Source organism: Papaver somniferum, unplaced genomic scaffold, assembly GCF_003573695.1.
Source record: "Papaver somniferum cultivar HN1 unplaced genomic scaffold, ASM357369v1 unplaced-scaffold_19, whole genome shotgun sequence".
Classification (NCBI taxonomy): Eukaryota; Viridiplantae; Streptophyta; class Magnoliopsida; order Ranunculales; family Papaveraceae; genus Papaver; species Papaver somniferum.
Genome location: NW_020628818.1, coordinates 8538867 through 8610955, shown reverse-complemented (window position 1 = coordinate 8610955; position 72089 = coordinate 8538867). Strand labels below are relative to the sequence as shown.

The window sequence follows — 72089 nt, the reverse complement described above, 5'->3', positions numbered from 1 at the left end:
TCCAGTATTCATCATCTCTAAAATTCTTAGCTCTTTTATCTAAACTATTAGCTACTTCATTGGACACTCTGTGCACAAAAGTGCATTTTCAACTTGTAAAACTTTCTAATAAATTCCTGCAATCCTGTATTACATTATTATTTTCGGCAATTGGTCGTTTCTGATTTTGGCAATTGGTCACCTTTTATTTTCGAAAATTGGTCGTCTCTGATTTTGGCAATTGGCCCATCTTTTATTTTCGGCAATTGGCGGTCTCTGATTTTGGCAATTGGACATCTTTTATTTTCGGCAGTTGGCCGTCTCTGATTTTGGCAATTGGACACCTTTTATTTTCGGCAATTGGTGGTCTCTTATTTTGGAAATTGGACATCTTTTATTTTCGGCAACTGGGCGTCTGTTATTTTGGTAATTTTCCATCTTTATTTTCGGTTATCTTATTTTTTGGAAATTGTAACCCTTGTCGAATTTTATGAGTATTATGGTATGTGACATATGCTTATAGAATTCCAACCTTAAGACCGATGAGATTTCTGTTCAGCGGGATCTCAAGTTTGTTGTTCGATGGAAAGCGATTGTTACATACTGAGATAGGGATTTTATCAATGAACAATTTTTTTTACTTGAGTGGCGTATTGGAAACTTGGGATTTTCCAAGCAGGTCGTAACCCGACCCGCTGGGAACGAAAATTTTCCGGTCCGTCACAGTTGAAATCAGAGCAGTTCTGGTTCATTCTGGACTGTGAATTGTGGACTCATCAGTGGTTTAATTGAAGAGCGACCACATGTATTCTTCTTTACTTCTAAGTTTTATTTTGAACTTTGGGGACAAAGTTCTTTTTAAGGAGTTGATGGTATGACAACACGAACCTTTTTCTCGGGTTTAACTGAACCCATTAGGGTTAGCAGTTCAAATTATCTAAGCATGAGGTGATTGCTATTAAGGAAAAGTAGTTCATATCATCTGAGATATGGTTGTTTCCGTTGTTGGCAATTCATATTATCTAAATGAATATATGACGAACTACAGTCGTGCTTGATCCTTTCGAGAAACAGAGAGAGTACGTAGGCAGCCGCTATGTGTTAGAGCATTGCTCGGTCGAACTCGCAAGCGTTGATATCTTAAGCTTGTTTGTGAAGTTTAGTTGATCAAAACTATAAGTCTTGATTTCTAGTCTACTTATAGTTATGTCTCGGATTAGGATAGAATGCGTAGTTTAGCTTTAGATTTCACGGCGTTCATCGATTGAAGACAAAGATCTACTGAGGAGATCTTGGAGGAACTTCATCAACAAAAGGTATGTGGAGACTAAAGCATATATATCACTGAGAAGTATATTTTATTCTATCTCCTAATGAGACTAAGTCGTATAGTTATATAGATTTTTATATTATACACATTTGATTTTTCGAGCTGAGTTTAACTCGGTTATTTATTTCTCGAAATATGTGTTGGAAGCTTTTCGCTTTAGCTACGTTCATTATATTCTTGACAAATTTAGTTAGAACAATTTATTTGTTGGAAACTAAATAATAAGTTAAAAGATGATGATGTGAAAATCGCCTTGAAACATCTTACATGATTTGTGTGAGAAAATCATCTGATGTCGACTCGGAAAGTTTCATATTGATCATTTAATCACTTGAAAATTACTTATAAGTTAATATTTTGTGTGACACAGCTATTGTTATCTTCTAAGGATGTTCCAATGATTGAAATCGGAGTTTAGAACAAATTAGCCTTTGTCTGGATACATCACAGTATGCAAACTGTTGTGGTATGATTCAGGTCCGGAAACCTTGTTTTCATACCAGTATTCGAACGGTTTTAACTGTTAAAGTCCAGAAACCAAGTTTACATACCAGTATGCGAATGGTTCTACCTGATTTAAGGTCCGGGACAACAGTATGGATACCGGTTTGCAAATTGCTGGACAAGACCAAAGTCCGGAAGCTATAGTTTGCATACCCGTTTGCAAACTTAGTGGTTAAAGTTCTAAAATCGGTTAAATATGTTTTTCATACTCATGAAAAAATACATTTATGAATTAAAGAATGCAATCTTTGCAAACCGTGGCTGAATATTCATGAATTGATTCTCATAAATCAATCTGATTTTGTTTCAATTGGTTCATATATATTTTTTGTGAAATAGTGAACAACTGAACAACTATATTTGAAACACAATTAGATTCATTTGATTGATTATCATAATTGATCTAGAAGTGTTAGATGAATGTGATTAAGATAAAAGTGTTCATATGGCTAACTTCGGTTAACTATTATTGAGTTAACTCAATATACACATTTATGTACGGTTACCCATATCTAAATGAAGGTATATTTCATTTGTGTGTGTGACAAGCTAAGACCATCTAACGGTGGAGAGATATTGCTTTGGTTTTAAGCAGACTTAGCTCGAATCTTAAATCAGGATTTCATCTAACGGTGAATATTGAATGCTTTGTTACTAAGCTATCTTAGCTTTGATTTAAAGAAAACCCTAATTTGAAAAACTATATAACGGAGAACTCTAGCAACTGAAAAACCTAATCCCGACATTTTCTTGTGTCCTAGTTGTGACTAAAGTCGATTCTCCTTTAACCTAGGTTTTTCCAAAACCATTATAGGTTAACGACTTGAAGACTTCATTTGGGATTCGTGAATCCAGACCCAACTATTTTCTCTGTAGTTGCGTGATCTAATCTTACTTGTTAAATCGTATTGAGTATTATCTTTTCTTAGATTAACTCAACATTTATCTCCGATAGGTAAGATATAAAAAGTAATCACAAATCTCTTTGTCTCATTCTTTGTGATTCTAGTATAACTTCTTCTACTACCATATAATTAAGTTATTGTGAGGTGATTGATATTTCTAGGCTATTCTTAGGGAATATAAGACGGATTATCAATTGGTTCCTGTTCACCTTGATTTATTAAAGATGGAACAAAAATTCATAGGTACTTCTGTGGGGGAAAGATTTATCTATCAGAATAGACTTATCTGTGGGAGACATATTTGTTTATAAGTCTTCGACTTTAGTTCGTAGCAACTCTTAGTTGTGGGTGAGATCAGCTAAGGGAATCAAGTGTGTAGAGTCCTGCTGGGATTCAGAGGTGTAAGGAACACGACTGTACCTTAATCGGTGTGAGACTTGGTTAGGGCTCAACTACATTCCATTCCGAAGTTAACTTGTAGTAGGATAGTGTGTGTAGCGGCTAAATACAATGTGGTGTTCAAATCTGGACTAGGTCCCAGGGTTTTTCTGCATTTGCAGTTTCTTCGTTAATAGAATTTCTGGTGTCTGTGTTATTTCTTTTCCGCATTATATTTGTTTATATAATTGAAATATCACAGGTTGTGCGTAAGTTCAATCAATTGTGAATCCAACCTTTGGTTGTTGATTATATTGATTGACACTTGGATATTGGTTTTTGATACCGTCCAAACGCATACCTGTTTGATAAAGTCCGGAAGGTATAGTTTGCATACCAGTTCGTGTTGAGTTTTCATGGGTATAAAAGAAGAATATGATTAGGAGGAAGAGTTTTATTCACACATTTTCATATCAAAATAATTTACTCTACTAAATTACCCTTGCCTATATTATTAGTGAACCCGATATATCGGTTTGTACCGGGGGATACAAGCATTTTTATCGTTTAATCCTTGTATCGCCGACATTTTAGATATCGTATAGATTTTTTCCGATACACGATAAAAACCTATAATATCGGCCAATACAACCGATATTAACTACCTTGGTCCCGGGTTTTTTCTGCATTTTCGGTTTCCTCGTTAACAAAACTTTGGTGTCTGTGTTATTTCTTTTCCGAATTAGATTTCTTTATATAATTGAAATATCACAAGTTGTGCGTAGTTCAATAAATTGGTAAATCCGACCTTCGGTTGTTGATATAAATTGATTGAAACTTGAGCATTGGTCTTTGGTACCGTCCAAGTTATTTTTCATATTAATCGGGCTCACATATTTCTATCCGTTCGATTGTAGATTGTATTGAGAAATTGAGATATAACTCTTTGGTATATTTATTGATTAAGCTCTCTTTATAAGTTGGATCTCTCGGAATTATATTGGAGTTAGTCCATGCAGATTGTCGAACGAATTATTGGGTATGGTTGTTATACCCCCTCTTTTTCAATTGGTATCAGAACATGCAAACACATTAAAGATCTCATAAGTCTTGTTTGTACCAATCTTATTCTATGGACAAAAGTGTTATCTCTAACAAACGTATCACCAGAAATAAAAGTAATATATTTCTATGAAATCTATTGAAGAGAAAGACTTGTATATCTCACATATAGATGAATATTTTGTTCCCACGAAACAAACAAGTACTGATATGCGTTACCTTGATTATCTTACTGACGAGTCTGACTCTGAAGTAGAAAGGGAAGCATCCCAAAAGAGTGCAGCGATTCTGAAACTTGTTATAATCTAGGCAGTTGAAATCAATAGGCTGAAACACAAATTCAATATGATTATTGGTATGGTTAAGGATCGTGATTCCCAATTAAGGATTTTTCGTGAGGAAAATGCCATAATTTTTTTTTCTCGAACCGTACTCGGGGCTAAACTCAAGGAGGATGCTTTGGAAATCGAATGCATGTTGAGTTAATCTCTCTATTCAATGTGATGGTTGTTCTGTGGAGTCCACCATTTTTTCGTAACAACTCTAAATTAGACATGGGTTTTTACATTCATTATGTAGATCTTTTTCTTTTTTGTTTGATATTAAAGGAATTTTTTAATTAATTAGGCTGCATTGTTGCAGCAGTAATCTTCCTTCAACAGTTTGGTAATGAAGACTGAAAAGTTTGACATGTAACATAAATCTGCATCCTTATCTCTTGCTTTACGAGCTAAAGAGTGAGATACATTATTAACAAGTTTATGAATAGACCTGAAAAACCAAAGCTTACTACTAATATTACTCTTAGATTTAACTCTTTCAACTATACTTGATTTGAACCAATGAACTTGTGACTGCTGCTCCATTACAAGCTTTATCACATTATCACAATCCATCTCAAAAATAGCCATATCTATCTGCAACTCCTCCACCCAATCCACTGCCAATTCCAAAGCTTTAGACTCAAAATGTTCAGCCCCATAATCCTCATCCACTTCCTCTTCAGATTTAATTCCTTGAGCTCCTAAACAGTTACTTGCAAAATCATGGATTATTAGTCCAACAATTCCTTTTCTAGTTGTTGGTATATAAGAACCATTTCAGGAGGAATCCATACTTGAACCTGCAAATTATTCATGGCACTAGTATTAAACACAAGGCAGTCATTACATTGTTGTATAAGATTAATAATTCTAGTACTGGAACTATGAACATTAGGTTAATTCCCTGAAAAACAAGAGAGCACCTATCTTTACAGATGTACCACATGGTACACATTAATCTAGTAAAATAATTTGCATTATTCAAACATAAGACAGATTCAGTATTACCAGTTCTGGCAAAAAAAAGAGATTATCCAAGATTGTACATAACGAAATTACCTACAATATTATTTAGGTTGACATTCATTATTGACCACATAGTTCTAAGAAAAGAACATTAAAAAAACAAGTGATTCAAAGTTCTAATGCTACAATTACAAAGGGAACACTCGGTCTGTATTTCAGGTTTGTATACTACAATCTTAGATCTAACATGTACTATGTCTTTAATGCACTTCCAGATAAAAAGCTGAACACTATGAGGGATCTTACAGTGCCATAGGTGAGACCAAACTTTTTTGGGAATAGTATTGTAGATGGGGAAAAACGATTTGCTGGTTTTTACGGAATCGAGGATATGACCGTGCGGAGGAGACTCCTTGAACCTAGCAAATGCTCAACCTCATACAAATGCACTGTAAGAAGGGAGTTCTTTAAGTTCGAGAGATCAATCTGTAGGACTCCGGCCTAAACCAAGACAATGGTCGTTCCAGAGTCAATTCGGTCACAAGAGAGGACGGGTCGATCTGTAGGAGGGAATCTTAGAAATGTGTGAGATCAATGGTGATCGAAGATTGTAAGTGTGTTGTGTATTCTGCGTAAGAAAGTTTTGAATGATCTAATTTACTCAGTTGAGAGTGATTTCTCAGACGATGAGTTCGTGTAGACGAAATATTGTATGTATGAACTTGTCGAGAAACTCTTGTCCATTTCAATCATGATTCAGAGACCTTTTATACTGCTGGAATTGTAGACACCCTGATCCCATGAAGTGTGACAGTTGCTTAAGTCAAAGAGTGGGGAAGTGGGAAGTCGTGTAAAAACCAGTTACTCATCTTGTGGAGACTTGGTTGATTTCCCATCCACTAATTTGGTAACTCCTCCAACTGATTGCACGACTTTCTCACATTCTTTTCGTGTGCATGAACACATGTGTTGTAGACCCCCGGACCAAAACCCTAGTTAATATCCCCCATGTGACACGATTGACATCTCGTGATTGTGGAGTCAGTTGCTGACTTTATGGGACGATGAGTCCTTATATTGTTGAGTCGAACGTGATTTGCAAATGTTCTGAGACTCATGCATTGAACATGTATGCTGAGACAAAGGTATATTCTCGAATAAAGTTTGATAATTTTAAGGTGAGCAAATGTTGCTAAATTGTTGAATATTGATAGTTGGACCAATATTCCTTAGTCTGAGCAAATATTGCTCGTATGATCAAGTGTTGCTCGTCTGATGAATTGTTGGTGTCAGGACCAGATGAAATAAATTATTAATTTAAGATACTGACAGCTAGGCCGAGCATAATAATAAAAGTGTTGATCACGGGATCATCATAAAATTATTAATATTTGAATCTACTCAGAATTATGTTCTGCATAGCTTTAGATTCGAAACCCTAATTTTTGATCAATCGATGATTTATTGAAAATCAACCATAGGGTGAAGGAGGGACCGACTACATGGGATGACGAATCGACCGTGTAACGCCCAGATGCTCAAATGAGCAAAATACTAAAGTCTCCTGAAGACTAGTTGGTGAAAGGATGATTAAATGCTGGTTTAATCATTTATTAAAATAATGCTCGTGTGAGCGTTAGGTAGCGAAACCTGATTATGGAGAGATGAGGGACCGACCAAGGAGTCATGGGACCGTCTCTTGATGGTTGTGGGATCAACTGATGGTCGTTTAAGCAAACTCCCAGTTGTTTGAGAAAAGTTTGGACCCAATATGAGTAGTTGAGCAAATTAGGTCAAGATTATTAAAACATGCGGGACCGACTATTTGCAATCCTTAAGGAAGGCCTTGGTCGGTCAAGAAGACATTCCTGTGTCATCGTAATGTTCATGTCTCAGTCCTGAGAGTTTCGATATTTTCTGATGCGCGTTTGAGCAACATTTTGAGAAAATATGAAGGAATCAGGGTTTGCTGAAACTAGGGAATCTTCATGAGATGATGAAATATAATTAATAATATAGGGGATTACAAGGTGTGGGACCGGCCACGTCTAGGGCATGGCGGGCCAGCTAGCAATCTTAGTCCCGCAGTACCTTTCCCAATTTTATGTATTTTCCCTGAAGTGAAGGAAATACCATGAAACTGAGGAATTTCATGAGGTTAGGGAATTTTCATGAGATTATGTAATTAATAATGATAAAATACGGAGTCATGAAGTGTGGGACCGGCTATGGCCAAGGCATGGCCGGCCGTCCAACGGGCACAGTCCCATGTCACTTTCCCTAATTTTATATTATTTTCATGATTTTAAGGAAATATCATGAAATCAAGGAGTTTGCTGAAACTAGGGAGTTTCCTTGAAGTGAAGGAGTTTCCATGAGATGAGGGAAACAAATAATTTTAAAATAATGAGACAAGGGCGTGTGGGACTGGCCACGGCTAGGGCATGGCCAGCCGGCCAATGAGCCCGGTCCCGTGCGTTTTCTCCTTAATTTACGTAATTTTTATGAGTTTAGGGTATTATCATGGAATCAGGAAATTTTCATGGGATGAGGGAAATAATAAAATAATAAGGAGATGAGGGAAATAAAAAAATAATGAACCATGAGGTGTGGGACCGGCCACGGCTAGGGAATGGCCGGTCGTCTAGCGAGCTCGGTCCCATTACACCTTTCCTTATTTTATTTCTTTGACATGAGGAAACACCACGAGACTAGGGAGTTTCCTTGAGACGAAGGAAATTTGCTCAAATGAAAGTACTTTCATGAGATCAAGGAAAATAATAAAAATATAAAATTAGACGTGGGACTGGCCATGGCACGACCGGCCGGCCGGTGGGCCTTGTCCCCTGATGTAGTTTTTTAAGTGGTAAATAAAGTTCGTTCAACTCGGACTTGTGTAGATTCAATTTCAGACTTAATAATAGAAAAAAATAAAAATAAAGAAAATATATACACAAGGTTTGTCACAATGTCGAGAGATTACTGAGACTCAGGATTCCACCAAACCTCATACCATGTGGTTCAAAAATCAATTCTTAGACAATTATAGCTCTTGTTTATTGACTCTAATTCTTTGCCAGGGTAGATTTTAAAAAGATTAACTGTAAATCACTAGCATGATGCATCAAAAGCACTTATACCAAGCATACATCATCATACGACTTCACAACTAATTAAGAAAAATCATAAAACGATTAAATTAATGCAAAAAGTCTTAAAAGAATTAAATAATTACCACACGTATGAAATATGGCTTCCTCCGTCATCCCAGTGTTGGGGTTTAGCTCCTCATATTAATCATGATCTCAAAATATGTGTTTATTGCTCAAAAGATGATTAAAAGAGTGAAAAGTAATAACACAAACTGTTTGCAACAGTGTATTGGTGTTGCAAAACAGCTGTTACAGAAAAACTGTTGTTTTGTCGCTGATTTTAAAACCCTAGAATAAGACTGCCCTGAACAGCTTAGTGTTCTTCAGCTGTTAAGCAACGACACTTTTCTGCGACTGTCTACCGAGGGTCAATGTTCTTCAGCTGTTCTTCTTCTTCAACAGCAGCAGCAGCAGAAACAGAGTTTGGTAAAGCTCTGATTTCTTCTTCTCTGGCTCTCCTTAGGTTCTCAAACTCTCGACACCTCTTCTATATGACCCAAGACATCTATTTATATCAAAAATACCGATTAAATCTCTCCCAAATCTTCCAAAATCTCTTTCCTTCTCTTCACGGCCAAGTTGCGACAATTTCTTGTTTTAGGATTTCTACGCGTTTCTGAGATTTCCTTTTTATTCTAAACTCTTCCTTAGATAGATACAAATCTTTGGGAAGGTTTACAACGTTTTAATCACTCTAAAATTCCCTAAAAAAGGTCACACACGTGACTTTCCATATTTTCTTGTTGTGAGAAAAATACGTCGATTGAGCCCATTCTAATCGATTTAAACACCCATATCAGATTCCTAGACCCATAAGGAGTCTATCCTATGAAAATCAGAGGTTTAATCGACCTCAAACTCCTCCAGATCACGATTGCCAAATTGCTCTTTAACTACACTTTTTTCCCGCCAAAACCTGATTTTTGAATGTTGAAGATGGTTGCCCCTTATCCAGAGTAGGGGTGCGATTAGCATATGCCTGGAAATGGGATGGCCATTAGTAATTAGGTTACCCCTTATCCAAAGTGAGGGTCCGAATAGCAAATGTCCTCCCATGAACGCAAAAAACACTTTTCGAGCCATTTTCGCCGCAAAATCTTATTTTTCCAAAAACACCTACAAAGACATAAAAAGCCACAATAAATAAAAAATCGAGCACTAACAATATATACAATTGAGATTATATCAGACACAAAAATGTGTCTATCAAATACCCCCAAACCTATTATTTGCTAGTCCTCGAGCAAAAATAAAATAGAAATAAAATCCTAACTCACTGTCGCAGGCATCGTCGATTGCATTTAGCGTTTGCAATAAGCCTTTAAACCTCTAGGTGTCCCTAGTGGCGGAGTGTTGTCTCCGGAGGGGTTACTAGAGGTATACCCACAAAACCTTTTTACTCCAGACCCTATCTATCTACACAGAATCTTGGAAGGCACTAAAGAATCTTCTTGGTTGGCATACTTATTGACTACAGGAGGAAGTACCCTGATGCGAAATTCCAATTGTTGTACACGAGTTTGCACTCAAGCATACTAAAATTCATATGAAGTGACAGGGCTCTACTCAGACAGTCGCACTATGGACATCAATATCCGGAGTTAAAACTAATCACATGGATAGATCAAGAAGATGGATATTGAAAAACATAGATGGTTTTGATGTTTACTAGGTGAACGGTGTTTCTCATATCTGTCTGAAGGCCTCCGCCAAAATGAACCTATCCTAATGGACTGAGATACTAGTCTGACTAATATCAACACACTGGCATATACAAGGGAACCAATGATTGATAATCCTAACTCTATGTCAACACAACTGGCATATACAAGGGTTCCAGTGGTCGACTTTATTGAATTTATTCCAGTTGGTCTGATGGTCTGGTCTTTTTTTTTTCCAACTCTTTTTTTTTTCTACCTTTTTTTTTGTATCTCAATCACTCTAATTCACCCTAGCATTGGTAACAACTTGAATCGTGAGCCCCACCTAATCACTTAGAGAAACATAGTTTAAAAACAAAACAAAATAAAAACAGAAGTGAAAAGGACTCAACGAAATATGGTGAAACTACCATGTTATTTCTAACACCTGAGCTCTGTGCTTTTATGAATAGACTCTTTAGATGTTGCCATCTAGTCAGATTGGTTCCTCAACTCCTACAACCAAAATGCTTCCATCCACTTAGATTAGTTAGTGCCATCCTTAATAAGCATAAATTTCTAGGCTCCGGAGTTTAATTGTGCAACTAAAAAGTTTCTCCTATACCCCCAAACTTAAATCTAACATTGTCCTCAATGTTCTAAAGATCAAATTAAAAGCATGAACAAGGAGAAATTGTTACCATTTGAAGCAAAAGAGATAAGGAAATATATTACCGTGTTGCATGAGAATGGGTTACCTCCCAAGAAGTGCTAAGTTTAATGTCTTCAGCCAGACTAAGAAAGGATTAGTCACCTTATAAAATCATAAAGTAATAGATGAAATATATGTGGGTCATCAAAACCAAATAGAGCTATCACAAGTAAAAGGAATCTGCAACATGCCAAGAAAATGAACAAATAAAGCACACCCTTGTCTAGTTTCCTGTTTAAGACAGCTACATCTAGTTGTGGTTCAGGTTCATGATCTATAACTGGGTCCAAATAAAATATTTTCATGGGTTGCATTTCCTCATAGGTTAGATCCAAATGTTCAGGTTCCAGAGTCTGGAAAAACTCAAATACAAACTTAGAAGCACATAATAATAACCTGAATAATTGTGGATCCTCTAAGTCAATCAGATTTGACTTACACAGCTGACCACAATGAGAGTGGTTATCTTCCTTAAACAAGTATGTCGACTCTAATCTCCTAAAGTAATTAGGTTTAGTCTCAAAACTTAATATTCGACACATTTGAAAATCAGACATTCCCACACTTGGAAGAAAAATAGTTGGTGGGAAAACAAAGTCAACCTTGGTATTATAGCCTGGGTAAACCACATCAACCAGAGGATGGGTTTCTAATAACTGAAATTTTTTGTGGACATCACTAGGTTCAGGAAAACGTGTATGAAGATAATCTTGTAAAATGGTTGAGGCACATATGTCAAGTCCCAAGTGAGGGACCTTTCTAAGAGTTAAATCACATGGAGAATGATAATAACCCCCAAACTTAGAGTTTTCAGTGTCTCTAGAAAGACTAGTCACAACTTCCCTAATTTCAAGGTCATCTAATTCATGAAAATGGTCAATTGATTCTTCTAAGTCGGGTACATCCTCACTCATCTCGACGAGTTCATTTTCTTTTTCTAAGTCTATTGTTTCTAAATCGCTAGACTCAAAATATACTCGTTCCTCTAAACCATTATTAGCTTCGTAATCAAAAGGAAATACTACATCGTCTAAAACGGGGGTATCTCTAGTCAAATCCTCGTCCTTTTGAATAGGTGAATAATTATTAAAATTATTTGGATTTGAACTAGAAATAATATTATTATTAAGCTCAGTTGGAGTAGCAAATTCCTGATCACTATGACTATTTATTTCAAATTCTTCATCAACACTATCCTCATCATAATCATTATAATAAAATGAAAATGGTTGAACCTCATCTAAACAAGTAGTGTAACCAATTTTATCCTCGTCATCCTGTGTATGCAAATAACTATCCTCATTTTCATGGGTATTATTGGAGACATTGTATTGAAAACTAAGATTATTTCGAGCAATTCTTTCGTTCGTCTCAGCTATCATCTTGAGGGATTCCTCTAAAGAAAGTTTTCTTTCGTCATACACTAAGTTATTCATCTCAGCTATCCTACGTGTCGACTCTTCTAACTTCCTGAGAGACTCTTCTAAAGGAGAAATATAAGAATTTTGCTCATATGACCGGTGCGTATGTGGATAGTAATTGGGCTCACCATGGTATGAACCATAATCTTCAAAAGGCTGATGTTCCCAACTACTATTCACACTATGGTCAAAGTAGTAACGTCCATTTTGAAACTCAGTCGGATATTCATTGTATTGGCTATTGTAATACCAGTTCAACATTCTACTGCAGGGGTGTGGGTTGTCACACAAAATAAAACCCACTGACAGGGGATTCGTGGGTGGATAGAGTCTTACCTCCCATACTATACGGGCGATGAACCGTTGAAGTCGACTCAGGCCACCGACTCCAATGTCAGTGTACGAACCCGAGGGGCCGAGACAGTATCGTAACTGTCTTCCTTCCCTGCAAACAGTTTATATTTAATTTTTAACGCTTCCTTAGGGTTTCAAAATAATAATAATGTCTAGTCCAAAAATAAAGTCAAAAATAAAAATGTCCAAAAAGGAAAAGAAAAATTACAAAAATAAAATCCTATTTACAGTTTCTAAAAATAAACAAAACAACTATATACAAAATCTTCTTCTTCACTCCTTTCAGATTCCTCTTTTCTTTCCTTCTTTGGTGATGCTTTCCTTTTATAGTACTTTTCTTTCCTTGTAGCTTCGCTCCAAATCTGAAAAGAATCGAAAAATACCAAAACGCGTAAAAAAGAACAACAAAAAAAAAATAAAAAAAATAAACCTAAAACAAATCTAAATACAAATCCGCGTCGGCGGCGCCAAAAATTGATGTAGTTTTTTAAGTAGTAAATAAAGTTCGTTCAACTCGGACTTGTGTAGACTCAATTTCAGACTTAATAATAGAAAACAATAAAAAAAAAAATATATATACAAGGTTTGTCACAATGTCGAGAGATTACTGAGACTCAGGATTCCACCAAACCTCATACCATGTGGTTCAAAATTCAATTCTTAGACAATTATAGCTCTTGTTTATTGACTCTAATTCTTTGCCAGGGTAGATTTTAAAAAGATTAACTGTAAATCACTAGCATGATGCATCAAAATCACTTAGACCAAGTATACATCATCATACGACTTCAGAACTAATTAAGAAAAATCATAAAACGATTAAATTAATGCAAAAAGTCATAAAAAGAATTAAATATAATTACCACACATATGAAATATGGCTTCCTCCGTCATCCCAGTGTTGGGGTTTAGCTCCTCATATTAATCATGATCTCAAAATATGTGTTTGTTGCTCAAAAGATGATTAAAAGAGTGAAAAGTAATAACACAGACTGTTTGCAACAGTGTATTGGTGTTGCAAAACAGCTGTTACAGAAAAACTGTTGCTTTGTCGCTGATTTTAAAACCCTAGAATAAGACTGCCCTGAACAGCTTAATGTTCTTCAGCTGTTAAACAACGACACTTTTCTGCGATTGTCTACCGAGGGTCAATGTTCTTCAGCTGTTCTTCTTCTTCAACAGCACCAACAACAGAAACAGAGTTTGGTAAAGCTCCGATTTCTTCTTCTCTGGATCTCCTTAGGTTCCCAAAATCTCGGCACCTCTTCTATATGACCCAAGACATCTATTTATATAAAAAATACCGATTAAATCTCTCCCAAATCTTCCAAAATCTCTTTCCTTCTCTTCACGGCCAAGTTGCGACAATTTCTTGTTTTAGGATTTCTACGCGTTTCTGAGCTTTCCTTTTTATTCTAAACTCTTCCTTAGATAGATACAAATCTTTGGGAAGGTTTACAGCGTTTTAATCACTCTAAAATTCCCTAAAACAGGTCACACACGTGACTTTCCATATTTTCTTGTTGTGAGAAAAATCCGTCGATTGAGCCCATTCTAATCGATTTAAATACCCATATCATATTCCTAGACCCATAAGGAGTCTATCCTATGAAAATCAGAGGTTTAATCGACCTCAAACTTCTCCAAATAACGATTGCCAAAACTTCTCTTTAACTACACTTTTCCCCCGCCAAAACCTGATTTTTGAATGTTGAAGATGGTTGCCCCTTATCCAGAGTAGGGGTGTGATTAGCATATGCCTGGAAATGGGATGCCCCTTAGTAATTAGGTTACCCTTATTGAAAGTGAGGGTCCGAATAGCAAATGTCCTCCCATGAACGCAAAAAACACTTTTCGAGCCAATTTCGCCGCAAGATCTTATTTTTCCAAAAACACCTACAAAGACATAAAAAGCCAAAATAAATACAAAATCGAGCACTAACAATATATACAATTGAGATTATATCAGACACAAAAATGTGCCCCTTATTTTTCCGCAAAATGTGTTTTTCCGCTGGCGCCTCAATTAATATTTTATTATTTATCATTTTCTTCCTATTTTGCATAGGTTCATCGTTCCTTCGTGTTTTGGAATGATCGTTTGTGCATTCAGGTTCTTGTTTGTGCATTATTGCTGAGTACACTTGCACCATTTTAGCCGGGTCTTACTTGATAGCTGCTCAGATGCCCATACGTTGAATATTTATTACTAACCCATGGAATTCTGCTGGGAAGAACCACGAAATGAAGTAATGAAATATTATGAAGAACGTAAAATATTTCCGAATATTCAGTTAATGAATTTAAGGATTAGAGATAATTAATTGATGGCTCTATACTAGTAGGCATTGTTGTCTAGGAGCATTAATTATCTGAGAGTTGAGTAACATGAGCTTGTTGAAGCGTCATATCTCCTTTATATAGTCAGGGAAAACCTTGTTGCATCCTGAAGACGTTATTGCTCTATACTAGCGTGCAAGTTGTCTAGGATCCGTCCAATCTTTTGATTCTATACAGAAGTAATCACTGAAATTTCTCAGTATTCATGAGATGTGTCGTTGCCTCAATTGAGAGACTACACATCTACATATACTCTGAGAGACAGTATTCTCAGTCAAAGATTTCATGGCATGAGCTTTCATGCTTCAATGAGAGACATGAGCCTCAATACTCATCTGATTGCTGGATCATGAGCATGTATAATTATGCTTTTACGATTTTAACCCTTGTCAAAAATCCACCATCTATATTAAGCCCTTGCTTAGTGAGCGACAATCATGTTCCTCAGTCAACACTAAATGGTGATTTTCCAGTTATGAACGAAATAAGTAATTGAACTTAGTCGTAAGATAAGATGTTACCAGATTTTTGATCGCGCGAGCGAGTCCACGGCTTGAACAGAGATCCCAGTGCATGATAGAGCATCGTCTAATGAGCATAAATTGGTGTTGAACCGCTGATTTGGTGATGGGACCTTGGTCTATTTAGTACTCACGGGCCCGGGCCCAAGAAAAGAAATCCTTGTTTTAGGAATAGACGCTCGTTCGTGTGTTAGTTTAAGGAACAAACAAAATAGACCTCAGTCTGATGATTTAAAAAAATTTCTATGAGCTTTCACGAAAACCAAAATTTTATTTTTTAAAATATGTGAGATTTCACAAAGTGGAATAAAATCTCGTTCCAAAGGTGGATGCTCGTACGAGAGAAACGTTTTTTTAATAGACGTGCGTCTGTTAGTAATAAAATTTTGTTTATGAGCTTTCATGAAATTTTTTTTATCTTCGAGCTTTCAGAAATATTTGAAAATATACTCTCGTTTCGAAGACAGATGCTTGTGCGAGGGAGCCAATATATATATATATATATATATATTTCAAATTTACGTGAGTTTCTCGTTAAATATTTACACATGTTTTGATTTGGAACAACTGTTGAAAGTAGACCATTATACATGGTGAAATAATGTTTGTATGTGAGTTTTCACAATTGTAGAATGGACGTCTGTCTAGTTTTTGAAAAACCAGTGGATGTTAAAATTCACGTGGGTTGTTCACGGTTTTATGAAAATCAATTCATGATATTGAATAATGAATTTTGCTCGTTTTTGCAGGTTTGAGGGAACGAGCAAGTTTTCGAAATTCTGAGGTTATAATCACTACAGTTAGTGAAATTGTAAATAGGTAAGAGTTGGATTGTTACCATTTTGTTCCGAGTTTGGGATTGGTATATCCATGACTCCATGTATTTCGCCTTAGATCGCGCGGAAGGCGTAGCTTCTGATTCAGATGTAGATGAATGAAGAATTTCGTCATAATTCGTCATCAGAAAATTCAGAAGTCAGGTCTTCATTGAAAATGTTGTAGAATCTTCGTTCGATGGCGTATTTTCGTGATCTACCCATGTTAATTCATCCTCAGAAAATTTCCAAGATTTTTAAGAGAAGATTTTCGGCTTTTGATCACGCTTAAGGGCCGAAACTGACGAAACAGTAAACTTCCAGAAGGTTTTCAGAAAATTTTCAGTTGTCATGTAGTCCAAAGTTTTGGCCACATCTTTTTACTCGTTTCTCCAATTTCTGTGAATTTTGGATATGTTGTAGAGAACATCAATACAAATATAATGGTATATGACCCATCCCTAGATTTTTTAAAAATTTCTCCCAGCTTGCTGCTTTGTGCGGAACAATGTAAAATCATCTTAGACAAGCTTGTTGTAAAACACTCCTGTTGTGTCTTTAGACCATTCGCTTGTGTCTTGAACGGTTGGTGAAGGATTTTAATGTTATTGATTCATTTGAGATCAGGAAACCTTGATTGATACATGAGAATGGTTCTTGCAGTGCCATCTTGCTTCTGTCAGCCGTAGAAACATCACTTCTGAAACCCTGGTTGCGAAACTATAACTGAGGTTTCTCTCAAGAGGGGATGATGTAATGACCATGGTTGCATGTCCTGGTGGTAGCATTTATTTTATGATGAATGATTAGCACATGATATTCTGGTTCCACGTGTCTTGGACTGTGAAATTGATCATCATGATCAGTGGACCTTCAGTCCTCAGTATTTTGTTAAATCTCTCCCTTTCGTTTTCCCTTCTTCCGGAAAGACCTAGATAGAGGACCCGGGTAGAAAAATTGATGCAGAGACCTAGGTGGTCGAAGTTGGAGGTACCTTGATGAAGGAATTGATGGAAATACCTGGTGTACTCCGATCGACTGTGGAAGTTATGAATCCCGTTCAAGAATTGCTGTCTGCATGTTGTATGCTCTGGAAGCTGTAGGAACCTCATACGACATAGGAATTCGATGCTTGACCCTAACGTTTGAAGCTAAGAGACTGAGTTATCACATGAGAAAAGAATCACTCAATTTGGAGTTGTAGAGGTCATCCAACGAAGCGTGCACATTGGTAATTTATAATCCCGTAAAAAAATTTCATATTTCGTAGACCTGACGGTAAAGACCATATCTTTCAGATCGTATGTCCGATTGATGCGCCCTTTTGGTTTGTTGTATAAGATACATAGACGAACATCTTTCGTTGAGGAAGTATTGTCCCACTCCTCACTCATTGGTACGTTTTTGTAAACCCATGGGCTGAAGTATGTTGTATCTCATTTGTAGAGGTGATGAAAACTTCTTGTAGAAGACTTGGGGTTGTGCCCACCTATTGTGCAAGCTTCGGAAAGACTTTAATATGAACATATTTCATGTCTAAACACCTTGATATGAATCATTAGTGCTTGGAGAGGTCCGATCCATCGAGTAAAACTTCAGAGAACAGATAGTTGATGAAGCTGGTCATGAGGATGTTGCCCCTGAGACCGTCGTTGATGCTGGATCACGATAGAATTTTCTCCAGAAATGCTTGTTGATGCCGATACTATGGTCGGAGTTTCTCCAGATACCAAAAAGGCTAGATCCATGATTACCGACATAGTCTTTACTCCTTCATCCAGTGAGCCTTTACATTCACGAACTAATTGATGAGTTGAGCGTCCCTAATATGAGGGTGTAGGGTTTAAACCAAGTTCTCCCGAACCTTTACTGTGAAGTTCCTTGTCAGGGAATCGATGTTTTTGCGGTAGATAGCAGCGGAAGTTTCCATTCTGGATGTGATCGGTGAAGAGAGGAAGTTCCTAAGTCATGTAGGGGCTTGCGATGTAGAGATACCCGTTGATGAAGTTTCATGGAATCACGTCAGGTCGCCATAACTTGTTATGTGGATAACATTTATTGAAATATAATTGATTTCTCCAATAAGATCAAGTCCCCGGTGTATGTTGAAGGAGTTTGTGCCATCGATGGATGAATGATGTTACATATGCTTTAGAAGTCTTATCGTGGGATAATGAAGAATTATCGATTGTAGTTCAGTTGCACTTTGATCGTGCTATTGTTGAATTAGTGTGTCACCGTCGAGACATTTATTCTGAAGCTAGATGCGCCATTATCGAAGGTGTACTCTTTGATTGGGAGTACAATTTGAAGGCTTCTTAGATGCTTGAGCGTGAATCGTACATTCCTTAAGCATCGAATGTCTTAGGGGTTTGATCATCTCGGCCTTGGAGTATCTTCTGTTGATTCAACATCCCTTTCGTTGCGGTAGTGGGATTCTAAACTTGTTAGACATCGGAGCTTTCTGATTTTGTGGAACACATGGACTTGCAGGAGAAACACCCAAAGTTTTCTTTGCCATGTTTGGACATCATCTCAGTAATGAATGTCTCAGTGCTTGATTCAGAGAAACGTCAGATTCAACCACTTGGTAAAATACTAATGCGGTGAAGCTACCATTCATAATGTCTTGCGGAGTTGCTAGCAGAATTGAGTCCCCATGCTAGGATAGCATGTGAGGAAATAAATGATATAGATATGGAATGAGACTTGCCTGAGTGTGGAACCTCTTGATGAATGTCTATGCATCCTTTGCAGGTTCTTGCTTTAACCTCGTCAAAGTTTGAAATTCCTCCAAGTACTCTGATGATGGAATGTCCGTCAAATGTTATGGATCAGAATTTTATTCGTTGGAGAGATGTGTAACCAAAGGCGCTCCGTCAGTACCCATCTTTTCAGCGTGGATCCACGCTCGTCTGAAGGACATGTCATATCCTGGATCTTCCTGATTATGTGAAACTTGGTTTCTGTCCAGGTTGAACTTATGTTCACTTTGAGAGTGATGTAGCCATAAGTATTTCCGATTGTTCCTTCAAGGTCTCTGATTTAGATGGGAGCATGAGTATCTTCTTGTCGAGTGATACCTGTGGATCCGATGGTTTCCATTGGAATGTTGTTGATGGCGGTGCGAGCATCGACCAATGTTCTTCCAAATTCGTTTCTTCTGAGATTGACTGTGGTAAGCAGTCCCCAGTCGTACATCTCTTGGTATGTGTGTGGTTGGAGGCTCAAGAAGTATTTCAGGAATGAAATTCTTGACACGATGTGGTTTAGTGTTGTGAACATGTCTCTCCTTTGTGCCTTCGACAGATAGAGCAATTCACGTTCGACCAAGGATTGAACTGCCTCTAGGTTGTTCAGAGAGTGTAAAGATTATGATTGGGAGAGGATTCTTGTGTACTCCTTCAGTCCCCAGTTAAAGCTATTGTGGATCAACCTTCTCTTTGGCGACGTGCTTCAAAATATTGCAGCTACTTGTCGGACGATTGATAAATCTATGAAGGTGATAGTACCTGGTATTCTTCATTTTTTCTTCAGTTGACTCTCTATGATGAGAAACAATTTGATTGCACCATCTTGAAACCAAACTTCCAATAACTCGATCACTCCTTCATGAGAAGAGAGAAGTTTGAGTCTGTCCGATCATTTCCTCGTTCCTTGATGCCAGGTCAAGGTTTGTGCATTTTAAGATTGGTTATCTTTCTTTGGTGCTTTCAGAGGAGCTGGAGAAGCCTGCTTGCTTTGTGAGTCAGCTTTCAATTTGCTCCCTTATGCAACAACATTTGTGTAAGGTTGGAGGTTGTACTGTTTGTTGATCAAACGTCTGTTACCTCGAGTTTCTCGTGGTTCCTAAGTTTTTGTATCTTGATCTTTCTAGTAAAGCAGGTGTGGTTGTTGCTGATCGCTTAGTTGTTTCATGAAGTTCTGAAAAAGTCTGGAACCGGAGATTTTTCAGTAAAGCTCTGTAGACCGGGATCGTTCCGTTGATGCATAAGTCTACAAGTTGCTTCTCTGTGACATCTGGGTCGTGGAAATCCAGGGCTTGAACTCTGAATATTTTCACATAGTCATTGGGATGTTCATTGCTCCTCTGAAACATTCTTCCCAGATCAGAGAGAGTAATTTGCTCTGACACGAAGAAGTACTTTCTGTAAAAGGCGTTAATCATTTCTCCCCAACTAGTGATGCTTCCTGGCACGATGTTGTTGTACCAGGTATATGCCCTGCCTTTCAGGGAATTTGAAAATTCCTTCAGACGGAAGACATGATTGTGCTCATGTTCGCCCAATGCTTCCAGAAACCGAGAGACATGCTCTCGAGCATTGCCTATTCTATCATACAAAGTGAAGGTTGGAGAGGTATAACCTTTTAGAAGAGGAATTTTTTGCGTAGCAGCAGGGTACGGAGGTTGGTGACGATGGACATGTGATGTCTTGTCTTTTCCACGGTTCTCCAAGAGGCGTTCCAAATATTCCCGAGTAATGAAATTCTATGATTTCTTTGCTGATGGATCGTCTGCAGCTTTGTGGACTTCGCTTTCATCCACTGTATGAATTGGAACTACTTCGGGATCAGCATCTGAGGATGTTTCTTTTTCTTTTCCCTTTCCTTGAGTCTTCTCTGACATCTTGTCAGTGAGAGTTTTGAGATAACTGCACAACTCCTTCTGTGTTGCAGCCATGTCAGTCAGATTCTTGGTAAGATTCTCTTGCACCTTCATGAGATCAGCTATGGTAGGTGGGTTTTCTCTGATTTCATCAGGGAAACGACCAAACACGGGATGTGCTCCAGTATCGGTCTAATGAGGAGTGACGCCACCGTCATTGTTGTAAGCAGTAATGGTTTCTGGAATATCATCATTAGTGTTGTTGCTAGTGTTAGCATCATTTGTGTTAGGATCTGCGATAATGCGTGACCTAAGATCAACCATCTTGTGAAAGCTTGAGATTTCAACCGAGAGATTAATCTCCCACTGTGGTCGCCAATCTATAGATGGGAGAAACGATTTGCTGGTTTTTACGGAATCGAGAAGATGACCATGCGGAGGAGACTCCTTGAACCGAGCAAATGCTCAACCTCACACAGATGCACTGCAAGAAGGGAGTGCTTTAAGTTCGAGAGATCAATCTGTAGGACTCCGTCCTAAACCAAGACAATGGCCGTTCCAGAGTCAATTCGGTCAAAAGAGAGGATGGATCGATCTGTAGGAGGTAAGCTGAGAAATGTGTGAGATCAATGGTAATCGAAGATTGTAGGTGTGTTGTGGAGTTAGTTTCTGACTTTATGGGACGATGAGTCCTTATATTATTGAGTCGAACGTGATTTGCAAATGTTCTGAGACTCATGCATTGAACATGTATGCTGAGACAAAGGTATATTCTCGAATAAAGTTTGATAATTTTAAGGTGAGCAAATGTTGCTGAATTGTTGAATATTGATAGTTGGACCAATATTCCTTAGTCTGAGCAAATACTGCTCGTATGAGAAAGTGTTGCTCATCTGATGAATTGTTGGTGTCAGGACCAGATAAAATAAAGTATTAATTTAAGATACTGGCATCTAGGCTGAGCATAATAATTAAAGTGTTGATCATGGGATCATCATAAAATTATCAGTATTTGAATCTACTCAGAATTATATTCTCCAGAGCTCTGGATTCGAAACCCTAATTTTTGATCAATCGATGATTTATTGAAAATAAACCACAGAGTGAAGGAGGGACCGGATACATGGGATGACGAGTCGACCATGTAGCGACCAGATGCTCAAATGAGCAAAATACCAAAGTTTCCTGAAGACAAGTTGGTGAAAGGATGATTAAATGCTGGTTTAATCATTTATTAAAATAATGCTCGTGTGAGCGTTAGGCAGCGAAAACTGATTATGGAGAGATGAGGGACCGACCAAGGAGTCATGGGACCGGCTCTTGATGGTCATGGGACCAGCTGATGGTCGTTTAAGCAAACTCCCAGTTGTTTGAGAAAAGTTTGGACCCAATATGAGCAGTTGAGCAAATTAGGTCAAGATTATTAAAACATGCGGGACCGGCTATTTGCAAGCCTTAGGGACGACTTTGGTCGGTCAAGGAGACATGCCTGCATCACCATAATGTCTGTGTCTCAGTCCTGAGAGTTTCGATATTTTCTGATGCGCGTTTGAGCAACAATTTAAGAAAATATGAAGGATACAGGGTTTTGCTGAAAACTGGGGAATCTTCATGAGATGATGAAAGATAATTAATAAAATAGGGGATTGCAAGGTGTGGGACCGTCCATGGCTAGGGCATGGCCGGCCAGCTAGCAAGCTTGGTCCCGCAGTACCTATCCCAATTTTATGTATTTCCCTGAAATGAAGGAAATACCATGAAACTGAGGAATTTCATGAGGTTAGGAAATTTCCATGAGATTATGTAATTAATAATGATAAAATAGGGAGTCACGAAGTGTGGGACCGTCTATGCCCAAGGCATGGCCGGCCGGCCAATGGGCACGGTCCCATGTCACTTTTCCTAATTTTATATTATTTTCATGATTTTAAGGAAATATCATGAAATCAAGGAGTTTGATGAAAGTAGGGAGTTTCCTTGAAGTGAAGGAGTTTCCATGAGATGGGAGAAACAAATAATATTAAAATAATGAGACAAGAGAGTGTGGGACCGACCATGGCCAGGGCATGGCCGGCCGACCAATGTGCCCGGTCCCATGCGTTTTCTCCCTAATTTTACATAATTTTCATGAGTTTAGGGAAATATCATGAAATCAGGGAATTTTCATGGGATGAGAGAAATAAAAAAAAATAATAAGGAACCATGAGGTGTGGGACCGGCCACGGCTAGGGAATGGCCGACCGACTAGTGAGCTCGGTCCCATGACACCTTTCCTTATTTATATTATTTCTTTTACATGAGGAAACACCATGAGATTAGGGAGTTTCCTTGAGACGAATGAGATTTGCTCAAATGAAAGGACTTTCATGAGATCAAGGATAATAATAAAAATATAAAATTAGACGTGGGACTAGCCACGGCACGACCGGACGGCCGGTGAGCCCAGTCCCCTGGCGCCTTAATTAATATTTTATTATTTATCATTTTCTTCCTATTTTGCATAGGTTCATCGTTCCTTCGTGTTTTGGAATGATCGTTTGTGCATTCAGGTGCTTGTTTGTGCATTTTTGCTGAGTACACTTGTACCATTTTAGTCGGGGCTTAGCCGATAGCTGCTCAGATGCCTGTACGTTGAATATTTATTACTAACCCATGCAATTCTGCTGGGAAGAACCACAAATTGAAGTAATGAAATATTATGAAGAACGTAAAATATTTCCAAATATTCAGTTAATGTATTTAAGAATTAGAGATAATTAATTGATGGCTCTATACTAGAAGGCATGCTGTCTAGGAGCATTAATTATCTCAGAGTTGAGTAACATGAGCTTGTAGAAGCGTCATATCTCCTTTATATATTCAGGGAAAACCTTGTTGCATCCTGAAGACGTTATTGCTCTATACTAGCAGGCAAGTTGTCTAGGAGCCGTCCAGTCTTTCGATTCTATATAGAAGTAATCACTGAACTTTCTCAGTATTCATGAGGTGTGCCGTTGCCTCAGTTGAGAGACTACACATCTACATATACTTTGAGAGACACTATTCTCAGTCAAAGATTTCATGGCATGAGCGTTCATGCTTCAATGAGAGACATAAGCCTCAATACGCATCTGATTGCTGGATCAGGAGCATGTATAATTATGGTTTTACGATTTTAAACCTTGTCGAAAATCCACTGTCTACAAGTATCCATAACAACAATACTATTAACATCATCAGAGCACATATTATTATATGCACTTTTGACAGAAAATTTTCCTTTTCTGTCAGGTTTCCAAATAATGAAATCCTCCACTGTAGTAGGAATCTGCATATTAAGAATAAGATCAACACAATCTTGAGAAAATAGAGTATTAATTGTATTTATATTTCATTCTCTTGTTCCTAGCAAAAACAGATCACAAACTAAATTAAAATTATTATAACTAGATGATCCTACAATAGGAACAGATGGGCTATCAAAGCCTATAACTCAACAATCGAGCCATATGCTAATTTTTGTACCACATCTAACTGCCCAAATTGTGTGTTTTTTATGAACTTTAAACCAGAATAGATTCTTCTCCATAACCAAGAGCAGTCATACTTTAGTTTGTCTAAATGCAGAAAACTATCATTTTTTGCATACTTGGCCTTAAGAATTTTGAAACAAAGAGACTCTTCTTCATTACAGGCTCTCCAAGCTACTTTAACTAGAAGAGCAGTATTAAAGTGTTCTAGGTTTCTAAAACCTAAGCCTCCTTAAGCTTTAGGAATCATAAGATTATTCCAGCCTACGAAGAAAAGACCATTTTCTTTCCCCCACCAAAATTTTCTTTGTAAAGTGTCCATTTGAGATATCATAGTTTTATGAATTCTGAAACTACCCATTTGATGGGAAGGGAGAGTATTAAGCACATGTTTGACCATAGTAGTCCTAGCAGAGTAATTCATTGTTTTACCTTTCCAATTTTTGAGCCTAGAGCCAAAAGACTGTAAAATAGGCTTAAAAGCTTTAGTTTTGTCTCTACCCATTGTGACCCCTAAATACTTATCAGTATCCTTCATATCAACCATTCTAAGATCATTAGAAAGTACTATTCTAGTTTCAGGACTTATATTCTTACTAAAATAGACACTAGATTTATCAAAATTGAGCATTTGTCCAGAATACATACCAAAAGTTGCAAGAACATCCAGTATACCTGCTATATTATGCATGTCTTCCTTAGTGAATATGAGGGTATCATCTGCAAATAAGAGGTGAGTTATACCTTGAACATTTCTGGCAGCTTTAACTCCAGAGATAAAATGATTACTAGAAGCATTTTTAACCAATCTAGAAAGGTATTCCATGGCTATAATGAAAAGATAAGGGGATAAAGGATCCCCTTGTATAATCCTCTAGTTGGACACAATTCTTCTGTAGGAGAACCATTAGGAAGAATGGATATCTTAGTTGTACTTATACTTTGCTCAATCAGTTTCCAAATTTTTTTAGGAAAACTAATTTTCCCAGGCATTCCTAAAAGAAAATGCCACTCAAGTCTGCCAAAAGCCTTAGAGAGGTCCAGTTTTAAAGCCATAGTGCGACTGTATCCCTCCTTATGTTGCATTGTATGAATCATATCATGAGGTATAATGATATTATCATGAATGATTCTACCAGGCACAACAGCTGCTTGAAAAGAAGAGATAATATTCTTAAGATGAGGTTTAATTCTACTAGCAATGATTTTGTAAACTGTATTACACAATCCAATTGGACCAAAGTCAACTGCATACTTAGATTTGTCACCTTTGGGAATCAAAGAAAGATAGGTCTTATTAAATTATTTTGGCATGAAACCTGCAGAGAAAAAAATTTGCACAACCTGCACAATAGCTTTACATGCAATACTCCAATTTTATTGGTAGAATCCTGCTTGAAAGACATCATGCGCTGGTGAACTCCAAGCAGACATACTTTTAACAATATCAAAGATTTCTTTATCTGTTGGTATTCTACAGTAACTATCAGCAGAATCATTCTCATTAATAACATTAGGAACAATATCAAAAATATGGTCAGGAATCTGGACATTTGTAGAACAGCTAACTGATCTAATTAAAATGAGTAACCAGAAGCCTAGAAATATCATCTATAGTATCAAAGTTGTTATCCTCACTATCAAATAGACAGTCAATATTTTTCCTGATCATCCTCCTATTAGAAAGAGTATGAAAATACCTGGAATTATTATCAGCTTCAAGAATATGTTTGTCTCCAGATTTTTACTTATAAAAATCAATTTTAATACCAAACCAGAACTCCAAATTCTTATTAATGTCTAAAAGATTATCATGTTGAGTAATAAAATATGGTTGATTCTGAACAACTAAAAGTTGTTCCTGCAATTTATTAATATTTCTATCTATATCACCAAATTCAATTCTATTCCACTGAGAAAATCTTTTTCCTCCAAGCAGTTTCTAGATGATACTTAAAAGCATTACGCTTAAGCCACATGATATAAAATTTGAATGGTCTCCAAAGTTTATTACTTACATGTTCTGTTTGTAACATGATAGGACAATGATCTGAACCATCTTGAGTAAGATGATAAACTTTAACATTAGGAAAATTATTACACCAAACATGGTTACCTAAAGCCATATCAATTCTTGATTTTTTTAACATCTGTTCCCAAATTATTACTAGACCAAGTATAGTTCCTACCTACATATCCAAGATCTATAAGACAATACTCATTGATTTCATTTTGCACATATTTATCCTCTGTAGAGGCACTAGATGAGGAAGCTATATCATGCAAGTGAACATTAAGATCTCCAATAACAACCCAAGGTTTCATTATATTCTCCTTGATTCTTTTCATAGTCTCCCATTGTAATAAATACATCAGGTTTAGCTACATGCAAATTTCCAACTACATGAATCATATTATGAGACACTTCTTAAACTTCACATTTAATTCCATCCTTCCACATTAACAAGAGACCACCAGCAAGCCATATTCTATCTATGCAGATGTTGTTACAGTAGTTCAGAGATTTAACTAGCTGAATCATTTTTTCTTGATCAATTTTTGTCTCAGAGATAAAAAAAAAAATCAGGCGATTGTGCTTGGATTAAAACTATTAGTTGATTTTTAGTATTTTTTTAGCTAGTCCAAGAACGCTCCATGCAAGAATCTTCATGATGAAAACCAAATTAAAACTATAGTAAAACCTATACCTAAAACTGACAGTAAAAAAAGATTGATAAGTAATTATCTGCGAATAAGTTTTAAGTATACCTGCATAGTATCTCCCTGACCTGCATTTGTTGCTTCAACGTTGTTTGTGATTGAATCATTTGTTTCCATCATTGAGTTGCCATGATGGTCCATATTAGTAGTAGAAGTATTAACGGGAACTATAGGTGGTTGAACATGAAAGTTGTGAGGGTTCATAGATAGTTCGTCATTGAGAATATAATTTCTCATTCTCTTGGATTGTCTCCCAGCATCACCTTCTTCACCATTTTGTTCATCAGTACACATCTCATCAATTACATTATCTTCCATATCTTGTTCAGTAGTAACTTTAGTAACAACTTGTTCTTCTTTTAGATGAGCTTCATATTCACCTTATGACAGACTATCTAAATAAAGAAGATATGACCATTCCAGACATTTACTATCATTAATGATCAATGATAAAACATTTATCACATATCTTCTTAGGCTGAAGCTCCCAATGGTATCTAATCCATACTTTTTTTCTTCCAGATATTGTGTTCCACCAGCCTCCACGATGAAGTGGTTCATTCAAACTTGTATCTAATTTTCTTTGACAGTGTTTCCATATCTTGGTCTGCATTTTGAAGGGTTAGTTGAAATCTTTTTTTCCCATAAAGCCGATAGCTTCATAAACTACTGCACTATTTAGGTGTTCCAGCTTTAGATATTTGAATTGTAATGTGAAAATATGATGAGTGAATTTGTAATCCTTCATCGGAACACCATTGGTATATTTTTGCACAACAAAGAGTGCTTCTCCCACTATCCATGGACCATTTTGAATTACTTCATCCCTTTCTTCTTCAGAGTTTAATATCACCATCATAAGATTATGATCCATGAATCGAATCTGCTTGTTACGATATCTTCTCTATAGAGAGTTGATTTCTTCTCTAGTAATTCTCATGTCTATCTTATGTTTCCACATAAGTTTTCCCAATATTCCAAAATTCCATTCTTCAGCCGCTACAGTAACAGTTTGTTGTAATCCAACAATTCTCCTTCTCTCAGGAAGTTCAATTGCTTCTCTCCTTAGTTGCCTTGATAGTTGATTAATTCGATTTATCGTAGGAATAACTTCTTCTCCCACCACTGGTAAGGAACACTGTTTAGGATATTGAGTGATTACTGAATGATACTTCTCTGCATATATATTCAAACTGATATTTCTAGGGTTGACACTGTCTTTCCATTTTTTGTTAAAAAAATACCGCATATCCAGTAATTGACCCTCAATAAAAGGATAGGATGTGAGTTGTGTGATAATTTCTGAATAAGGAAATATAATAATTATCCCTCAATTTACGGCTGGTACTATATAATTTTGACGGAGGAAAGTTTTGAATTTGAAATCCATGGAGAAGATGAAAATTACTATGATTGATATAATGTGAATGTAAGAAATTTTGGGTTCCTACCTGATTCTGATCTAAGCTCAAACCTAGAATGCTACTACTAATATGGACCATCACAGACTTGATGGTTAGCACCACTGCTTGTAAAAACACATTCTTCAACACCACTGTTTTTGATTCAACAAAATTCCACATATTGAATAAAAAACCACCACTAAATCCACAAAGAAGTCAGGAGACCTGAAGAGAGGAAATTAGTTTCCCATTAGAACAATGAAACTTATAAAAGAAAAAAAAAATCAGATTTACAGATTGAAAGAAAATTTTAAAACTTAGGACTGGTCTATTCTAAGAAAATACAGACCATTATATGAGTTCCACACCATTAATGGCAATACTAAAAACATAGTTTAGAAAATTCGAATAAAGAAATAAAAATTTACGCAAAGATTTTAGTAATCATGGTGCAAATTATTGTGTAGATCTCTTTAAAATCTTTCCAACGAGATAAAATTTGTAAAATTTCAAGACACGTATTTTTATATATGTTATACTATTCTAGTTTGGTAGCCAATTATACCCTTAAAAAAATAGGATACATAAGGAATTATGTGAAAAGGTTTCACCAAAAAAAGCCTCACCAAATCAAATCTTTTTATCAAATTACACATTTGTGTTAGGTTTCATTTTACAAAAAAAAAAAGGCCATAAAAAGGACTCACTCCTTCGAGTCATCAGACCCTCCGGTTGGTCGGCCCAAATATTGACTGATTTCGGGCTCGGATCACTAACATAGAAAACAAAACCTTTCATCCCAAGCAAATTGGGTAGGTTACACATGAACGTCAATACAACCTGTGACTCGGTCTTTTTATCAGTTCATCTCACGAAGATATGACAAAATCGACAGATTTTACTTGTCGGCCTCCACACAACCCACTCCTTATATCCCGGCTAGGACCTAATGTACGAGTGTGTGTGGTGTCCGGACTCCGAACACTCCGTGAGAACTCCATTTGACCCTTCACCCTCCCCAAAGGCTACCATCTATATGACTCATGCCAAATGTTACCCAGGACAACCTCAGCCGTTAAAATTAGTGCCACGCCTCCGAAATTTGCCGTGACGGAAAGAGGAAAAGAAACCAATCTCCGTGTGATAACGACTCCGTCTGTGTAGTCTTCTTTTTTCTCCGCGTAACTGAACAAACCATCAAAATATCTTCTTTGTTTACAGAGAGATGGGTAACACTCAATCACCTGAATCAGATCCTCGCTTCGTTTCAGCTCGTCGGTAACACAAATCTCTTCAGTCTTCTTCTCTCTAACCTTTTGTTTTTCCTTCCATGTCTTCGTTTACTGATTAATGCGGTCTTTTTTTGGGTTTTTCCTGCAGAGCTTTCACGCAACATTACTTGGACGATCTCAGATCCTTATTTCAATCTCTAGCTGCTCAATCTCAGAGCAATTCTAAATACATCTCTCCCTCTATTTTCCAGGTTTGCCTTAAAAATTTAATTTCCTCCCCAATTTGATAAATATGGCTTCTCTTTATTGTTTGTTTGTGAAATTTAGCTGACAGTGGGATTTTTTTAGGAGTATTATGGAATTAAAGGGCCACTGGGGCAAAGAATGTTTGATTTGGTTACACAGAAGAGGAATGATCAGAAGCTCACATTCGAGGATCTTGTTATTGCTAAAGTAAGTCTGTATTGTTTACTCATTTTGCATTTCATCCCTTAGAATTTGAAAATTAGGGTTTTATATCCCATTATCCATTGTATGGGGTTAGGTTCCACAGTGAGAACCAAGAAAGAAATACTGAGTTGAAGTCTAAAAGGCATCATATTTGTTGTTTGCCCTATTTTGTTTAGGATTTTACCCCATGAAGTCATTGGGTATATGTTTCCTTGGTTGATGATCAAGTAATATAACTTATTCTACATATTGGTTAGGATTTATGTGGTTATGTGCTTATGTTTGATTGATGTTTTAGTGGGCATTTTTGATTTAGCTTTTGCTGCCGAGTTATGTACTCGCTTTGATGTACTTACATTTTTATTTGTAGTCAGTTTATGAGAAAGGAACACGGAATGAGATTGATGAGTTCATTTATCAGTTATTGGATGTTAATGGTGACGATATAGTGGACAGGTAAAATTCATTGCGTATTACTACTATTTCTAGAGTTTAAGAATTTTCCTAATCGTTACTTTCCCTTTCAACATTCTTATTCTAGTTTATCTCATAATTTTTCAAAAGTCGCGATAAAACAAAGGATTTTGTCGCTTACAATTCTGTCGGTATTCCACATTGTTATTTAAATGGGGGTAGACACAGTGAAAGAGCCAACACATGGTTGATTTCTGTTAAAAAGTACTCTCTTTTCTTTTGCGTCCTCTAGTTTTAGTGTGCATTAAAAGTTTAGTTTGAGTTGGTATAATTCGCAGCAAGAGAAATGGGTTTGGTGTTATTCTTCCAAATTCACAATATTGATAGGTCGTATTGGAGTTATAAAAACTAAATAAAATGTCAAATGTTGCTGGTCCCCTTCTAGGTAACTTTTTGCGTCAATCACAATATTTGCACTATTCAGAGAATTTAAACTACTATCTATCTTAAGAGTGGAGTAATTCCAAATTTGATGTATCATCCTTCTTGTATCCATGTCTAATCTTGTGATAAAACTCCATATCAGGTCTGACTTGGAAGCAGTTATAACGGCAATGCTTGATGCTGTTTTTTCTTCAAGTGATGCTGGACCTGTTTCAAGTTCACCTCAGGGCATTAGTGACATATTTCTCAATGCTGCAACACTTTCTGACAAGGTTGAAGGCCATGACAAAAGTAATATGTCTTTTAAGGATTTTAAAAGTTGGTGTAGTCTTCTCCCATCCGTGCGGAAGTTTCTTGGAAGCTTGTTATTGCCCCCTAATCCAGGTTCACTATTTAATTCGTGCAGTTTTACTATTACTTTTCGTGGTTACCATACTGCCGTAGTTTCTTTCCTTCATTTACTCATAACATCCACTGTGTTAACTAGAATTAGCTCGAGCGCGTCTCTATCTGTAGGCCCATGAAGGGGATTTTTGAGGGATTCAAATGGCTGAGTATGGACGTATTATACAATGTTATTTACCATGATTTACTAGATTTGTCTGCTCATTCATTAGTTCATCTTTTGATAGATTGGCTTTGGCTGTTACAGATGATGTTGTCGTATATTAAAATTGATCATCACAAGTATCAAAATGATTTCAAATGAAATACTTATTGCATTTGTTAATCTACTTATTCGATAGGGAAACCTGGTTTTGAAGTACCTCGACTACTGTATCCGGAAGATACGAGCGCTGATTTCCTCATATTAAGGAGAGAATATGCTTGGCACATAGCAGGAGCTCTTTCTCAACATGAAGCAGAGGAGTGGAAGCTTTTGTACCATAGTTCGTTACATGGTCTTAGCTTTAACACATTCATGGGAAATGTAACGTGAGTACTTAGTGTTCCTTATATGCAGCAAGCAATATTTAGGAAGTAGACAAGCTCATCATGTAGTTCAGCTAAAAAATATTTGCATTTGGAATCATGTCCAATATTTATATGTATTACAGTTTTGTTACATCTACTGATCTGCATGTTACTGTGAAACCTCAATAAAGTGATACCCTTGAGACCGCAAATAAATAATACTTCAACGATATTTTACTTTATCAATCATTATTTTGTCTCGTCTCTAATCGGGTAGAAAGAAATTATCATATGAATAAGGTTGTTACTTGATAGAGGTTTTACTGTGTATTCGTTGTTATATTTATCATAGATTCGTAGGCTCTGTCCCTCTTAAAGTTGTGGAACTGTTTGATTTGCTGTAGAATGGCAGAAGGGCCAACATTGCTGATTGTTAAAGATAAAGAAGGGTGCGTATATGGAGGATATGCATCCCAGCCTTGGGAAAGGCATAGTGATTTCTACGGAGACATGAAGTCTTTTCTCTTTCAGCTATTTCCGCAGGCCTCGATATACCGTCCAACTGGAGCAAACACTAATTTGCAATGGGTATGTATACTAATCTTCGTCTTATTTTTTTGTATTATCTTGTTTATTGTTTCAAGGGAGGTACTCAGTTAAGAATATTTTCTTCCGATCCGTGGCTAACATGCTTATTGAAATTTCCTTTTTCCATCTTACTTTTGAGTATGCACGTAGAGTTCCTTCTTTGCATCCTTAAGCATTGTTATCCAAGTTCCAACCATCTTACGCCTAAATATATTGGCTTTGTTGTCACTTCTATTATATCAAACCATGATCAAAGCAACTGTTGGGATATTGATAAGTGTGCATCTGCAGTGCGCCATCAATTTCAGTTCAGAAAGCATCCCTAATGGACTTGGCTTCGGAGGAAAAGTACATCATTTTGGGCTATTCCTATCTGCAAGCTTTGATCAGGGGCAGACATTCTCCTGCACAACCTTTGGCAGCCCGTGTCTCTCCAAGGAGAGCAGGATATATCCAGAAGTAATAGAATGTTGGGGAGTTCTTCCCAACGGAGGACAGAAGGATAAACAAGATGCTCTCAAAGGTACTGTTTTGGACAGGTTTAAGGAGGACCGTAATATGCTGAACTTGGTGGATATAGCAAATTCTAGCCAGTAGCACACTGCTCTATCTGTAAACACATCCAGTTTATATTTCTCTTACGATTTTTGCAAGAAGATATATGAGAGTTATGTTTGAGCTCTAGCATGCTTTATCTCCTTGTTCACATCAGAAGGTACAAGATTCAGTTTTGTGTTTATACTGGATATATTTCCTTTTCTGGGGTTATATTGTTTGTAAAGAATTCAGTGTTTTTCTGTGTATTTATTCAAATCTATAATATAAAAAGCTAATATGAGTACCAGTGTTTCTTTCCCCAAGTTTTTGATGATTCTGGAATGCTGTCAGACACATGATTGCTTCACATGACAAATGCTATTAAACAAACTTTTAATGGATTTTGATTTCTCCCCGGTAGACTGATGCCTTGCCAGCGTGGCGGTTGATGATGAAACAAGTAAAATAGTACATCTTATGTCCTCATACAGACAAAACTCCCCACTCCAGAAAATAGCATATTTCAAGCACGGGTTTTTTTTTGGTTACAGTGTATCTTATCTTGGGTTTTTCCATGGTTAATAATAACTGTTATTTTCTTTGGTTGTCTGATTCTCATAGTTCTACGAAGTTGTCGAAATGAGAAGTCCTAGTTCCTCACTGATTGCTGCGGTCACCAAGAGGTAAACTTAGTAATGGATTTCATAAATTTCAATCGATATATAACAGCTGAATTTGAGTACTTTTAGCATTTTCTTAAACCAGCAATAAAAATATGTTTTGGTGCAAACCTCCATTAATTTAGTCTACTTTGCAGGTTAGAAGGCAAAGTTGCAACCATAATAGGTGGCGCAAGCGGTATAGGTGAGTGCACGGCCAAATTGTTTGCTCGTTATGGAGCCAAAGTCGTCATTGCCGATGTTCAGGACGATCTTGGCAAATCTGTTAGTGAAGATGCGACCAATTCTACAGGAGGAACCATGTCTTATGTTCACTGTGATGTTTCAAAGGAACAAGATGTGAAAAATCTTATCGACGTAACCATGGAGAAGTATGGAAAGCTTGATATAATGTTCAATAATGCTGGAATATTTGGGGATCTAGATCAATCATTTTTGGAAAGTAAATATGAAAATTACAGGAGAGTTTATGATGTAAATGCAATTGGTTCAGCTTTGGGTGCTAAACATGCCGCCAGAGTTATGATTCCAGCCAAGAAAGGAAGCATACTATTCACTGCTAGTACTACCTCGGTAGTGGCTGGTGGGGCTACAAGTGCTTATGCTATGTCAAAACACGCAATTGTGGGATTAACAAAGAATCTATGTGTGGAATTAGGGGAATACGGAATCAGGGTTAATTGCATTTCACCCTATGGAGTTGTCACTCCTCTAGTCACCAATGCATTTAGTATGCAGGCAAGGCACAGGATATCATTAACAAATCGACCAATTTGAAAGAAGCGGTGCTTGAATCCAAGGACATCGCGGAGGCAGCAGTGTATTTGGGCAGTGATGAATCTAAGTATGTAAGTGGAATGAATCTTATTGTTGATGGAGGTTATAGTACAACAAATCCCTCGTTTGTTACTGTAATGAACAACAGCATTTGATGAATGCCGCACTTGATATGTATTTTATTGCCAGATTATTGGACGTTTAATCCTGATAAATACAGATTGATTTTTCTTAAGATTCCTATTTTCAAATGATAACATTTGAGAAGCTCTGTAAAGACATCCAATTTAAATGACTAGAACACTTTTACACATCATTCCCTTGAGGATTAACATCATGCAATGCTCTAGCATATAGACTCCTAACATGCTGCTACCGCAGCTTCTTTTTAGTTCTTTCGACTCGACTGCCTTCTTTCTTCTCAAATTTCTCTTGTTTATTTTCAATCTACCCAACAATTTCCCCGAGAAGAAGTACATGAATCGGCATTACTAACACCACCACAACCATCTTGGCCTTAATCTTTCTCTTATACATGTTCAGTACCAGTGAATTCGCTACTAATTCGTTCATTTTCAGTACTACTAAGGGCGGTTCCTATGGGCATGGCAAAGTGGCAAACATGCGGGGCTAAGTGGGAAATTTGTTACTTAGCCGGCCAGGTCAAGTTTCTACCGAGCGGTCGAGTCTCGATCGCTTGTTGTAGTATACACCGGACGACTTTATTTAGATTGCCAGCGGTTTACCTTCGGCCGGTCGGTCTAGTCTTCATCACCCAGTAGATCTGATTCAACGACCATAAATCTCCCCCTATCCCCCTTATAAACACCAAGTTCCACTTCCATTTTAACTCACACCTTCTCTACTCCAAACACTTCTCACATTTGTTAAAATCTAAAAACAACTTTCATCATCTAACTCTTTTATTCACTCGTATTGTGTAGTTTTTTTAACATGTCTCAATCTAATTCTCAATTGACTAGTAGTAAGAAGATTAGGGGTCCAAAATTTTCCTTAGCCGAAGATGAAAGCATTTGCAGAAACTATGTGCTCTAAATTAAATAAGATAGTATCGATGGTGCCCAACAACAATCTACCAAGTTGTGGGATAACATATTTGATAAATTTCGTGATGAAACTATGAACATCAACGATCGTGATGCAAATGAATTGTCCGGTCGCTTTGTTGTAATCAACGCCCAAGTTACCTTGTATGTTGCTGCTATAATACAAGTTGTCCATGCTTGAGCGAGTGGTCTTGTCGATGTTGATGTCGAACAAAAGTGTTGAAATGATTGGCACCACAAACATGGGAAAATTTTTGGTCATGAAAGTTGTTATCATATTTTGAAAGTGTTGCCTATATATAATCCAGAAGTGTTAGCAAGTATGCAGAATGTACCTGCAAGTTCACCATACACTTGTTCTGCGTCAACACTAGTTTCACAACCATCTTGTCCCCCTCCGAAGAATCCATTTTCTTCACCAGAAACCACAACAAACAAAAATTCCAAATTGAATCTCAATGCTGCGATTTAGAAAAACTATTAGGAAGAAACGTTGCAAGAGCAGCGAGAAAAGTTTGCCCAAGAAGGAGAAGCAAGTGAAGGTTTTTTGGATACTATAATAGATCATCAGAAGACCGTCGAAAAACAAAAAACATTAGAACGGAAGTTCTTGACTAGGGAGATGAAAAAACATCGACAAACTCAAGATAAATTAGTTTCAGATTTTCACAAGAATAAGATTTTTCCAATCAAAAGTCAAGAATAAGATTCTACATGCAAACACCTCAACAATGACCCCCAGAAAATTGATGGTATGGGAGATGGAGATGGATAGGTTAGCAGAGGATTTGGAAGAAAAACGTAACAAGAGAAATTTGGAAAAACAATTTGGAGGTCAAGCTGAAGATGAGGATGATGAAGACCATGATGAAGTAGTGCCATTTTATTAATTAATGTATCAGCTTTAATTTTAATGAAGATATAATAGTTCGGTTAATGTAGTAGTTCGGTTATGATGAATGAATTTGTACTAGTTTTTCATTACATTAAAACTTTGTAGTAGTTTTTCATTACACTAAAACTTAAACTTGACAACATCCGTTGAAGTTAAACATTAAATTAAAACTTGATAACATCCATTAAAACTTAAAACTAAAACTAAACTTAAGACTAACATCCCATACGAGTTATGACAAACTCCTTAAGAATTTGGAAATGCTCTTCGTATTCAAAAAAATTCCTTTCCATCTTCGCCACTCGTCTCGAGTTCGTATACCCAATTCAGCATTGGTGTCACCTCTAAGACGATATCGATTGACAATACTTCTCATAGATATAAAATCCACAAGATCTTTTATGATAGTCATGATTCGAGAAAAAAAGCACCTCGATCCCGATTATGAGGATTACCTGTCTCTATGCATAATGTTTCATGAATTTTACCTCAAATAACTCATATTGGGTAAACCATTCATCCGTCGTTCTTCACCTTTCTTCGGGTAGTATATTACATAGTTTCTACAAAGAGATAAATCTTCATCTTCAATAAATCTAGGATCATCCATAAATTACCCAGAAAGTAGAGAATTTTTTAAGTGAAGGTGTGATTTTGAAATGGATGAAATGGTATGTATGCATAAGGATTGTTGGCGATTAAATCTAGGCCGCTAGCTATTGAGTCTAGACCGCTACTTTTAGTGAAAAACGTAAAAAATTTAAAACGATTTGAAAAATTTCAAAAATAAACTATGAAAGAAAAAATTAAACAATTAAACAGCTAAACTTGAGAACACTACTCAGTTCGCCCTCCATCTCTTCCAAACTCAGCCCACATATTCGCTCTGAGATCTTCCCTTAACCTGTCATACAGAGCTATGTTCTCAATGTGACTAGTCATTTGCACATAGTTCCTTGCAGGTAATCTTCTTTCTGGTTAGTCCAATTCCTATTAGGACGGGTTTCCTGAATTACCATGTTATGCATAATTATGTTATACAGTTCAGTTACAAGGAGAGTAATGTACGAGTACAACATACAGCTAGTTCTTTCGCAACATGTCAAAGTGTAGCAGAACAATGCACCCGAATGTTTGAAATTACCAGATGGACTTCATCGTCAACAGTGAGCTAAGTATTACTTAATTCCAGCAATGTGTGATCTTTTATTCATATTGACGCATGCAATCCATACATTCTAGTTCATTAAGAGCAACTATATAATCTCTAACTGATCATCCTTCCGAAACAAGCATGTGTTTTGTAGGAGTAAATAAATGGCAGGTCCAGGTGGAGCAATGATAGAGTGTAGAATATATCCTATTTATTATCTATTGTTTATGCTTTCTCTGCTATTTTTCTTTTAAATTATGTATTTTACGCGTGTTTTGAGTTTTATAGCTACTTTGGAGTCATGCGGAAGAAAAGCAGAAAAAATCATCCAAATTGAGCGACAAGGACAAACTAGTCATTTCAGAGGTGAACACAATTCAGAGCCAGTAAGATTGAGCTGACTCGGATAACTCCCTTCCTTGACCCAGCTGACTAACAGAAGACCGTTAGATTGACAGTTAAATATAACGGTACCGGACAAAATATTCTGTCAACGACGATGAAGATTCCAGCGACCGACAGGGAGCTTTCCGGTGCCGTATTACGGTGGTACCAATGAAGTTCCGGCGACTCAATTAATGAAGAATTTTCTAGACTCATGGGTTTGAAGAATTGGGCTTGGATTTGGAAAGAGAAGATGAAAGATTTGAGAAAGACTTGGATTTGGAAGTTGAGCTACAAAGGGAAAGTGGTGTTATTATGGAATGAGGATTATATTCCTAAGAGGATTGCTAGGAAATTGAAGCCTATAAATAGAGAAGTTCTCTACACAACTTTTACACACCTCTACACACACAACACTTCTCTTTTCTTAATTCTTTGTGTAAACTCCTTAACATGAGTAGCTAATTTTATTATTGATTGAGGATGAATTCCTAGTTATTGACATGTTTTGAGTTTTTGTTTTAAAATCTACCTTGAAGTTTTTCACATGATTATCGTTTGTTTTTACTAATAGGAATGTTTATACATTCATGGTTGATTGATAGATTGTTTAGAGTGCATGCTAAATTGATTTGTTAATTTGATCTAAAGCTAGTGAAAGTTAGGGGATAAGTAATCGTTTCTTGACTCTTTACAAAAGTAGCAAACACGAGATCTTGCGGAGGGATTCCGTGGAGCAATTGTGTGTGAAAACAACGCTAGAAAGTGGACCAAGCGAACCGAGTTTAACTACTAGTACTAAACATAAATTCATAAATCTTAATGCGTTCGGGGAATTACATCTTGTAAGCGAACCTCAAGGTGGTTCTTTTTATAGAATCTGATAACTAAGCGGACCTGTTACTCAGTGAAATAAGGAGTTTTGGGGTTAGCTAAGCGAACCTGCTATCCTACGGTTGGTGATAATATGTGACTAATAACATGTGGATGAAAAACATAACTTGAATCATTTTTTTGCAACGAAGAAGGATTCCTTGATATTGTCTCTCTTATTGATTTCAACATACACTTTTAATTGCTTTGTGTATTTCTTTTACTTTATAAAATCTAAACCCCCCCTCTTTTGTGACATTATAAGACAACTAAAACTTCTTTCTCCTCGTGGGAACGATCCTTACTATCACTATATTACTTGCTAATTAGTGAGAAAAATATTAATTAATTTATTGTGGTTACGACACACATCAAATTTTGGCGCCGCTGCCGGGGAGCAGTGGAGAAGCTTTAGTTGTTTTTATTTTATTTTCTTTTTATTTTTGCTTCTAATTTTTTTTCTAGAATTTTTTTTCAGGTACCAGTTTTCTATGTAGGGTGGACAAGAGCAAGCATATTACAACAATCAATACGATTTTCAACCTCAACATTATGTCAATTTCCACCCATCCTTAGGATACACACTTTATGGATATTCTCATACATATCAACAACCTTATGACGGGTATGTAAGTGAACAATCACTAGGAGGGGAAGATAGTAATGCTTCTAAATCTATGCGTGATCTCCTCGGTGTAGGGAAACCTAGTCTGAGGGAACTTGAGAGAATGTTCTATCAATTGATCGATGAAGGCCTAGCATCGGATGAAGAAATTCTTCAAGCTAAAAGAGCTTTAAGAATGGAGCGTGAAAAACGTTATTATATGGGTTACGATGATGATTTTGAACCTTATGAAAATTATTGTAACAAGGATAAAGTTATTCCAACTCCGGATCGTAATAACAATCCTTCACCTATTCAAAAGGAGGAGACTGGATGTGACTTGCCTATTGTTATAAATGGTGTAACACCCTCAAGAGAAGATCTTTCAATTAATACCGAAGAAGATTTTATGAGAGAGGAATGGCCCGATTCTGATGACGAGGATGTTGAAGCAGTGATGCTTGAGAATGAAATCGAATTGAATGATTTTGTGGAAGACCCAATTGAACTTTCCAATGATTATAATAATGCCAAGACTTTGGTTAAGGTAGAAAACGACGAAGAATGGTTGCAAGGCTTGATAGAGGACCACGATATACAAGAGGTAAGTAATTCACTTGAATTTTTTAAGGATGAAGAGGATTCCGTAATACAAGAGATTGTGCAAGGTTTGTCTAACTCTTTGCATATTGATTCTTATCCTTTACCTCTTATTGGTTTGAATGTATGTGCTTCGAAAGTATTTTTGGATGATTTTGTTTCTAGATATCCACCATTGGAAACACTTGATGCTAACACTATGCAGGTTTTCCAAGAGAAATACATGGAAGTTCCAAAATTCTATGTTCTTTATACACTTCCGAGTGTGGACAAGACTAAGTGTGAGGGAAATTTCTATCGAGCGATAACATTATTATTATTTTCTTGTGCTAACATTTGTATGGAGTTATTGTTTGAAAAACAGGTACTGTGGGTGGATCCCCAAATTTTCAGATTGTTAGTATATGGGGAGTGAATCTTACAAGAAGCTAAGTCGGGCCGTCGACTTTAAAACAAGCGCTAAATGGGAGGCAACCCATAGGTTTTGTATTTCTTGTCCTTTTGCTTTTTATTTTATTTTTGTTTCGTTTATTTATTTTTCTTGTTCCATATCATACTAGGATTTCCCATCTTGACTTTACTTGGACGATTCAATTACATTGAGGACAATGTAAGGTTTAAGTGTGGGGGAGTGGTTAAGCATATTAATTTTTTTTTTTGCATAAAACCTCCAACTTTTAGAGTTTTTAGAGTCACTAGCATACTTCTAGGTATGTTTACATAGAGAATTATGACCGACATAACTGAACTTGGAAGTGTTAGGGAACTACGTTCGGATTTCTTGCTTGTTAGAGTGTTAAATAATGGATTTAATCATGCCGGTGATGCAGATTAGGAGCAGGGAGACATGCGTTATTAGAGTTGCTGATCAATCATTAGTGGAGACTACCCTATTTATATCATGCGAGGCACCAACCAGATTTCCTTATAAATAACTAAAGAGCTTTCTTTTGAATGTGTGTCACCGTACGTTAATTCCGGGTTGAATGGTGAGCTACCCAACATCCCACCAATATAAGCACTACTCTTTGATCTCTTGAGTGCTAATTTTGTCAATCATGAGGGTGACGTGTATAAATGAAAGCCTCCTTCTTGTAGTTCGATTTGAAGTTAGCACCATTCTCTCTCTCGACAACAACGGACCCATAATAACACCATCATCATCAACAAGGGAGCGACATCAAAATCTACAAGGAAAGTTGAAAAAGTTCAAGGTTTACAAGCAACGGAACAAGAAAAGAGAAAATTTCATATCCAAGTAAAGAAACTAGACAATGAGCGGAATTATATATACATGTTGAAGACTTATTTACAAGAGCAAAGAAAGGCAAAAGGTGAGAATTATTGAAGTTTATGATTTCGAGACGATACAAGTTGTGAAGAATCAAGCGGTAAAGTACTTTTCCCACGGCCATGGTTTGTTTTTATTTTCACTTTGTTTTGTATTTTATTTCTCTTGTCTCAAAAAAAATAAAAAAAATGAAAAATGAAAATGATGGCAAGAGAAATTTTTGTTTTTATCTTTTATTTAATAAGCCGTGGGGAAGAAAATCTATAAGGAGTTTCAAGCGACAAGGATTTAAGGTAAAGAGTTACAAATTGTCAAGGAATTACGAAGTTCGAGTGTTTATCCAATAGTTGAAGCCGAAGACGAAGACCAAGAAGATGAAGACGAGGAGTGGAAGACGTTTCTATTGGATGCCGTGAGAGTGGTGTTATCATCATTGGCGATCGGATGTGAAGGTGAGTAAGTATCTCATCCTCGATAATAGTGGTTGATTTCCTTTCTTAGAGATCGTCAGAAAAATGGTTTTTCAAAACGTTAAAATGTGGGTTTTTAAAATATTTCGGAAGTTGTCCTTCCCACCATTCAACGTGTTGCAGGGAATTCTCTTTCATTCCTACCTGCACACATGTGAGAACCATAAAAGTACGTCCTTTGAGTGCAATTTCATAAAACCCTTTTTGGTGAGGCAGAAGTCGAGGCGAAATGCTTATTGATCGCTCAAACATGCGTTCTCTCATTATGGTGTGGTTATTTCTCACTCAACATTTGAAAATGAGAATATGTTCTTTAGTATTTTAACTTCTTATTACTAGCATAAGAAACTTATGTCTCATAACTCTTTGGATGCTTGGGACGCTGGAACGCTTTGAAGTTGTAAGTTTTAGTTTGATTTGCTCGAGGACTAGCAAAGTCTAAGTGTGGGGGAATTTGATAGGGTGTAGAATACATCCTATTTATTATCTATTGTTTATGCTTTCTCTGCTATTTTTCTTGTAAATTATGTATTTTACGCGTGTTTTGAGTTTTATAGCTACTTTGGAGTCATGCGGAAGAAAAGAAGAAGAAATCATCCAAATTGAGCGACAAGGGAAACTAGTCATTTCAGAGGAACACAATTCAGAGCCAGTAAGATTGAGCTGACTCGGCTAACTCCCTTCCTTGACCCAGCTGACTAACAAAGACCGTTAGATTGACAGTTAAATATAACGGTACCGGACGAATATTCTGTCAGCGGCGATGAAGATTCCAGCGACCGGCAGGGAGCTTTCCGGTGCCGTATTCCGGTGGTACCAGTGAAGTTCCGGCGACTCAATTAATGAAGAATTTTCTAGACTCATGGGTTTGAAGAATTGGGCTTGGATTTGGAAAGAGAAGATGGAAGATTTGAGAAAGACTTGGATTTGGAAGTTGAGCTACAAAGGGAAAGTGGTGTTATTATGGAATGAGGATTCTATTCCTAAGAGGATTGCTAGGAAATTGAAGCCTATAAATAGAGAAGTTCTCTACACAACTTTTACACACCTCTACACACACAACACTTCTCTTTTCTTAATTCTTTGTGGAACTCCTTAACATGAGTAGCTAATTTTATTATTGATTGAGGATGAATTCCTAGTTCTTGACATGTTTTGAGTTTTTGTTTTAAAATCTACCTGAAGTTTTTCACATGATTATCGTTTGTTTTTACTAATAGGAATGTTTATACATTCATGGTTGATTGATAGATTGTTTAGAGTGCACGCTAAATTGATTTGTTAATTTGATCTAAAGCTAGTGAAAGTTAGGGATAAGTAATCGTTTCTTGACTCTTTACACAAGTAGCAAACACGAGATCTTGCGGAGGGATTCCGTGGAGCAATTGTGTGTGAAAACAACGCTAGAAAGTGGACCAAGCAACCGAGTTTAACTACTAGTACTAACTAAATTTCATAAATCTTAATGTTCGGGAATTACATCTTGTAAGCGAACCTCAAGGTGGTTCTTTTGAATCTGATAACTATAACGGACCTGTTACTCAGTGAAATAAGGAGTTTTGGGGTTAGCTAAGCGAACCTGCTATCCTACGGTTGGTGATAATGTGACTAATAACATGTGGATGAAAAACATAACTTGAATCATTGTTTTGCAACGAAGAAGTATTCCTTGATCTTCTCTCTCTTATTGATTTCAACATACACTTTTAATTGCTTTGTTTATTTCTTTTACTTTATAAAATCTAACCCCCCCTTTTTGTGACATTATAAGACAACTAAAACCTCTTGCTCCTCGTGGAACGATCCTTACTATCGCTATATTACTTTTAATTATTGAGAAAATATTAATTAATTTGTTGTGGTTACACACACATCAAATTTTGGCGCCGCTGCCGGGGAGCAACGGAGCAGCTTTAGTTGTTTTTTATTTTATTTTCGTTTTATTTTTGCTTCTAATTTTTTTTTCTAGAATTTTTTTTCAGGTACCAGTTTTCCATGTATGGTGGACAAGAGCAAGCATATTACAACAATCAATACGGTTTTCAACCTCAACATTATGTCAACTTCCACCCATCCTTAGGATACACACTTTATGGATATTCTCATGCATATCAACAACCTTATGACGGGTATGTAAGTGAACAATCACTAGGAGGGGAGATAGTAATGCTTCTAAATCTATGCGTGATCTCCTCGGTGTGAGGTAACCTAGTTTGAGGGAACTTGAGAGAAGGTTCTATAATTGATCGATGAAGGCCTAGCATCGGATGAAGCAATTCGAAGCTAAAAGCTTTAAGAATGGAGCGTGAAAAACGTTATTATATGGGTTACGATGATGATTTTGAACCTTATGAAAATTATTGTAACAAGGATAAAGTTATTCCAACTCCGGATCATAATAACGATCCTTCACCTATTCAAAAGGAGATGGATGTGACTTTCCTATTGTTATAAATGGTGTAACACCCTCAAAAGAAGATCTTTCAATTTATACCGAAGAAGATTTTATGAGAGAGGAATGGCCCGATTCTGATGACGAGGATGTTGAAGCGGTGATGCTCGAGAATGAAACCGAATTGAATGATTTTGTGGAAGACCAATTGAACTTTCCAATGATTATAATGATGCCAAGACTTTGGTTAAGGTAGAAACGACGAAAATGGTTGCAAGGTTTGATAGAGGACCACGATATACAAGAGGTAAGTAATTCACTTGAATTTTTTAAGGATGAAGAGGATTCCGTAATACAAGAGATTGTGCAAGGTTTGTCTAACTCTTTGCATATTGATTCTTCTCCTTTACCTCTTAGGTTTGAATGTATGTGCTTCGAAAGTATTTTTTGATGATTTTGTTTCTAGATATCCACCATTGGAAACACTTGATGCTAACACTATGCAGGTTTTCCAAGAGAATACATGGAAGTTCCCAAATTCTATGTTCTTTATACACTTCCGAGTGTGGACAAGACTAAGTGTGGGGAAATTTCTATCGAGCGATAACATTATTATTATTTTCTTGTGCTAACATTTGTATGGAGTTATTGTTTGAAAACAGTACTAATGTGGGTGGATCCCCAAATTTTCAGATTGTTAGTATATGGGGAGTGAATCTTACAAGAAGCTAAGTCGGGCCGTCGACTTTAAAACAAGCGCTAAATGGGAGGAAACCCATAGGTTTTGTATTTCTTGTCCTTTTGCTTTTTATTTTTTTTGTTTCGTTTATTTATTTTTCTTGTTCCATATCATACTAGGATTTCCCACCTTGACTTTACTTGGACGATTCAATTACATTGAGGACAATGTAAGGTTTAAGTGTGGGGGAGTGGTTAAGCATATTAAATTTGCATAAAACCTCCAACTTTTAGAGATTTTAGAGTCACTAGCATACTTCTAGGTATGTTTACATAGAGAATTCTGACCGACATAACTGAACTTGGAAGTGTTAGGGAACTACGTTCGGATTTCTTGCTTGTTAGAGTGTTAAATAATGGATTTAATCATGCCAGTGATGCAGATTAGGAGCAGGGAGACATGCGTTATTAGAGTTGCTGATCAATCATTAGTGGAGACTACCCTATTTATATCATGCGAGGCACCGACCAGATTTCTTTATAATAACTAAAGAGCTTTCTTTTGATGTGTGTCACCGTACGTTAATTCCGGGTAGAATGGTGAGCTACCCAACCTCCCACCAATAGAAGCACTACTCTTTGATCTCTTGAGTGCTAATTTTGTCAATCATGAGGGTGACGTGTATAGATGAAAGCCTCCTTCTTGTAGTTCGATTTGCAGTTAGCACCATTCTCTCTCTCGACAACAACGGATCCATAAAACACCATCATCATCAACAAGGGAGCGACATCAAAATCTACAAGGAAAGTTGAAAATTTCAAGGTTTACAAGCAACGGAACAAGAAAAGAGAAAATTTCATATCCAAGTAAAGAAACTAGACAATGAGCGGAATTATATATACATGTTGAAGACTTATTTACAAGAGCAAAAAAGCAAAAGGTGAGAATTATTGAAGTTTATGATTTCGAGACGATACAAGTTGTGAAGAATCAAGCGGTAAAGTACTTTTCCCACGGCCATGGTTTGTTTTTATTTTCACTTTGTTTTTTTTTATTTCTCTTGTCTCTAAATAAAAAAAATGAAAAATGAAAAAAAAAATGATGGCAAGAGAAATTTTTGTTTTTATCTTATTTAATAAGCCGTGGGGAAGAAAATCTATAAGGAGTTTCAAGCGACAAGGATTTAAGGTAAAGAGTTACAAATTGTCAAGGAATTACGAAGTTCTAGTGTTTATCATCAATAGTTGAAGCCGAAGACGAAGACCAAGAAGATGAAGACGAGGAGTGGAAGACGTTTCTATTGGATGCCTGAGAGTGGTGTTATCATCATTGGCGATCGGATGTGAAGGTGAGTAAGTAATCTCATCCTCGATAATAGTGGTTGATTTCCTTTCTTAGAGATCGTAAAAATGGTTTTTCAAAACGTTAAAAGATGTGGGTTTTTAAAATATTTCGGAAGTTGTCCTTCCCACCATTCAACGTGTTGCAGAATTCTCTTCATTCCTACCTGCACACATGTGAGAACCATAAAAGTACGTCCTTTGAGTGCAATTTCATAAAACCTTTTTGGTGAGGCAGAAGTCGAGGCGAAATGCTTATTGATCGCTCTCAAACATGCGTTCTCTCATTATGGTGTGGTTATTTCTCACTCAACATTTAAGAATGAGAATATGTTCTTTAGTTTTTAACTTCTTATTACTGCACAGAAACTTATGTCCTCATAACTCTTTGGATGCTTGGGACGCTGGAACGCTTTGAAGTTGTAAGTTTTAGTTTGATTTGCTCGAGGACTAGCAAAGTCTAAGTGGGGGGAATTTGATAGGGTGTAGAATACATCCTATTTATTATCTATTGTTTATGCTTTCTCTGCTATTTTTCTTGTAAATTATGTATTTTACGCGTGTTTTGAGTTTTATAGCTACTTTGGAGTCATGCGGAAGAAAAGAAGAAGAAATCATCCAAATTGAGCGACAAGGGAAAACTAGTCATTTCAGAGAGAACACAATTCAGAGCCAGTAAGATTGAGCTGACTCGGCTAACTCCCTTCCTTGACCCAGCTGACTAACAGAAGACCGTTAGATTGACAGTTAAATATAACGGTACCGGACGGAATATTCTGTCAGCGGCGATGAAGATTCCAGCGACGGCAGGGAGATTTCCGGTGCGTATTCCGGTGGTACCAGTGAAGTTCCGGCGACTCAATTAATGAAGAATTTTCTAGACTCATGGGTTTGAAGAATTGGGCTTGGATTTGGAAAGAGAAGATGGAAGATTTGAGAAAGACTTGGATTTGGAAGTTGAGCTACAAAGGGAAAGTGGTGTTATTATGGAATGAGGATTCTATTCCTAAGAGGATTGCTAGGAAATTGAAGCCTATAAATAGAGAAGTTCTCTACACACTTTTACACACCTCTACACACACAACACTTCTCTTTTCTTAATTCTTTGTGTGAACTCCTTAACATGAGTAGCTAATTTATATTATGATTGAGGATGAATTCCTAGTATTGACATGTTTTGAGTTTTTGTTTTAAAATCTACCTGAAGTTTTTCACATGATTATCGTTTTTTTTACTAATAGGAATGTTTATACATTCATGGTTGATTGATAGATTGTTTAGAGTGCACGCTAAATTGATTTGTTAATTTGATCTAAAGCTAGTGAAAGTTAGGGATAAGTAATCGTTTCTTGACTCTTTACACAAGTAGCAAACACGAGATCTTGCGGAGGGATTCCGTGGAGCAATTGTGTGTGAAAAAACGCTAGAAAGTGGACCAAGCGAACCGAGTTTAACTACTAGTACTAAACCTAAATTCATAAATCTTAATGCGTTCGGGGAATTACATCTTGTAAGCGAACCTCAAGGTGGTTCTTTTGAATAGAATCTGATAACTAAGCGGACCTGTTACTCAGTGAAATAAGGAGTTTTGGGGTTAGCTAAGCGAACCTGCTATCCTACGGTTGGTGATAATCTGTGACTAATAACATGTGGATGAAAAACATAACTTGAATCATTGTTTTGTCAACGAAGAAGGATTCCTTGATCTTGTCTCTCTTATTGATTTCAACATACACTTTTAATTGCTTTGTTTATTTCTTTTACTTTATAAAATCTAAACCCCCCCTTTTTGTGACATTATAAGACAACTAAAACCTCTTGCTCCTCGTGGGAACGATCCTTACTATCGCTGTATTACTTGTTAATTTTGAGAAAAATATTAATAATTTGTTGTGGTTACGACACGCATCAAGCAATCTTAGTCATGTAACAGTAAAAATGAAGGAGGGGCGTAGCACCGAATCATTCTTCAAATGTTTGGCACGAAGAAATAGATGCCTGGGAGAACCCGTGAAACAAGCACGTTAAAGGAGAAGCTAGGATGTGATGGGGAGATGTCTATCGGACATCGAGCAATAAATGTATTGACAAACTAGCTGGAGAAGATAATAAGAATCTAGTCAGAGTGGGGCCGAAAACTAACAACTTCAAGATCGAGTCGGGATAGAAGACGACATCGGGTCACATGGTATCAAGATATCAACATCGGGAAGAAGGATATCGGGAATCTCACTTAAAGGTCGGTCTAGAGATCTCGGGAGAAACGCCACTTGCCACCCGACCGGAACATCAAGAAAGATACACTGTGACCTACATTGTAACTTGGCTGTATCACACGTTAGCCTATAAATAAGAGAGTCTTGTAAAGAGAGAAGGCAAGTAATCTGAGTGAGAGGGAGAGAATACTAAGATCCTTGTGGAGAGAATAGAGAGTTTATTAGAAAGAATCACCATTTGTAACCTTGAACTGAGTAATAAGATCATCCTTTCACCCCCGTTGATGTAGGTAATCATGCCGAACCACGTATATCTTGTGTTCTTATGAGTCTCTTGCTTGTTTACTTATAATACATGTGTTTGAGATCTGTCAGATGTAGTAGTAGGATTTTCTACACCTACATTCTGGCGCCGACTAAGGGGACTGAGTAACATCTTCGGATACCTTGATTGAAAACCACCAAAAGAGAATCCCAACGCTCTAAACCATCTTATGATGTTAGTTGATGTTAAGCGGAAGACTCTTGTGGTTAGATGTATAAGTTGGTAGATAAATCGAGTATTTTTTAACGATGAGTTATTTTAATCGAAGTTTTGCTTCCTTGTATAAGTTGCGAACCCGACCCGATGGCCAGCACCTCGAGGACAGGTAGGACACTAAGGAACCGAATGGTAGCAGTAACCAACATGCAAGAAAGAGTGACACTCACGACATGAGAGCATCACCACCATCTACCCGAGGAGAAACTGGCACCTGTAATAGGAATGTCGACTGTCAATGAGGAGATCCACCTAGGTCAAGATGATGAACTCACTCTTCTAGAGTGCATCGAACCCAGTCAGAGGAGACCCGAGAATATGATTGATGGACTGACACATCGGACACCGAGGACGATGAGGAGGTACCGATGATGTAACGGGACCGCAGGAGGACTAGACAATGTGCTGAGTACCAAAATGCTTTGAACCGAGAAGAAGAGAGACTAAGACAAATCCGACTAGAGATGAGAAATGGAACCCGAGATTTTTTGACTGGGGCACCACAAGGAACACCACCTGTCAACCACCCAGTGGCACCACCTGTTGCACCACTAGTAGCACCACCACACCACCACCCATTGCACCTCCAGCCGCACCTTCGGCCATAACAGCAAACCACCCGAATGGTCATTCAAGTCACGAGAATACAAACCCGACATTGATGGAAATTATGGAAAATCAGAGGAGACAGGAAGAATTCATGAGGGAACTAAAGAAGAAATTTAACACTCGAGAATGAGAATATGAGCTCCGGAATCAAGGGGCGAGATCTAGAGGATCCTCGATCCGAGGTACATCAGGCAATCGAACCCGATCAGGGTACACCCGAACACCACCACCTCAAGGATGCATACCCGATCCAAACCAACAAGGGGAGGGTATGGACCACCCGAAAACTCATCACGGAAGAAGAGGCACCCGAGTAAAGTGGTATGACTGATAGTATAACTGAAGCTAAACTCAAACAACTGGAGGAGATGGTTAAAAAACTTGCAGGAGATGGCGAAGATGACAAGCTAGAGGAATTAATTACCGAGGATGAAAAGACTCCCTTCACCCGAGAGTTAGAGCAAGCATCATTCCCCCTGAAGTGTACACTCCCGACGTTCCCATCAAGATTCGACGGACACATGAGATGCAGTGGAACATGTCAATATGTATACGATGTCGCTATTACAATGGAAGAACAGTGACTTGGTCATGTGCAAACTTTTCCCTACAAGTTTGGAGGGAGAAGCAAGGAATTGGTTCTACACCCTGCTAGTAGGATATATCGGGAGCTATGGAGTGTTGGTCGAAACTTTCCTAGAAACTTATATACACAATAGCATCTCCCGACCTAGGGTAAACAAACTGTTCACTTTGGAAAGAAGGTTAAGGGAACCTTTGAGGTCTTTAACAGAAAGGTGGAGGAAATTGTGCATCGACGTCGGGCAAGTACTCGTGGACCAACAGATTTTCGGGTTCTAGAACTCTCTCGGAAAACAGATCCTATTTGGATAGCCATGTTCACCGAGAAGCCACAAACACTGAAGGAGATACGAAAGATGCAGGAGCACTACATTGCCTTGTAATAAATACAAGAAGGAAGACAATCCAAGGGAGTGCAATAAGCCAGTGCAACAACAGAAGTAGCACCACAAGAGATTTCCAAGCGGCCCGAGAAGAGAGCGGGACCACAACACAAAGTCACAAGGAAGAAGGAGTGGGTCGAAAAGGGGAAAAGATCTAGGCACGATCAGATACTGTACACAACATTGAATGCACCATTGGAGGAAACCTTAAAAGAAGTGGAAAAGAGAAATGATATCAGGTACCCGAAGACCCGAGGAATACAATTTGACGAGACGAAGAACCATCCCGAGTTTTGTCATTATCACCAGTACCGAGGGCACTCAACCAACGACTGTCGAGAGGTCAAAGACAATTCAACATCTAATCCGAGATGGATACCTAATGAAGTTTTTCAAGCAGGCAGCATCGGCACCCGATGCACCAAGTTAGAATTGATCGGGGAACCCAGTTCGTATGTAACACGATCTCGCATTCTACTTCCCAAGGGCTAGATCTGGGGCCTGAGATTACGTCAAGAATTCGCAAGAGAGACTGAGCAGGGGAAAGATATCTTTAGTGTAGCAAAAACCCTGCCTATGGAGGCATGAATGATGCAACCAATCTCATTCTCGTCCAAAGATGTCCCGATGAACGACCAAGCACATGGAGACCCATTGGTCATCACTTTACTCATTGAAAATGGGGAGTGGAGCGGATACTAGTAGATATCGTGAGTTAGATCGAAGTCCTTTTCTACGATACGTTTAAAAGGATGGACCTGTCTGATGATATTCTAATTTATTCTACCTACCGGATCTACGGCTTCAATGGGACAATAACTATACCAAAAGTAGAAGTCACGCTTAGGGTCTCGGACGGGGAAGGATATCTGGATACCTTCACCACCTTCTGTGTCGTAGACGTCGTGTCACCATACGAGGCGATCATCGGGAGACCATGGATCGCAGATATAAAAGAAGCGTCAGCTTATCATCAAAGGTTGAGGTTTCCCACCTACAAGGGTCGTCGAAGTAGTAGGTAACCCACAAGCCGCAAGACAGTGCATGAAGTTGATATACAATAAAATGAATAGCGACTAGGATACGCCGAGAAAAGAACAAAGGTAAGGAGATCAAGGCCGGGATATAACTGGAAAATTAATTTTACAAGCGGTCATGTCCTATGAAGCTGGTGAGAAAGAGATCTTATAACAATCAAAAGAGGCGACACCGATCAAGGAACCGAAGCCAAACTTCTCGGCCCTAGAGTCTACTCGGGAGGTCAACCAAGGGTCCGAAGAAGAACCAAAAATAGTAAGAATTGGTTCCTTGTTATCGGAAGAACAGTAATCAACTAATAGCTCTGTTACGGGAACATATGGATGTGTTTCGCCTGGAAAATGCACGACATGGAAGGGATTGACCCAGAAGTGTGTTGCCATCACCTCAGGATAGATCCCAAATTCAATCCGATCCGGTAGAAAATATGGAGAATTTCTCTCGAGATATAGGTGGCGGTAGAGGCAGAGCTCAAAAAGTTAGAGATATCGAGAATCATTCGAAAGGCTCAATACCGCAAGGGATATCAAACATGGTGATAGTTCTTAAAAGAAATGGAGGGGTAAGAATCTGCATCGACTTTAATGACTTAAATAAGGCTTCGAAGGATAGCTTTCCTTTCCCCAACATTGATCAGTTAGTAAAATCCATCGTAGGGTACAAGGCGATAACATTAATGGACGGGTACTCGGGATACAACCAGATCTCCTTGTCTCCCGAGGATCAATAAAACACGTCTTTCTTTATACCAAGAGGACTATACTGTTATACCAAGATGTCGTTCGGGTTGAAAAATGCAGGTGCCACCTACCAAAGACTGGTAGAGGACATGTTCAAAGATAAAATACATAACACCATTGAAGTTTATGTAGACGACATGATGCTAAAGAGTAGGGTGGCATCCAGCCACATCAATGACCTTGGGGAAATTTTTCAAACTATGAAAAAGTACAAAATGAGAGTAAACCCGACCAAGTGTACCTTTTGGGTAACTTCAAATAAATTCTTGGGGTACATAATCACTGATAAAGGTATAGAAGCATATCCTGACAAGATCAGGGCCATCTGGAAATGCCATATCATGTGACGGTGAAAGATGTACAAAATCTAAACGGAAACCTGGCGGCATTAGGACGGTTCATTTCATGATAGTCGGATAAATGTAATGATTTCTTTGGGACACTAAGAAAGGAGAAAAATTCAAATGGAGCGAGGAATGCGAGGAGGCATTCCAAAATATCAAGCAACATCTCGCGAGCTTACCCGTACTACAAAGATCCGATCCCGAAGAAGTACTTACCTTGTACCTTGGGGCAACAAATTATGCTATAAGTGCAGTTCTAATAAAAAAATGTCTGAGTAGAAGAAAAACCTGTGTACTTCATAAGAAAGACCATGAACCCGGCGGAGAAGAATTACACCATAATTGAACAATTAATAATCGCATTAGTGTTTGCAACATAGAAGCTGCGAACATACTTCCAGACTCACAGGATTCGGGTACTTATGAAGTCTTCTATAGAGTCAGTACTTGACAGTGCAGCGAGATCGGGATGGATCTCTAAGTGGAGTGCTCAAATTAAGCAATTTGACATTTTCTATGAAATGATGACAGTCGTGAAAGCACAGGCGGTAGCGTATTTCCTTGAGGATTTCCCCCTTGGTGAGGAGGAATAAGTAAAGGACATCCCGGGCATGGAAGAAGATAGAGACGACCCACCCGACCTTCTGTAAACCTGTAACCCGACACGATGAGAAGTATTTGTTGATGGATCCTCAAACAAAGAGGGATCGGGGCTAGGGTTGGTCTTCACAACGCCGAAGGGAAAGAAGATAGTCCACTCGTTAAGACTCGAATTCAAAGCAACAAATAATGTCGCTGAATATGAAGCAGTGATACATGCTCTAAGGATAATCGTGGATCTAGGGATTCAAGAGGTGAGACTAACTAGTGATTCGACAAATTAGTGGGCAATATGCTACCCATGACCCGATACTTCAAAAATATTTGGAGTTGGCACAGTTGTACATCGATCAAATTCCCAGCATAAAATTTAGATATATCTGCAGAAAAGACAACCGACACTCGGATGCCTTGGCCTATATCGCCTCTATGCTAACGGACCCGAGCATTGAATCCATACAAATTACACGAGTACTAATGCCATCTATACCCAAAAAGGGAAATATAAGAGTACAGGTGGCGGTCACCACAACCGATAAATATGAAGCGGGAGATTGTCGCAAGCCCATCCACCAGTTCTTGGAATCGGGTGAACTACCGAAAGGACGAGCCGAGGAAAATAAGATCAAGAGAAAGGCAGTGGCTTACGAGCTACGAAAAGGCATCCTATATATAAGGTCATATATTGGGCCACTACTAAGATGCTTTAGCAAGGAAGAGGGACACTCGATCCTGAATGAGCTACATTATGGTGCCGCGGAAAATCACAGCTCGGGTCGAAGCCTATCGGCCAGAGCCAATACCATGGGGGTACTTCTGGCCCTACATGAATGAGGATGCGAAACACATGGAATTAATCTGTGATGAGTGCCAAAAGTTCGGAAAGAAGATACATGCACCATTTGTTTCATTGAACTCGGTAGTGAGCCCATGACCCTTCTCCAAGTGGGGAATCAATATTATGGGACCGTTACATGTCGGGTCCGGACAAAGAAAGTACTTAATATATTATTTCACCAAATGGGTTGAAGCTGTACCATTAAGACATCCGAGACAAGGACGTATTTCGTTTCATCTTTCAACATATCATTTGTCGCTTCGGCATTCCAGCATCAATCGTCTCGGACAATGGAAAATAGCTACAAGGAAAGAACATTGATCTATTGTTCAACACCTAAAACATCAGAAAAATCAAGGCCACACCCATTTACCTATAGAGTAATTGGAAGGCTGAGATCACTAACAAGACAATAGAAGATAATCTGAAAAAGAAGCTAGATGGGGCATATGGAGAATGTTGTGAAGAACTACACAATGTATTATGGGCTTATCGAACTACGCGAAGAGAATCTACAGGCCTCTCGCCCTTCATGCTCACATATGGGACAGAGCCAATTCTTCCTACCGAGGCCATGATACCTACAACCCGAACTGAAGCATGGAGACGAAATCTGACGATAGATTTGATCTTGGCCAAACTCGATGATTTGGAAGAGAATAGAGAAATGGGTCTGCAAAAGATGGAGAACTATCAGAGACGACTACAACCCGAATACAACAAAAAAGTTCGCCTGAGGGAATTCCACCCAGGACAACTAGTACTGTAAGAACTACCCATCTACGAGCGTGATAAGAAAGGAGGAAAGTTGGCAGCTAGATGGGGTGGACCATACACCATTGTGTCAAAAGCGAGAGAAGGAGCGTACAAGATACTAAAACCTGACGGGACACTGGAACCCAGGCCATGAAACGCGGGACATTTAAAAATATACCACCCATGAGAGGTGTGTAAGCAGGTATGATACTTTGTCATCTGAATCCTTTCAATATCCTTGAGAGATAGAAAGGATTATGACATATGAGACTAATAGTTATTCGAACTCGGGGCGATAGCAGTGTGCAAGTGCCGAGGTGACTTACACTCGAATGGTCGATTCGAAATCGGGGCGATGGTAATGTGCAAGTGCCGAGGGTATTTACACTCGACGGGCTATTCGAACTCGGGGAGGCGGCAGTGTGCAAGTGCCGAGGTAGTCTAAGGGTTCTGGTGGTTGGAATCCAGTAACCGGTTATCAAGGCATGAGTACTTGATAGCCGAGTATACAACATTTCTCCCATCGCAAGTGACCAGATTCACTTTCCCATGATAGTTAAATGATAACTAACCTGGGGCAATCAGGACATAGATTCTAGGGATGACCAAATACACTTCCATTGGGCCACAACTCCAATGATGAGATACCTCAGTCGAGACATGGCATTGGGCCCGATGACCCTCCATATTGAGCGTGTTCGACAGAAATGAAATTTCTACTAACATATAAACAATTTATACGAGATGCAGGAAATTAAGAAGCTAACAATTGCGAACAACCAAGTCATGCAACAAAGAACAATTTCGAAAAGAAACAAGTTTCGAGACATAGCAACTGGTCGGTGACGCAGCACCCCATAAAACAAGATCTCCAACAAGAAAGTATAAGTGTTCAAACGAAAGGAAAATTACATCCCGACACAAGGGGAAAAATAGTAGCGCAACACTACAAAAGGAATGACCTATTCATTCGGAGGGATGGATCCTTAAACCGACTTCTTGGAGGCAATATCGGCTCGCTTCTTCTCTATGAATTCCTTCACACCCTCCTTAATTTTTGTAGCCATCTCGGCGTTGTGCATCTCTCTCTCTCCTCAGTGAGTCGGCGAGTCAGCCCGGCTGAAGTGTCTTCAACATCAGCAATCTTCACGTTCAATTGAGTCTCGTTCGTCTTCAGTTGGGTAATATCCTTCTCCAAAGATTTGACATTCCCTTGCTCGACTACAAACACAAAGAACTGATCAATATTATGACAAACAACATGATGGTGCAAGAAAAAACATCCGAATGACTCAAGACGTGCGGGAACACCTGAGAGTAAAGGTAAAACTACTTTAATGGTTTCCTCGGATTTAAACAAGCTACTCTCAAGCTCATAAAATTTTGAGGTCAACTCGTTATAATACTTCTCATTAAACTCGTTAGTGGGGAAATATTTCTTATGATCGCCCCAACTAGCCTTCTGTCGATCATGTGCTAACTGAAGACCCTATAACTGGGCCTGAGTCCACTCCAATTCTTGGGATATATGATTAAATCTCCGAATCCTCTATCCTAACTCTTGAGTAGATTTCTTGGCAACATCCTTCGACTGCAGCAGCCGCTTACGATCGGAATGTAGATCTCTAATCTAAAGTCTCAATGATTCACACTGACTTTCTAAGGATTCAGTTAACAGTCCCCTATCGGCTGCAACCCCTTGATCCAAATATAAATAAACCCGAAGGTTATCTATCTCCTCGGTCACATACTCGAACCTTTAATATTGAAGCAACTCGGACTGAAGCCCTTCGATATCGGCAGCTTGACGATCAATCTTATCATCTTTATTATGAATTTTCTGCTGAAGCGTGGAAACATGTTCTTTTTCGATGTTTAACTTGCTAGTCATCCGACGATATTCGGAAGCAGCGTCTCTATCTAGGCTAGATATCTCGGCTAAGAAGACAATATTAAACTCATGATATTGGCACTACACGATCAATCAATGGTAATAACGTTTTGAACAAGTACCTTTGGCTTCATCTAGATGCCTCTCTAGTCCTCGGGCTCGTTCCTGCTCCTACTGCAATTGGGCGTGAAGATTCTCCATATCTGCTAACTCCTTATGGCGAATAGCAACCTCTAACAACCTTTGATTGGCAGCCTAAAGCAGTACAATTCACATCATTATTAACAATAACCCCTTCTCATATCATCTACACGATTAATTAAAGGAGAATCACCATAATGTTGAAGGTATCCCTCAAACCGGCACCATAGAGGGGCACATCATTGACCATCTCGTCAGTAGTGTAAGAACTAAAATTGGGAGAAGTGACTGCACCCAAGTGTTTGAGAGTGAAAACGGTTTCTGCTGATTTTGGTAATTTCGGGTGTGTGGGTGAGAAAAGAATTTAAAGCCTAAATAATGTACTGCAAGGGAGTACTTTAGATTCGAGAGATCAATCTGTAAAAATCCGGCCTAAACCGAGAAATGGTCGTTCCAGACTTGCCTCGGTCACAAAGTGATGGAGAAGGGTTGGTTTTGGGGAGGGAAGCGAAGAAAGTGTTGAGACCAGAATAGTTGATTCTGGAAGAGTAGTTGTTTCACGACTTGTATAAGAAAGTGGGAAGCTAATAGATGGAAATCTAGCAAATTTTTTCTGAGTGTTGTATCCTCCTGACCTAAACTTGTCGTTCGGTGGAAATAGGTAATGCCTATTTATACAAGTCGAAGTGAAACGTCCTCTGGTCTCATCAAGAAATGGAAAATGTGTGAGTAAATGGGAGGAGGTGGTAACCGGTAACGCTTGGAATTGATGTTCCATAAAAGAAAGTGTTTCACCATTGCTCCCTGTATTTACTAACCGCCTCATCCTTATGACACTTTCTTATAACGAGCGTAGTGTACGCCGCACGTTGTAAACCGCCAAACCAATACCTAATGAGCATCCCCCAGTTTGTGACATGTGTTGATTTCTCGAGTGTTTTAGTGGAAAACATGTAGCATGTTGTTGTTGTCTGGAAAGTTGAGCTTGGGAGACTTGCCGGCTCGGTAGTGAACTTCAACGGTCGAGATTTTGCATCTTAAGAGGAAGGTAGCTGTTGATTATTGCAACCTTTCGTTTGGTAGCCAGTGCATGAAAGTATGATCAGTATCGATTTAAAATGGCACAGTTTAGGCGCGGCCAAAAGTTAAGGTTCTGGCTTTGTTTAGGCGCGACCAAACTAGGGCCAAAGGTTTCCATGTGTTATTTGGTAACCTTGGACGGCTAAGATCTGCATCGTAGATGAAAAAGTGGCCGTTTATTGTTGAAGGCCTTCGTTTTGGTAGACGCATAGGGAAGGCAGGCATAGTATGGCGCGGCAAGGTGGTTGGCATGCCATTGGAACATGTGGCATGGCATGCCTTGGCGCGGTTTGGCGTGGCCAAAACTAGGGCTTTGGACCAAAGGTTACCATGCGTTGTTTGGCGACCTTGGACGGCTAGGATTTGCATCTAGGATGGAAGGGTCGCCGTTGATCGTCGCACGCCTTCGTTTCGGTAGCCGAATGGGGAATGCCGACATGGTATGGCGCGGCAAGGTGGTTGGCATGCCATTGGCACATGTGGCATGGCATGCCTTGGCGCGGTTTGGCGAGGCTAAAACTAGGGTTTTGGGCCAAAGGTTACCATGCGTTGTTTGGCGACCTTGTACGGCTAGGATTTGCATCTAGGATGGAAGGGTGGCCGTTGATCATCGCACGCCTTCGTTTTGGTAGCCGCATGGGGAAGGCCGACATGGTATGGCGCGACAAGGTGGTTGGCATGCCATTGGCACATGTGGCATGGCATGCCTTGGCGCGGTTTGGCGTGGCAAAAACTAGGGTTTTGGGACAAAGGATCATCCAAATTGAGCGACAAGGGAAAACTAGTCATTTCAGAGGATAACACAATTCAGAGCCAGTAAGATTGAGCTGACTCGGCTAACTCCCTTCCTTGACCCAGCTGACTAACATAAGACCGTTAGATTGACAGTTAAATATAACGGTACCGGACAGAATATTCTGGCAGCGGCGATGAAGATTCCAGCGACCGGCAGGGAGATTTCCGGTGCCGTATTCCGGTGGTACCAGTGAAGTTCCGGCGACTCAATTAATGAAGAATTTTCTAGACTCATGGGTTTGAAGAATTGGGCTTGGATTTGGAAAGAGAAGATGGAAGATTTGAGAAAGACTTGGATTTGGAAGTTGAGCTACAAAGGGAAAGTGGTGTTATTATGGAACGAGGATTCTATTCCTAAGAGGATTGCTAGGAAATTGAAGCCTATAAATAGAGAAGTTCTCTACACAACTTTTACACACCTCTACACACACAACACTTCTCTTTTCTTAATTCTTTGTGTGAACTCCTTAACATGAGTAGCTAATTATATTATCGATTGAGGATGAATTCCTAGTTATTGACATGTTTTGAGTTTTTGTTTTAAAATCTACCTTGAAGTTTTTCACATGATTATCGTTTCTTTTTACTAATAGGAATGCTTATACATTCATGGTTGATTGATAGATTGTTTAGAGTGCACGCTAAATTGATTTGTTAATTTGATCTAAAGCTAGTGAAAGTTAGGTGATAAGTAATCGTTTCTTGACTCTTTACACAAGTAGCAAACACGAGATCTTGCGGAGGGATTCCGTGGATCAATTGTGTGTGAAAAAAACGCTAGAAACTGGACCAAGCGAACCGAGTTTAACTACTAGTACTAAACCTAAATTCATAAATCTTAATGCGTTCGGGGAATTACATCTTGTAAGCGAATCTCAAGGTGGTTCTTTTGAATAGAATCTGATAACTAAGCGGACCTGTTACTCAGTGAAATAAGGAGTTTTGGGGTTAGCTAAGCGAACCTGCTATCCTACGGTTGGTGATAATCTGTGACTAATAACATGTGGATGAAAAACATAACTTGAATCATTGTTTTGTAACGAAGAAGGATTCCTTGATCTTGTCTCTCTTATTGATTTCAACATACACTTTTAATTGCTTTGTTTATTTCTTTTACTTTATAAATTCTAAACCCCCCCTTTTTGTGACATTATAAGACAACTAAAACCTCTTGCTCCTCGCGGGAACGATACTTACTATCGCTGTATTACTTGTTAATTTGTGAGAAAAATATTAAATAATTTGTTGTGGTTACGACACGCATCAAGCAATCTTAGTCATGTAACAGTAAAAATGAAGGAGGGGGCGTAGCACCGAATCATTCTTCAAATGTTTGGCACGAAGAAATAGATGCCTGGGAGAACCCGTGAAACAAGCACGTTTAAAGGAGAAGCTAGGATGTGATGGGGAGATGTCTATCGGACATCGGAGCAATAAATGTATTGACAAACTAGCTGGAGAAGATAATAAGAATCTAGTCAGAGTGGGGCCGAAAACTAACAACTTCAAGATCGAGTCGGGATAGAAGACGACATCGGGTCACATGGTATCAAGATATCAACATCGGGAAGAAGGATATCGGGAATCTCACTTACAAAGGTCGGTCTAGAGATCTCGGGAGAAACGCCACTTGCCACCCGACCGGAACATCAAGAAAGATACACTGTGACCTACATTGTAACTTGGCTGTATCAACACGTTAGCCTATAAATAAGAGAGTCTTGTAAAGAGAGAAGGCAAGTAATCTGAGTGAGAGGGAGAGAATACTAAGATCCTTGTGGAGAGAATAGAGAGTTTATTAGAAAGAATCACCATTTGTAACCTTGAACTGAGTAATAAGATCATCCTTTCACCCCCGTTGATGTAGGTAATCATGCCGAACCACGTATATCTTGTGTTCTTATGAGTCTCTTGCTTGTTTACTTATAATACATGTGTTTGAGATCTGTCAGATGTAGTAGTAGGATTTTCTACACCTACATTCTGGCGCCGACTAAGGGGACCGAGTAACATCTTCGGATACCTTGATTGAAAACCACCAAAAGAGAAATCCCAACGCTCATAAACCATCTTATGATGTTAGTTGATGTTAAGCGGAAGACTCTTGTGGTTAGATGTATAAGTTGGTAGATAAATCGAGTATTTTTTAACGATGAGTTATTTTAATCGAAGTTTTGCTTCCTTGTATAAGTTGCGAACCCGACCCGATGGCCAGCACCTCGAGGACAGGTAGGACACTAAGGAACCGAATGGTAGCAGTAACCAACATGCAAGAAAGAGTGACACACTCACGACATGAGAGCATTCACCACCATCTACCCGAGGAGAAACTGGCACCTGTAATAGGAATGTCGACTGTCAATGAGGAGATCCACCTAGGTCAAGATGATGAACTCACTCTTCTAGAGTGCATCGAACCCAGTCAGAGGAGACCCGAGAATATGATTGATGGACTGACAACATCGGACACCGAGGACGATGAGGAGGTACCGATGATGTAACGGGACCGCAGGAGGACTAGACAATGTGCTGAGTACCAAAATGCTTTGAACCGAGAAGAAGAGAGACTAAGACAAATCCGACTAGAGATGAGAAATGGAACCCGAGATTTTTTGACTGGGGCACCACAAGGAACACCACCTGTCAACCACCCAGTGGCACCACCTGTTGCACCACTAGTAGCACCACCAACACCACCACCCATTGCACCTCCAGCCGCACCTTCGGCCATAACAGCAAACCACCCGAATGGTCATTCAAGTCACGAGAATACAAACCCGACATTGATGGAAATTATGGAAAATCAGAGGAGACAGGAAGAATTCATGAGGGAACTACAAAGAAGAAATTTAGCACTCGAGAATGAGAAATATGAGCTCCGGAATCAAGGGGCGAGATCTAGAGGATCCTCGATCCGAGGTACATCAGGCAATCGAACCCGATCAGGGTACACCCGAACACCACCACCTCAAGGATGCATACCCGATCCAAACCAAGCAAGGGGAGGGTATGGACCACCCGAAAACTCATCACGGAAGAAGAGGCACCCGAGTAAAGTGGTATGACTGATAGTATAACTGAAGCTAAACTCAAACAACTGGAGGAGATGGTTAAAAAACTTGCAGGAGATGGCGAAGATGACAAGCTAGAGGAATTAATTACCGAGGATGAAAAGACTCCCTTCACCCGAGAGTTAGAGCAAGCATCATTCCCCCTGAAGTGTACACTCCCGACGTTCCCATCAAGATTCGACGACACATGAGATGCAGTGGAACATGTCAATATGTATACGATGTCGCTATTACAATGGAAGAACAGTGACTTGGTCATGTGCAAACTTTTCCCTACAAGTTTGGAGGGAGAAGCAAGGAATTGGTTCTACACCCTGCTAGTAGGATATATCGGGAGCTATGGAGTGTTGGTCGAAACTTTCCTAGAAACTTATATACACAATAGCATCTCCCGACCTAGGGTAAACAAACTGTTCACTTTGGAAAGAAGGTTAAGGGAACCTTTGAGGTCTTTAACAGAAAGGTGGAGGAAATTGTGCATCGACGTCGGGAAAGTACTCGTGGACCAACAGATTTTCGGGTTCTAGAACTCTCTCGGGAAAACAGATCCTATTTGGATAGCCATGTTCACCGAGAAGCCACAAACACTGAAGGAGATACGAAAGATGCAGGAGCACTACATTGCCTTGTAATAAATACAAGAAGGAAGACAATCCAAGGGAGTGCAATAAGCCAGTGCAACAACAGAAGTAGCACCACAAGAGATTTCCAAGCGGCCCGAGAAGAGAGCGGGACCACAACACAAAGTCACAAGGAAGAAGGAGTGGGTCGAAAAGGGGAAAAGATCTAGGCACGATCAGATACTGTACACAACATTGAATGCACCATTGGAGGAAACCTTAAAAGAAGTGGAAAAGAGAAATGATATCAGGTACCCGAAGACCCGAGGAATACAATTTGACGAGACGAAGAACCATCCCGAGTTTTGTCATTATCACCAGTACCGAGGGCACTCAACCAACGACTGTCGAGAGGTCAAAGACATAATTCAACATCTAATCCGAGATGGATACCTAATGAAGTTTTTCAAGCAGGCAGCATCGGCACCCGATGCACCAAGTTAGAATTGATCGGGGAACCCAGTTCGTATGTAACACGATCTCGCATTCTACTTCCCAAGGGCTAGATCTGGGGCCTGAGATTACGTCAAGAATTCGCAAGAGAGACTGAGCGGGGAAAGATATCTTTAGTGTAGCAAAAACCCTGCCTATGGAGGCATGAATGATGCAACCAATCTCATTCTCGTCCAAAGATGTCCCGATGAACGACCAAGCACATGGAGACCCATTGGTCATCACTTTACTCATTGAAAAATGGGGAGTGGAGCGGATACTAGTAGATATCGTGAGTTAGATCGAAGTCCTTTTCTACGATACGTTTAAAAGGATGGACCTGTCTGATGATATTCTAATTTATTCTACCTACCGGATCTACGGCTTCAATGGGACAATAACTATACCAAAAGTAGAAGTCACGCTTAGGGTCTCGGACGGGGAAGGATATCTGGATACCTTCACCACCTTCTGTGTCGTAGACGTCGTGTCACCATACGAGGCGATCATCGGGAGACCATGGATCGCAGATATTAAAAGAATAGCGTCAGCTTATCATCAAAGGTTGAGGTTTCCCACCTACAAGGGTGTCGTCGAAGTAGTAGGTAACCCACAAGCCGCAAGACAGTGCATGAAAGTTGATATACAATAAAATGAAGATAGGCGAACTAGGATACGCCGAGAAAAGAACAAAGGTAAGGAGATCAAGGCCGGGATATAACTGGAAAAATTAATTTTACAAGCGGTCATGTCCTATGAAGCTGGTGAGAAAGAGATCTTATAACAATCAAAAGAGGCGACACCGATCAAGGAACCGAAGCCAAACTTCTCGGCCCTAGAGTCTACTCGGGAGGTCAACCAAGGGTCCGAAGAAGAACCAAAAATAGTAAGAATTGGTTCCTTGTTATCGGAAGAACAGTAGAATCAACTAATAGCTCTGTTACGGGAACATATGGATGTGTTCGCCTGGAAAATGCACGACATGGAAGGGATTGACCCAGAAGTGTGTTGCCATCACCTCAGGATAGATCCCAAATTCAATCCGATCCGGTAGAAAATATGGAGAATTTCTCTCGAGATATAGGTGGCGGTAGAGGCAGAGCTCAAAAAGTTAGAGATATCGAGAATCATTCGAAAGGCTCAATACCGCAAGGGATATCAAACATGGTGATAGTTCTTAAAAGAAATGGAGGGGTAAGAATCTGCATCGACTTTAATGACTTAAATAAGGCTTCGAAGGATAGCTTTCCTCTCCCCAACATTGGTCAGTTAGTAAAATCCATAGTAGGGTACAAGGCGATAACATTAATGGACGGGTACTCGGGATACAACCAGATATCCTTGGCTCCCGAGGATCAATAAAACACGATTTTCTTTATACCAAGAGGACTATACTGTTATACCAAGATGTCGTTCGGTTTGAAGAATGTAGGTGCCACCTACCAAAGACTGGTAGAGGACATGTTCGAAGATAAAATACATAACACCATTGAAGTTTATGTAGACGACATGATGGTAAAGAGTAGGGTGGCATCCAGCCACATCAATGACCTTCGGAAAAAATTTCAAACTATGAAAAAGTACAAAATGAGAGTAAACCCGACCAAGTGTACCTTTTGGGTAACTTCAAGTAAATTCTTGGGGTACATAATCACTGATAAAGGTATAAAAGCAGATCCTGACAAGATCAGGGCCATCTGGAAATGCCATCTCCAGTGACGGTGAAAGATGTACAAAATCTAAACGGAAACCTAGCGTCATTAGGACGGGTCATTTCATGATAGCCGGATAAATGTAAAGATTTCTTTGGGACACTAAGAAAGGAGAAAAATTCAAATGGAGCGAGGAATGCGAGGAGGCATTCCAAAATATCAAGCAACATCTCGCGAGCTTACCCGTACTACAAAGACCCGAGCCCGAAGAAGTGCTTACCTTGTACCTTGGGGCAACAAATTATGCTATAAGTGCAGTTCTAATCAAAAATGTCGGAGTAGAAGAAAAACTTGTGTACTTCATAAGAAATACCATGAACCCGGCGGAGAAGAATTACACCATAATTGAACAATTAATAATCGCATTAGTGTTTTCAACATAGAAGATGCGAACATACTTCCAGACTAACAAGATTCGGGTACTTACGAAGTCTTCTATAGAGTCAGTACTTGACAGTGCAGCGAGACCGGGACGGATCTCTAAGTGGAGTGCTCAAATTAAGCAATCTGACATTTTCTATGAAATGATGACAGTCGTGAAAGCACAGGCGGTAGCGGATTTCCTTGCGGATTTCCCCCTTGGTGAGGAGGAATAAGTAATGGACATCTCGGGCATGGAAGAAGATAGGGACGACCCGCTCGACCTTCTGGAAACCTGTAACCCGACACGATGGGAAGTATTTGTTGATGGATCCTCAAACAAAGTGGGATCGAGTCTAGGGTTGGTCTTCACAACGCTGAAGGGAAAGAAGATAGTCCACTCGTTAAGACTCGAATTCAAAGCAACAAATAATGCCGCTGAATATGAAGTAGTGATACATGCTCTAAGGATAATCGTGGAGCTAGGGCTTCAAGAGGTGAGACTAACTAGTGATTCGACAAATTAGTGGGCAATATGATACCCATGACCCTATACTTCAAAAATATTGAGAGTTGGCACAGTTTTACATCGATCAAAATCCCAGCATAAAATTTAGACATATCTGCAGAAAAGACAACCGACACTCGGATGCCTTGGCATATATCACCTCTATGCTAACGGACCCGAGCATTGAATCCATACAAATTACACGAGTACTAATGCCATCTATACCCAAAGAGGGAAATATAAGAGTACATGTGGCGGTCACCACAGCCGATAAATATGAAGCGGGAGATTGGCGCAAGCCCATCCATCAGTTCTTGGAATCGGGTGAACTACCGAAAGGACGAGCCGAGGCAAATAAGATCAAGAGAAAGGCAGCGGCTTACGAGCTACGAAAAGGCATCTTATATAGAATGTAATATCTTGGGCCACTACTAAGATGCTTGAGCAAGGAAGAGGGACACTCGATCCTGAATGAGCTACATTATGGTGCCGCGAAAAATCACAGCTCGGGCCGAAGCCTATCGTCCAGAGCCAATACCATGGGGTACTTCTGGCCCTACATGAATGAGGACGCGAAACACATGGAATTAATCTGTGATGAGTGCCAAAAGTTCGGAAAGAAGATACATGCACCATTTGTTTCATTGAACTCGGTAGTGAGCCCATGACCCTTCACCAAGTGGGGAATCTATATTATGGGACCGTTACATGTCGGGTCCGGACAAAGAAAGTACTTAATATATTACTTCACCAAATGGGTTGAAGCTGCACCATTAAGACATCCGGGACAAGGACGTATTTCGTTTCATCTTTCAACATATCATTTGTCGCTTCGGCATTCCAGCAGCAATCGTCTCGGACAATGGGAAACAGCTACAAGGAAAGAACATTGATCTATTGTTCAACACCTAAAACATCAGAAAAATCAAGGCCACACCCGTTTACCCATAGAGTAATTGGAAGGCTGAGATCACTAACAAGATAATAGAAGATAATCTGAAAAAGAAGCTAGATGGGGCATATGGTGAATGTTGTGAAGAACTACACAATGTATTATGGGCTTATCGAACTACCCGAAGAGAATCTACAGGCCTCTCGCCCTTCATGCTCACATATGGTACTGAGCCAATTCTTCCTACCGAGGCCATGATACCTACAACCCGAACTGAAGCATGAAGACGAAATATGACGATAGATTTGATCTTGGCCAAACTCGATGATTTGGAAGAGACTAGAGAAATGGTTCTGCAAAAGATGGAGAACTATCAGAGACGACTACAACGCGAATACAACAAAAAAGTTCGGCCGAGGGAATTCCACCCAGGACAACTAGTACTGTAAGAACTACCCATCTACGAGCGTGATGAGAAAGGAGGAAAGTTGGCAGCTAGATGGGGTGGACCATACACCATTGTGTCAAAAGCGGGATAAGAAGCGTACAAGATACTAAAACCTGACGGGACACCGGAACCCAGGCCATGGAATGCGGGACATTTAAAGATATACCACCCATGAGAGGTGTGTAAGCAGGTATGATACTTTTTCATCTGAATCCTTTTAATATCCTTGAGAGATAGAAAGGATTATGACATATGCGACTAATGGTTATTCGAACTCGGGGCGAGGGAAGTGTGCAAGTGCTGAGGTGACTTACACTCGAATGGTCGTTTTGAACTCGGGGCGATGGTAATGTGCAAGTGCCGAGGGTACTTACACTCGACGGGCTATTCGAACTCGGGGAGGCGGAAGTGTGCAAGTGCCGAGGTAGTCTAAGGGTTCTGGTGGTTGGAATCCAGTAACCGGTTATCAAGGCATGAGTACTTGATAGCCGAGCATACAACATTTCTGCCATCGCAAGTGACCAGATTCACTTTCCCATGATAGTTAAATGATAACTAACGTGGGGCAATCAGGACATAGATTCTAGGAATGACCAAATACACTTCCATTGGGCCACAAGTCCAATGATGAGATACCTCAGTCGAGACATGGCATTGGGTCCGATGACCCTTCCTATTGAGAGTGTTCGACAGAAATGGAATTTCTACTAACATATAAATAATTTATACGAGATGCAGGAAATTAAGAAGCTAACGATTGCGAACAACCAAGTCACGCAACAAAGAACAATTTCGAAAAGAAACAAGTCCCGAGACAGAGCAACTGGTCGGTGACGCAGCACCCCATAAAACAAGATCTCCAACAAGAAAGTATAAGTGTTCAAACGAAAGGAAAATTACATCCCAACACAAGGGGCAAAATAGTGGCGCAACACTACAAAAGGAATGACCTATTCATTCGGAGGGATGGATCCTTAAACCGACTTCTTGGAGGAAATATAGGCTCGCTTCTTCTCGATGAATTCCTTCACACCCTCCTTAATTTTTGTAGCCATCTCGGCGTTGTGCATCTCTATCTCTCCTCAGTGAGTCGGCGAGTCAGCCCGGCTGAAGTGTCTTCAACATCAGCAATCTTCACGTTCAATTGAGTCTCATTCGTCTTCAGTTGGGTAATATCCTTCTCTAAAGATTTGACCTTCCCTTGCTCGACTACAAACACAAAAAACTGATCAATATTATGACAAACAACATGATGGTGCAAGAAAAAACATCTGAATGACTCAAGACGTGCGGGAACACCTGAGAGTAAAGGTAAAACTACTTTAATGGTTTCCTCGGATTTAAACAAGCTACTCTCAAGCTCAGAAAATTTTGAGGTTAACTCGTTATAATACTTCTCATTAAACTCGTTAGTGGGGAAATATTTCTTATGATTGCCCCAACTAGCCTTCTGTCGATTATGTGCTAACTGAAGACCCTACAACTGGGCCCGAGTCCACTTTATTTCTTGGGATATCTGATTAAATCTCCGAATCCTCTCTCCTAACTCTTGAGTAGATTTCTTGGCAACATCCTTCGACTGCAGCAGCCGCTTACGATCGGAATGTAGATCTCTAATCTGAAGTCTCAATGATTCACACTGACTTTCTAAGGATTCACTTAACAGTCCCCTATCGGCTGCAACCCCTTGAGCTAGATATAAATCAACCCGAAGGTTATCTATCTCCTCGGTCACATACTCGAACCTTTAATATCGAAGCAACTCGGACTGAAGCCCTTCGATATCGGCAGCTTGACGATCAATCTTATCATCTTTATTATGAATTCTATGTTGAAGCTTGGCAACATGTTCTTTTTCTATGTTTAACTTGCTAGTCATCCGACGATATTCGGAAGCAGCGTCTCTATCTAGGCTAGATATCTCGGCTAAGAAGACAATATTAAACTCATGATATTGACACTACACGATCAATCAATGGTAATAACGTTTTGAACAAGTACCTTTGGCTTCAGCTAGATGCATCTATAGTCCTCGGGCTCGTTCCTGCTCCTACTGCAATTGGGCGCGAAGATTCTCCATATCTGCTAACTCCTTATGGCGAATATCAGCCTCCAACAACCTTTGATTGGCAGCCTAAAGCAGTACAATTCACATCATTATTAACAATAACCCCTTCTCATATCATCTACACGATTAAGTAAAGGCGACTCACCATAATGTTGAAGGTATCCCTCAAACCGGCACCATAGAGGGGCACATCATTGACCATCTCGTCAGCAGTGTAAGAACTAAAATTGGGAGAAGTGAGTGCACCCAAGTGTTTGAGAGTGAAAACGGTTTCTGCTGATTTTGGTAATTTCGGGTGTGTGGGTGAGAAAATAATTTAGAGCCTAAACAATGTACTTCAAGGGAGTACTTTAGATTCGAGAGATCAATCTGTAAAAATCCGGACTAAACCAAGAAATGGCCGTTCCAGACTTTCTTCGGTCACAAAGTGATGGAGAAGGGTTGGTTTTGGGGAGGGAAGCGAAGAAAGTGTTGAGACCAGAATAGTTGATTCTAGAAGAGTAGTTATTTCACGACTTGTATAAGAAAGTGGGAAGCTAATAGATGGAAAGCTAGAAAATGTTTTCTGAGTGTTGTATCCTCCTGACCTAAACTTGTCGTTCGGTGGAAATAGGTAATGCCTATTTATACAAGTCGAAGTGAAACGTCCTCTGGTCTCATCAAGAAATGGAAAACGTGTGAGTAAATGAGAGGAGGTGGTAACCGGTAACGCTTGGAATTGATGTTCCATAAAAGAAAGAGTTTCACCATTACTCCCTGTATTTACTAACCGCCTCATCCTTATGACACTTTCTTATAACGAGCGTAGTGTACGCCGCACGTTGTAAACCGCCAAACGAATACCCAATGAGCATCCCCCAGTTTGTGACATGTGTTGATGTCTCGAGTGTTTTCGTGGAAAACATGTAGAATGTTGTTGTTGTCTGGAAATTTGAGCTTGGGAGACTTGCCGGCTCGGTGGTGAACTTCAACGGTTGAGATTTTGCATCTTAAGAGGAAGGTAGTCGTTGATTATTGCAACCTTTCGTTTGGTAGCCAGTGCATGAAAGTATGATCAGTATGGCTTTAAAATGGCCCAGTTTAGGCGCGGCCAAAAGTTAAGGTTCTGGCTTTGTTTAGGCGCGACCAAACTAGGGCCAAAGATTTTCATGTGTTAGTTGGTAACCTTGGACGGCTAAGATCTGCATCGTAGATGAAAAAGTGGCCGTTGATTGTTGAAGGCCTTCGTTTTGGTAGACGCATAGGGAAGGAAGGCATAGTATGGCGCGGCAAGGTGGTTGGCATGCCATTGGAACATGTGGCATGGCATGCCTTGGCGCGGTTTGGCGTGGCCAAAACTAGGGTTTTGGGACAAAGGTTACCATGTGTTGTTTGGCGACCTTGGACGGATAGGATTTGCATCTAGGATGGAAGGGTGGCCGTTGATCATCGCACGCCTTCATTTTGGTAGCCGCATGGGGAAGGCTGGCATGGTATGGCGCGACAAGGTGGTTGGCATGCCATTGGCACATGTGGCATGGCATGCCTTGGCGCGGTTTGGCGTGGCAAAAACTAGGGTTTTGGGCCAAAGGTTACCGTGCGTTGTTTGGTGACCTTGAATGGCTAGGATTTGTATCTAGGATGGAAGGGTGGCCGTTGATCGTCGCACTCCTTCGTTTTGGTAGCCGCATAGGGAAGGCCGGCATGGTATGGCGCGGCAAGGTGGTTGGCATGCCATTGGCACATGTGGCATGGCATGCCTTGGAGGGGTTTGGCGTGGCCGAAACTAGGGTTTTAAGCCAAAGGTTACCATGCGTTGTTTGGCGACCTTGGACGGCTAGGATTTTCATCTAGGATGGAAGGGTGGTCGCTGATCGTCGCACGCCTTCGTTTTGGTAGCCGCATAGGGAAGTCCGGCATGGTGGGGCCAAGGACAATAGAGCGGATGGCTTGGCATAGTGGGGACAAAGGTTTGGTACGGACGGCTTGGCATGGTGGGGCCAAGGAAAGGTGCGGTTGGCTTGGCATGGTGGGGCCAAGGGTTTGGCATCCATTGGCGCATGGTGCGGCTAGCATGGTTGGGGCCAAGGAAAGGTGCGGTTGGCTTGGATTGGTGGGGCCAAGGGTTTGGCATGCCATTGGCAAATGGTGCGGCTAGCATGGTTGGCATGCCTTGGCGCGGTAGACGTGGCTGGCATGGTTTTCCACTGACACAGTGGTGCACCTGGTATGGTTGGCATGCCTTGGCGCGGAGATGTGGCTGGCATGGTTTACCATTGGCACAGTGGTGCGGCTGGCATGGGTGACATGCCTTGGCGCGGAGATGTGGCTGGCATGGTTTTTCATTGGCACAGTGGTGCGGCTGGCATGGTTGGCATGCCTTGGCGCAGAGATGTGGATGGCATGGTTTTCCATTGGCACAGTGGTGCGGCTGGCATGGTTGGAATGCCTTGGCGCGGAGATGTGGCTGGCATGGTTTTCCATTGGCACAGTGGTGCGGCTGGCATGCCTTGGCGCGGTAGCATGAGAATTAGGGTTTGGCATAGATAATGTCGGTCAATGTTAAGGGTTCTGCCGTGGAACCTGACACATAAAAAAAGGTACCCTGGTAATTCTTACGTAGGCATGCTGATCGATTCAATAAATGTGCTAATGGTCATAGTGATGTCATTGCAGTTGTACGGTTTTACGATTTTAACCCTAAACTAAAAACCACCATCAACATTAAGTCCCCTGCTTAGCTCGGAACATGAGCATTGTTGCGAGGTAAGCATAAGATGGTGACGGGAAGGACAAAAATCGAAACGACAAGTCATGGAAAGATGGTCAGGAAGGTCCGACTAACCTTTTCGATAGGTAAGGAGAGTCCATGATCCTCGTGTTTGGCGGCCTTGCATAGATTCTATTCGTGGTGTAGACCATGAAGTGGTGAGATGAAGATCGTCATCTTAGTCTGGTTAAGCATCACCTTGGATGGGTTAGGGAACATCATGATGCTGGCTTGGCGAGTTGTCAGTGT

At 39.2% G+C, this 72089-nt stretch overlaps 1 protein-coding gene and 1 pseudogene across 2 annotated transcripts; both read left to right on the top strand.

The window, feature by feature from the left end:
• The first annotated feature begins 29769 nt into the window (after nucleotides 1–29769).
• LOC113338787 (TLD domain-containing protein 1-like) lies at nucleotides 29770–33552 on the top strand. 2 transcript variants are annotated; one of them, XM_026584175.1, is made up of 8 exons: nucleotides 29770–29919; nucleotides 30022–30124; nucleotides 30222–30326; nucleotides 30694–30779; nucleotides 31324–31565; nucleotides 31928–32117; nucleotides 32501–32684; nucleotides 32976–33552. In XM_026584175.1, exons 1-8 carry the CDS (start codon nucleotides 29867–29869, stop codon nucleotides 33279–33281), a joined length of 1269 nt encoding a protein of 422 aa, XP_026439960.1. In that variant the 5' UTR covers nucleotides 29770–29866; the 3' UTR covers nucleotides 33282–33552. The 2 variants fall into 2 exon arrangements, with proteins under 2 accessions (XP_026439960.1, XP_026439961.1); XM_026584176.1 differs by having other exon boundaries at nucleotides 29821–29915.
• Nucleotides 33553–33684: 132 nt separating this feature from the next.
• Nucleotides 33685–34929, top strand: LOC113338788 (annotated as a pseudogene).
• Nucleotides 34930–72089: the final 37160 nt, after the last annotated feature.

What these genes read in the sequence shown, in the direction of transcription:
- LOC113338787 (XM_026584175.1), top strand. Translation starts at nt 29,867, where the DNA reads ATGGGTAACACTCAATCACCTGAATCAGATCCTCGCTTCGTTTCAGCT. An exon ending in CGCTTCGTTTCAGCTCGTCG is followed by an intron (nt 29,920 to 30,021) that starts GTAACACAAATC and finishes TTTTTCCTGCAG; the next exon opens with AGCTTTCACGCAACATTACT. An exon ending in AGGATCTTGTTATTGCTAAA is followed by an intron (nt 30,327 to 30,693) that starts GTAAGTCTGTAT and finishes TTTTATTTGTAG; the next exon opens with TCAGTTTATGAGAAAGGAAC.